Genomic DNA, 71,007 nt, shown 5'->3' with positions numbered 1-71,007 from the left:
GTCTTGCTGACTGGGAGGCCCAGTATGAGCTATAAAGTCAGACAGACCCAAGTTCAAAGCCCAGTGCTGCTACTTACTAACTTTGTAAAATATTTCATCTTTCTGAGGATTTGCTGGTGGTCCAGTGGTTAGGACATGGTACTCCCACTGGGGTGGCCTGGTCAGGGAACTAAAGATTCTGCAAGCTACAAGGTGGCTCCCCCAATTTTTTTTCTTTCATCTTTCTGACCCTCAGCCCCCTATTCTGGAAAGTAAAAGCTGCTGCTCCTGCTGCTAAGTTGCTTCAGTCGTGTCCGACCCTCAGCGACCCCATGGACTGCAGCCTTCCAGGCTCCTCCGTCCATGGGATTTTCCAGGCAAGAGTACTGGAGTGGGGTGCCATTGCCTTCTCCAAAGTAAAAGCGGTAAGTTCCATTTCAGAGGATTGTTGAAATTATTCCATTAGTAAATGTATAGAAAGTAGCTAGCACAATGCCTGGCATAGCTCAGGAGCTCGGTGTGAAGTTTCCCAGATGATGCCACTCAAAGTGTGGTCTTTGCAGCAGCAGAATCACCTGACAGCATGTGTATTTTCTCAGAATCCTGTCAAAGACCAGGCTTTGTTATTGCTATTTTACGAGGGAACCTGGCTCAGACTTGCTCCAGGTCACACTCCAAGCTGAATGAGGTGGCAGATTTAGGATTTGAATCTGCGTCTGCATGATTCCCAGGGCTTCCCTGGTAGCTCAGATGGTAACGAATCTGCCTGCAATGCAGGAGACCTGGGTTCGATCCCTGGGTTCAGTCAGGAAGATTCCCTGAGAAGGGCATGGCAACCCACTCCAGTATTCTTGCCTGGAGAATCCCATGGACAGAGGAGACTGGTGGGCTACAGTCCACAGGGTCTCAAAGAGTAGGACAAGTCTAAGCAACTAACACTTTCTTCCTTTTACTTTCACTGCTGCTGCTAAGTCGCGTCAGTCGTGTCCGACTGTGCGACCCCATAGACAGAAACCCACCTGGCTCTTCTGTCCCTGGGATTCTCCAGGCAAGAACACTGGAGTGGGTTGCCATTTCCTTCTCCAATGCATGAAAGTGAAAAGTCAAAGTGAAGTCGCTCAGTCATGTCCAACTCTTCGAGACCCCATGGACTGCAGCCCACCAGGCTCCTCCATCCATGGGATTTCCAAGGCTTTACTTTCACTAGGTAATTCCAAATGCTGCCTGTGCTTTTCAGGACACCAAACTGCTGTCCTCCTCCCAACCTTGCACACTTGGCAGCCAGGCCTAGTCCCTTCCCCGCCCAGGCCTCCTCCCTCAACTCACCCTTTAGTGAGGGAAGGGTCTGCAGGTGTTAGCGGGTGGGTGAAGAGAGGCACAGACTAGGCCTCTGTCAGCCCAGGGCTCCTGCAGTGGTTCTTGTTCCTTCGCTAAGTTGTGTCTGACTTTCTGTGACCCCATGGACTGCAGCACGCCAGGCTTCCCTGTCCTTCACCATCTCCTGGAGTTTGCTCAAACTCATGTCCATTGAGTCGATGATGCCATCCAACCATCTCATCCTCTGTTGTCCTTTTTTCCTCCTGCCTTCAATCTTTCCAGCATCAGGGTCTTTCCCAATGAGCCTGCAGTGGGGATGGGGCTATTTATCTCAGGTCCTTGAACTGTATCTCTTCCTCCCCTCCCCAGCAGCTCTGGGATGGGGATGGGGCTATTTATCTCAGTCCCTGAACTGTGTCTCTTCATCCCCTCCCCACCATCTCCCCCTCCCTACACTGCTCTCCTACCCGTAGGTCTCAGCTGGCTGCCCCCCCGCCCCCCGCAGGTTTCCCTTATCTCTGGTCATCAGAATCTCTCTGGTCAGCACCCTCCCCTCCCTCAAGGTCACCTACATGGGATTTGGTGCTAGCTCACTGAACAGGCCCCCTTCTGCCTGGAAGTGGGGGATGGTTTTAAAGAGCCAGATCCTTTCCTGGAATGTTCTGTGGATACTTTCCACCGCGAGGAAGAGAGTCAGAGTGAAAGCGGCTGGGGGTGGGGGGGTAGGGGGGAGTGAAGGACAGTGGCTTCGAACCAGAAGGCTCTGTGCTTTATTTGTTGTGAGAAATGGAGCATTTCCTGCCATATCTGTAAACAAGGATGTCACAATAACCAGTGATTCCAGCCCTCCAAATGGGAATTCCTGAGCCCTCAGGGCACTCAGAGTCTCTTACTGAGGATGAAAGAGTGAAAAAGCTGCCTTGAAACTCAACATTTGAAAAGCTAAGATCATGGCATCTGGTCCTATCACTTCATGGCAAATAGATGGGGAAAAAGAGAAAACAGTGGCTGATTTTATGTTCTTAGGCTCCAGAATCACTGCAGGTGGTGACTGCAGCCATGAAATTAAAAGACAATTGTTACTTGGAAAGAAAGCTATGACAAACCTAAACAACTTATTAAAAAGCAGAGACATTGGTGACAGTGGTCCATATAGTCAAAACTATGGTTTATCCAGTAGTCATGTACAGATGTGAGAGTTGGACCATAAAGAAGGCTGAGCGTTGAAGAATTGATGCTTTTGAACTGTGGTGTTGGAGAACTCTTGAGAGTCCCTTGGACTGCAAGGAGATCCAACTAGTCCATCCTAAAGGAGATCAGTCCTGGGTGTTCATTGGAAGGACTTATGCTAAAGCTGAAGCTCCAATACTCTGGCCACCTGCTACGAAGAGCCAGCTCGTTGGAAAAGACCCTGATGCTGGGAAAGATTGAAGGCGGGAGGAGAAGTGGGTAACAGAGGTGCAGGGCCCACCCTCGAGTTTTGGACTCGGTAGGTCTGGGATGTGGCCTGTGGTCGTTCCCTACTTCTGCTTTAGCAAATCACCACAAACAATGATTTTAAAAAGACAAATCTATTATCTTAGACCCTTCAGAAGTTAGAAACGAATCTCATGGAGCTGAAATCGGTGTTGACAGGGCTGAGTTCCCTGTGAAGGCTTTAGGGGAGATGCCGCTCCCTTGCCTGTCCCAGCTTCTAGAGTCCATCTACATTCCTTGGCTTCAGGTTCCTTCTTCAAAGGAGAAGACAGGCTCCTTCTTCCATCTTCAAAGCCGGGAACTGCATCACACCAACCTTCCATCATCATATCTCCTCCTCTGACCCTGACTTGCCTGCTTCTCTCTCTCACTTATAAAGAAACTATGTGTAAGGACTTCCCTGGTGGTCCAGTGGTTAATACTTCACCTTCTAATGCAGAGAGTGTGGGTTCAGTACCTGGTCAAAGAGCTAAGACCCACATGCATGCCTCGGGGCCAAAAAACTAAAACATAAAACAGAAGCAATATAAATTCAATAAATACTTTTAAAATGGCCCACATCAAAACATGTTTTAAAAACAGAAGGAATCTGTGTGATGGTGTGATTATATTGGGCCCACCCAGCTAATCCAGAATCATCCCCCTGTGTCAATCAGCAGAATCCCCTTTGTCATGTAAAGCAACTTCTTCACAGATTCTGGGGATTGGATGAGGACATCTTTGAGGGACCATTATCCTGCATACCACAGGGCCTAAAATATCACATTTCTAACAGGCTTCCAGGTGCCACTGGTGTTTTGAGAATAGCTTTTAGGGGCTTCCCTGGTGGCTCTTCACCCAGCTGGTAAAGAATCTGCCTGCTGATGCAGAAGGCATAAAAGATACAGGTTCTATCCCTGGGTTGGGAAGATTCCCTGGAGGAGGGCAAGGCAACCAATGTTGCCAGTGTCAGCCAAAATCCTTTTACCCATTTCCACACCTAGACATCCACTTCTCAAGGCAATTTCGACTCCTTTGGATCTCATTTTCCATAAACTCTAAAGTGTGTGAGGGTTCTCAGCCATGTCCAACTCTTTGGGATCCCATGGACTGTAGCCCGCCAGGCTCCTCTGTCCATGGGATTTCCCAGGCAAGAATACTGGAATGGGTTGCCATGCCCTCCTCCAGGGGATCTTCCCGACCCAGGGGTAGGACTCACATCTCCTGTCTTGACAGGTAGATTCTTTGCTGAGCCACCGGGGAAGCTCTGTGGAGACTCTGTACTTAACAGTAAATAACCATCTCAGGAGGAACTCTGTATTAGTCTGCTCAGGAGACTTCTTGCTTCTTCTTGGCAGAATGTAAATGAGACAGAGGTTAAAATGTAAATAGGATCTTTCTCCCACCTATCTGGTGTCTTGATTCCTTATGCTATTGAGACCCCTGGAATTTAAATATTCTTCCATCCCCCTTCCCTTTCCTTTACTAAAATTCAAAGTAACTGATACAACAGTACTCTTCCCTGGAGTATCTTTTCATTTTAACCAAACCTAAATCAAAGCAATGTTTTTTTTTTAGATTTATAATTCCTATTTCCATATAGGGATACATGAAATGCAGCAGGATTGTATAAATAAAAAGTAAGTGAGAATGTGACAGGGAAAACAAGGATAAGAACATAAAATTAAACCAGGAACAAGGCTACTATTAAAAAAAAAACAAAACAAAAAAACATGATGGAGTTCTCTATTTTTGCTGCAAGTATTGGGTTTCCTGGCAGGCAAGAGGAAAAAGGATAACTAGTTATTTACATACTTCACAGGGTTTGTGTGGGAAAAAATGAATCCACTACTTAGCAGAGGCAGAGTTAAAAGACCAGAATGACCTTGTGTAAAGTAGGGAGCCACCCCTTCAATAACAGCTTTACAGTGGACTCAGGGCCAAGTTTCAAGAGCATTTCTGTTTGGCGAAACAGCAGAATAAAGGCGAGTCTGCAGGGTGTGGAGTATGAGCCCTGGGGTTCATCCCCTGTTTGATCTGGTTTAAGCTGGGGTTAGTTTTAAAGTATCTGGATTGGATTATCTGCTTGACCTTCAAAGAGAGCTGTATTACCAGAAAAAGGACCTGTCAGTTAGGATCCTAACACTTGCAAGCAACCGAAACTTTAATCCTACTGGCTAAAACAAAATGACATTTCTGGGTTCCTGTGACCAAAAAAGATCAGCGGTAGTTTTAGGATCAGACAAGGCTTTACCTGGGGCTTCCCCGGATGGCTCAGCGGTGAAGAATCCAGCTGCCAACCCAGGACACACATGAGATTCAGTTTGATCCCTGGGTTGGGAAGCTCCTATGGAGGAGGAAATGGCAACCCAGACATGATTGAGCGACTACACACTCGAGGCTTTACCTAGGACTTAAGAGCTCTGAAAAGGGCCTGGTTTCTTTACATTTTGAGGACCAGTTCCTGGGTGTTGGCTTCATACTCAGACAGATTCAACAGTTCTCAGAACTGACAGCACTACACAGGGTTGCATTGATACAAATAGTTAGAATTTTAGAACATTTCTCTGCTGCTGCTGCTACTGCTGCTGCTGCTAAGTCGATTCAGTTGTGTCCGACTCTGTGTGACCCCATAGACGGCAGCCCACCAGGCTCCCCCGTCCCTGGGATTCTCCAGGCAAGAACACTGGAGTGGGTTGCCAATTCCTTCTCCAATGCATGAAAGTGAAAAGTGAAAGGGAAGTCGCTCAGTCGTGTCCGACTCTTCACGACCCCACGGACTGCAGCCTACCAGGCTTCTCCATCCATGGGATTTTCCAGGCAAGAGTACTGGAGTGGGTGTATATGGCCTAAGCGAGTGTAATCAGACTGAGACTCGGGACATTTGCTGAGGATGCTGGGGAAAACACCTTCTCTTTCCCCAGACAATAGAGAAAGTATAGTTAGGGACAATTTTCAAAATCTGACTAATCAGAGCAAGCCAGTGCAGGAAGCAAGGATTTCAAGGCTTGTTCTTGCCTGGAGAATCCCAGGGACGGGGGAGCCTGGTGGGCTGCCATCTATGGGGTCACACAGGGTCGGACATGACTGAAGCGACTTAGCAGAAGCAGCAGCAGGCCATATACACTCCCCTTAACCAATCACTGTGAGCTAGAAAGCACTGACTGACCTAAGCTAGATTACACGTTCTAGTCTGGACTCCACCCGATCCTGGATGAGCACCTTGTCTGGGAACAAAGTGATGGAGCAGAAACTCATGGGCTTTAGAATCAGATCCTGGTTAGTTCATTCATTCATGGATCAAAGCAATGGGTAGGAAGTACCAAACAAAACAGACCTAGTCCCATCCCTAATGGAGAAATTAAATAAGTGTATTTAATGCCGTGTAACAAACCACCCTGAAACTCAGTGACTTGAAAACAACCATTTTAGTTGCTCAGCATGGTGTGGGTCAGCAGTTTGGGCTGGGCTCAGTTGACTGATTCTTCTGGATTCACTCCCCATGTCTTCAGCCAGCTTGTGGGGCACCTAGAGCTAGGTGATCTAGGGTGACCTTCCTACCAGGTCTGGCCGTTGTCATTCACTGGGCCAGGCACTTCAGCAGGCTAGACTGGGCTTCTTTACTTGACAGCGGCGTTTGAAGAAGGCAAGCCCAATGCACATGTGCTTGTCTTTTTTTTTTTAACTTCGTATTTATTTAGTTTTGGCTACAATGGGACTTCACTGTTGCCTGTGGGCTTTCTCTAGCTGCAGCATGAGCAGGGGCTACTCTCTAGCGTTGGTGCACAGGCTTCTTCTTACAGTGGCTTCTCTTGTTGTGGAGTATGAGCTTCAGTAGTTGTGGCGTGTGGGCTCTGGAGTACGGACTCAGTAGTTGTGGGACACCAACTTAGTTGCACCTTGACAAGTGGAATCTTCCTGGACGAGGGTTTGAACTTGTATCCCCTGCACTGGCAGGCAGATTCTTAAACCACTGAGCCACCAGGGAAGTCCAGCGCATGTGGTTTTCAAGCCTGTGACTGTGTCATCATGCTAATGTGCCATTGGCCCAAGCAGATCACATGGCCGGGCCGGCCTAGGATCATTACAATGAGAGGCTTCCCAAGAATGTGGGTATGGAGAGACGTGATCAGTTGGGGACAGACTGTAATAATCTCCCGCAATCAGTAGCAAATGCATAAACCAAAGACAAGTTTGGATTACTGCTCTAAAGGAAGTGATCAGGATGCTGTGAGAGGATCATGGGAAGGACCACGTTTAGGTGGGAGCTAGGGCAGGCCTTTCTGAGGAGGGTCATTTGCACTGATGCCTAAGGAAGGAGTCCCTGGAGGAGGGCATGGCAACCGACTCCAATATTCTTGCCTGGAGAATCCCATCGACAGAGGAGCCTGGTGGGCTAAAGTCCATGGGGTCACAAAGAATTGGACACAACTGAAGTGACTTGGCATCCATGCACTAAAGGAGTAGCCATGTGAATGCAGGGAAAGGACTGAAAGGAGGACATCTAGGATCTTGCTACTCAAAGTGGTTCCTGGATGAGCAACATCGGCATCACCTGGGATCTGTTAGAAAAGCAGCAACCTGGGCTGTTCTAGGCCTGCTGAATCTGCATTTTAGCCAGGCATTCGTGTGCACTATAATCTTTGAGAAGCTTGTGACTATCAGAGAGAAGCTAGAAGTGTAAGAAAGAGGGACGGAAATGGCACAGCTGCTGCTGCTGCTGCTCAGTCGCTTCAGTCGTGTCCGACTCTGGGCGACCCCATAGATGGCAGCCCAGCAGGCTCCTCCGTCCCTGGGATTCTCAAGGCAAGAGCACTGGAGTGGGCTGCCATTTCTGAAGTGCAAGAAAGAGGGACGGAAACAGCACAGCTAGCCCAAGACATTCAGATGTGCTCCTCAGTTCTAAAATTTCTACTGTGACCTAGCTACTAGCCCAGGAGAGACCTTTCCTCCACTGCCCTGGGCCCCACTGAAGGGCCCCATGATCACGACTCTGCGGTGAGAAGGGCTTTGGTCCAGTGGGCATCACCCAGAGGGAAGCACCCAAAACCGGAGCTCTGCTGGCCTCGGCAGGGCACTCGATCTCTGGTACGTGGGAACAGTACAAATGGGCCTGTTTATGCACACACAGCTCCAGGCGGCAAGGAGGCCTGTTGTGGAGCAGCCAGTTCTAGGGCACCCTGATAATCTGTGGGAAGGCCAGACCCTCAAGCCTGCTTTGTCTTCTGGCCCCTGCCTGGGTGTTGAGGGTGATGACGAGCTTTCAGGTCCCTTCAGCCATAAGCCTACAAAGACGCTTTCCTGGAGGGCAAGTGGGTGGCATTCAGCTGTCATGCTAGGGTGATCATATGTCCCACTTGCCCCGGGCAGTCCTGTTTACACCTGCCGTCCTGGTGTAATGATTAATAATGCCCCCTCTCACTCTGGTTTGGATGATAACTAGGGTTACCTTAGAGCCCAGGCTTGATTCCCAGAACCAAGGGAAGGTGACTCTGAAAGAGCACTGGTCCAGGAGTGAGAAATATGGGCTCTTGTCCTGCCCTACTGCTGACAAGCAGGGGGACCTTGGGCAAGTCCTCTCTGGCTGCCATTGCCTCATCTCTGAATTGAAGGAGTTAGATGAGACAGGCCTCTTCTAGCTTGGGGAGTCAATGAACATGAGACATGGGTCCCTGGGGGTTCTGCCCCATCAGTAGGTTGATGATCATATGGCCACGTCCATGGCCTCTGGGGACCCCATATTCTGCCAACTCTTCCTCCAGGTCCTGCTCCCTGCACCCACAGCTCCCAGGGCCCTAGGCTGTGCCTCTGCTCAGGGCTCTATGCCAGCAGGGCCTTGCTGCCTGTCAGCCACTTTCTCCTCCCATACACCCCACCCCAGGGGGACCCTTCTTCAGCCTGTACTTCCTTATCATATGATGTTTTGGACAAACAACTAAATCTCCTGCAACTGAGTCTCCGCCTGTTATAGGGTATAAGATGTCAGTACTGTAGTGACTCAGTAGAGAAGCTGCCTGCAAAGCAGGAGACCTGGGTTCAGTCCCTGGGTTGGGATGATCCCCCAGAAAAGGGATCATCACCCACTCCAGTATTCTTTCCTGGGAAATCCCATGGACACAGGAGCCTGGCGGGCCACAGTCCATGTGGTGGCAAAGAGTCAGACATGACTAAGCAACTAACATACACACACACACACACACACTATTGATCAGTGTGTGTTGGGAGAAATTGACGAGGCCATCTTGGGAAAATACAATCTGCCCAGTTCATATGGAAATCAGGGCTGTTCTAAGTCACAAAGTACAGGAGCTGGCTCTGGTTAGCTTAAGCAAAAAATTGGACTCCTTTAGGATTTATAGAATTGATGGAAGCTAAAAGGCCAGGATTGTCAAATAAGCCAGAACCAAGGAGGTCTGGAGGCCTGGGCAACAGGTACTCACATAAAGGAGGAACATAAGAATTGTACAATCTAAGGAGTCTAGCCCACCACTGCTCAGATAAACACAATCCCTTGGCATTCAACTTCCTTGCAGCACTCTAAAGAGCAAAGCCCAGGGAGGTCAAGTTGACAGGCTGAGTCACATGCTTTCCTCCTGAGTGGGGCCAGTGTAGACAGAGAGGACTCATTGGTACCTTTTGCTTTCCTAGTGGCAAGTTGGGATATTCTCCACAAAGACTACACAGTGGGGCTCCAGCCTCCAACGCAGCAGGGAGATTCTCCCAAAGAGACGTAGGGTGCTATAGGACAGGGGGAAGAAGGTGCTGGAGATCCCCAAAGTGTCCAGCAGAGAGCCCACAGACTCAGACACCCCTCTGCAGTGATCGGTGCCCCCAGTACTGAGAAGGAGGAACAGAAGGCTGAAGAAGATGCTCAGAGGGAGCAGAATATTGTCTTAAGGACTTGAGGGGCTGTCGCTTAGAGGAGAATTTGATTTGTTCAACACAGCTGGGGGATATATTTTGGCCCAATATCAGAAAGAACTTAAAAAATATTTTTTCTATTTTTAATGTTTTGAATAGGCAATACATTAATTGAAAAAGTATTAAAAGGAACACAGTGAAAGTCTTGCTCCCACCCCTGTTACCTATCTGCCTACTTTCCAGCTTATTCCCCACCTCCACTCCAGATAGTCATCTTAATGATAGTGGAGGTTTATGCACTCAGTCATGTCGGACTCTTTGTGACGCCATGGGCTATAGCCTGCCAGACTCCTCTGTCCATACGATTTTCCAGGCAAAAATACTGGAGCGGGTTGCCATTTCCTTCTCCAACTCATCTTAATAGCGCCTTGTATGTGCTCCCATAGGTTTTTAATTTCCTTTTAAGTTTTTAAAATTTATTTTCTTAATTGTGGTAAAATATACATAACATAAAATTGACCATTGTAACCAATTTTAAGATCAGTCGCTCAGTCGTGTCCAACTCTTTGCGACCCCAGGAATTGCAGCACGCCGGGCCTCCCTGTCCATCACCAACTCCCGGAGTTCACTGAGACTCACGTCCATCGAGTCAGTGATGCCATCAAGCCATCTCATCCTCTGTCGTCCCCCTCTCCTCCTGCCCCCAATCCCTCCCAGCATCAGAGTCTTTTCCAATGAGTCAACTCTTCGCATGAGGTGGCCAAAGTACTGGAGTTTCAGCTTTAGCATCAGTCCTTCCAAAGAAATCCCAGGGCTGATCTCCTTCAGAACGGACTGGTTGGATCTCCTTGCACTCCAGTTCAGTGGTATTAAGCACATTCACATTCTTGTGCAACCATCACCACCATCCATCTCTAGAATGGTTTTCATCTTCCCAAACTAATCATCTGTGCCCATTAAAACAATAACTTCTCAGTCCTCCTTTCTCCAAGCCTTTGGCAGCCAAGATTCTATTTTCTGTCTCTATGAATTTGCCTGGAGATGGCTGGATGGCATCACTGACTCGATGGACATGAGTCTGGGTGAACTCCGGGAGTTGGTGATGAACAGGGAGGCCTGGTGTGCTGCGATTCATGGGGTTGCAAAGAGTCGGACACGACTGAGCGACTGAACTGAACTGATGAATTTGCCTATTCCAGGTGCCTCATACAAGTGAAATCATGCAGTGTTTGTTCTTTTGTGTCTGGTTTATTTCACTCAGTGAATCTTCAAGATTCGTCCATGTTACGTAGAATTTCCTTCCTTGCCATCCTGATCCATTTCCGCACTCTTCCCCCTACTTTTTTTTGCTGTAGCATTTATTACCTTCTAGCATGCGATAATTTTGTAATGTCTGTCCTCCCCACTCCATGCCATTAGAATGACAGCTTCATAGGAGCAGAGACTTTTGTGTGTTTTATTCACTGATTTATTTCTTAGTGCATAGTAAGTGCTCTGTACATAGCACTCAATATGGACCATTTGATCGAATAAATAACTGAACAGTAGGATCTAATGAGCAACTGGTAAAGCCTTCCTCAGCGATCAATGCAAAGAAATAGAGGGAAACAATAGAATGGGAAAGACTAGAGATCTCTTCAAGAAAATTAGAGATACCAAGGGGACATTTCATGCAAAGATGGGCTCGATAAAGGACAGAAATGGTATGCATCTAACAGAAGCAGAAGATATTAAGAAGAGGTGGCAAGAATACACAGAAGAACTGTACAAAAAAGATCTTCACGACTCAGATAATCACAATGCTGTGATCACTCACCTAGAGCCAGACATCCTGGAATGTGAAGTCAAGTGGGCCTTAGGAAGCATCACTATGAACAAAGCTAGTGGAGGTGATGGAATTCCAGTTGAGCTATTTCAAATCCTGAAAGATGATGCTGTGAAAGTGCTGCACTCAATATGCCAGCAAATTTGGAAAAGTCAGCAGTGGCCACAGGACTGGAAAAGGTCAGTTTTCATTCCACTCCCAAAGAAAGGCAATGCCAAAGAATGCTCAAACTACCGCACAATTGCAGTCATCTCACACGCTAGTAAAGTAATGCTCAAACTTCTCCAAGCCAGGCTTCAGCAATACGTGAACCATGAACTTCCAGATGTTCAAGCTGGTTTTAGAAAAGGCAGAGGAACCAGAGATCAAATTGCCAACATCCACTGGATCATCGAAAAAGCAAGAAAGTTCCAGAAAAACATCTATTTCTGTTTTATTGACTATGCCAAAGCCTTTGACTAGATCACAATAAACTGTGGAAAATTTTGAAAGAGATAGGCATACCAGACCACCTGACCTGCCTCTTGAGGCCTATATGCAGGTCAGGAAGCAACAGTTAGAACTGACATGGAACAACAGACTGGTTCCAAATAGAAAAAGAAGTACGTCAAGGCTGTATATTGTCAGCCTGCTTATTTAACTTCTATGCAGAGTACATCATGAGAAACGCTGGGCTGGAAGAAGCACAAGCTGAAATCAAGGCTGCCAGGAGAAATATCAATAACCTCAGATATGCAAATAACACCACCTTTATGGCAGAAAGTGAAGAACTAAAGACCCTCTTGATGAAAGTGAAAGAGGGGAGTGAAAAAGTTGGCTTAAAGCTCAACATTCAGAAAACTCAGATCATTGCATCCAGTCCCATCACTTCATGGCAAACAGATGGGGAAACAGTGGAAACAGTGGCTGACTTTAATTTTGGAGGCTCCAAATTCACTGCAGATGGTGATTGCAGCCATGAAACTAAAAGACGCTTACTCCTTGGAAGGAAAGTTATGACCAACCTAGACAGCATATTAAAAAGCAGAGATATTACTTTGTCAACAAAGGTCTGTCTAGTCAAGGCTATGGTTTTTCCAATAGTCATGTATAGATGTGAGAGTTGGACTGTGAGAAAAGCTGAGCACCAAAGAATTGATGCTTATGAACTGAGGTGTTGGAGAAGACCCTTGCGAGTCCCTTGGACTGCAAGGAGATCCAACCAGTCCATCCTAAAAGAGATCAGTCCTGGGTGTTCATTGGAAGGACTGATGTTGAAGCTGAAAGTCCAATACTTTGGTCACCTGATGTGAAGAGCTGCCTCATTTGAAAAGACCCTGATGCTGGGAAAGATTGAGGGCAGGAGGAGAAGGGGATGACAGAGGATGAGATGGTTGGATGGCATCACTGACTCAATGGACATGAGTTTGGGTAAACTCCGGGAGTTGGTGATGGACAGGGAGGCCTGGCATGCTGTGGTTCATGGGGTCGCAAAGAGTCAGACACGACTGAGCGACTTAACTGAACTGAGAGGTAAAGGGCTTCTTGCCACCTAAAGTGTCCTCTGAAAAGGTGGAGAGGAATCAGAGAGCAGAATCAGTCCTCAGTGGGCGGGGTCAGTCAGACAAGATGACCTTTAAGCTGTCTTCAAGCCTATTGGAAACAACTCTAAAACTTGACTGGTTCAAGAACAGCCCCGACACCTTGCGCCTGAAGGTGTGTGTACTGTGCTGTGGTGTTCAAGCTAAAATCAAGGCTGCCAGGAGAAATATCAATAACCTCAGATATGCAAATAACACCACCTTTATGGCAGAAAGTGAAGAACTAAAGACCCTCTTGATGAAAGTGAAAGAGGGGAGTGAAAAAGTTGGCTTAAAGCTCAAGCTTAAAGCTTAAAGGGAGGGGCAGGTTATCATGGAGGAGCTGCAACAGGAGGCAGGGGATGCCAGCATCCTGGTCTGTTTGCAAGAAGCATCTCTTTCCCAGGGAGAGGGTAGCAGGGAGTCAGAGCCTAGGAACTCCTTGATTCCAGCTGCTGCAACAGCTTGTTCAAGACAACTATATTTGGAGAGGTCTAGTTTGGGGGAAAAAAAACCTTCAGTGCTCCTTTCAGGACAAAACATTTCCCTTTCCATGGCTTACTATCAATCATCTCAGTGTCAGATATTGCCCAATTCTTTGTTTTCCCCACAAAATTGCACTTAATGAATGATATTGCTGTGAATTTACAAAGTTATTTCTAAAACTTGTGGTTCAAAATCAACTGTCTTTCATAGTCTATGTGTATGTATTTTTCAAAGGATGTTGCAAGGGCTAAGTTTTCCCCAAACTTGTTTTTAACAGTTAAAAAAAAAAAAAAAAAGGGGGAAATCTCTAAATGTTCAAAAACGTTAAATTAAAAAAACTATGATGATGTGAAATTTTATTTACTAATACAGGAAAGGGCTTCCCTGGTGGCTCAGTTGGTAAAGAATCCACCTGCAATGCGGGAGACCTGGGTTCAATCCCAGGTCCAAGATCTGGGAAGATCCCCTGGGGAAGGGAACAGCTATCCACTCCAGTATTCTGGCCTGGAGAATTCCATGGACTATATAGTCTATGGGGTTGCACAGAGACGGCCACAACTGAGCAACTTTCACTTTCATCAAGTCTAACTTTCACTTTCAATACAGTTAAAGTGTCCATAAGGCATTACCTAAGGAAAAAAGGAGGTTACAAACCGCTGTGTGCAGTATGATTCCATTTTTGTTTGCTTTTAAAATATATTACATATTCTAATATACAAATATTTAAATATATTTATGTAAATTCTAGAATGACATGCAGCAAGATGTTGACAATAGTTATCTCTGGGATTTCAGCCCATTTTTGTATTATTTCCTTTATTTGTATTGGTAATTGTGAGCTTTCTTTCCTTTATATTCAGGGAAAAGAGTCATACTGAAACCATTCGCTTCAGACTGGGACTTGAACTCATATGGCCAGGCCTTGAACCTGGCCAAATCCCATGATCTTCCAACTGAGATCACACGCCTGGTCTCAGGACTTAATGAAGCTCAGGTTCTTGATGTCACAGTACAGAAAGGATTCAATGAGAGACAAAGTGATAAGTCAGAAGTGGACTTATTTAGAGAGATATACATCCCACAGACAGAGTATGGGCCGTTGCAGAGGGTGAGCACAGCCTTGAAATGTGGTATGGTTAGCTTTTATCGGCTGGATAATTTCATAAGGTAATAAGTGGGAAGATTATTCTAACTATTTGGGGGAAGGGATGGAGATTTCCAGGAATTGAACCACTGCCCACTTTTTGGTCTTTGATGGTTGGTCATGGAACAGTCATAGCACCTGTGGGTACTTGGCACATGCTGCTTCCCTGGTGGTTCAAATGCTAAAGAATCTGCCTGCAAGGCAGGAGACCTGGGTTCGATCCCTGGGTCAGGGAGATGCCCTGGAGAAGGAAATGGCAACCCACTCCAGTATTCTTGCCTGGAGAATTCCATGGACAAATTCTTGGCAGGCTATAGTCCATGGGATCGCAAAGAGTTGGACTTGACTCAGAGACTAACACTCACTAAAAGATCTTTGCCTGGTCATGAAGATCTCCCATGTTTTCTTCCAGGACTTTATTAGTTTAGTTGTCACATTTAGGCCTATGATCCATCTTGAATTAATTTATATGGTGTGAGGAAGGGGTTAGAGTTCATTTTTCTCTATGAGTATGCATAGAAAAAAAATGGGTTTTCCCCAGAATTGCTTAGATGTCTTTACAGTAAATGAAGTTACCATATATGTATGGATCTATCACAATCAACTTTATTATTGATTTTTTAAAAGTTTGTTTATTTTTGGCTGCACTGGGTCTTCTCTGTTACGTGCGGGTTACTCTCTAGCTGTGGTGCACGAGTTTCTCATTTTGGTGGCTTCTCTTATTGCAGAGCACGGGCTCTAGGGTTTGCAGGCCTCAGTAGTTGTGGAGCAACAGGCTTAGTTATCTGCAGCATGTGGGATCTTCCCCAGCCAGGGACTGAACCAGGGTCCCCTCAATAGCAAGGTGGATTCTTAACTACTGGACCACCAGGGAAGCCCCACGAACAACTTTAAAGGCATCAGTTTCCAGATCCTCAACTTCTGTACGTCTTTTTTTTCTAAACTGGATCTGTTTGCCTCTGCAATGAAACGTCAAGCCAGTTGTTCTTTCCCACTTCACTAATCTTTCCAAGTAAGGCTTACCTTTCACTCAATTCCCGTGGGAACATGGTTTGTCATCTAGACAAGTGCAAAGCACTGTAGACCCAAACAAAGGAGCAATTAGAGAGAGCACACTTCTGAAGGAGAGACCCCCTCCACAAAGCACAGAGAGCATCAGCTATAAATATTGAAGGGACAGCATCTTATTCCATCTAAGGGACATATTCTAGGTGACAAGGCTCTATGCATTGTCTATTTAGCTTAGAATATGAAAGTGAGATGGTTGTCATGAGGCTATGTATTAATACATTTATCTGAACTGAAAAATGAATCCAGATTTTTCTTTTGACAGAGAGTAAGTCTAATTGGGCTGGCTGTTTGACAATGAATTCTGGCTTTGCCAATTAGCTTATATGGCAGACATTTCCCATAAATTAAATAAACCAAATCTGCAACTCTGAGGTTCTCGAGAAAATATATACAACATGCAGGAAATTATATTTTTTGCTGCTGTTAAAATTATGATAAAAAATTTAGATGTCAACTTCAAAATATGACAATATGTAGTTTTCCAAAATTCCTTGAGGGGATACACAGCATGAAGATTTGAAGAACAGTGATCTAGGGCAGTGGTTCTCAAGTCTGGTTGCAACTGGAATCACTTGGAGAGATTAAAAGACAGTGATGCTGGGCTTCACTCCAGGCTGATTATGTCAAAGAAACTGGGAGTGAGTACTTTTGAAAAACTCCCTAGGTATAGCCAGGCTAAAAACCACTTGCTCCTTTGTGCCTTGTCTCTCTGGACTCGCACAATCTAAGCCCCTCTCCCTTCCTCACTCCCAGGCTGTCTCCCTGACTAACACCCATATCTAGCTCCAAGCCAGACATTATCTCTTGGACATTCACAGGCCCTTCAAACACAACATGTCTCAAGCCAACCTTGGCAACAGTTTGTTTATTTATTATTTTTTTACTGTACTGGGTCTTCAACTGCAGGTTGCAGTTTTTCTCTACTTGTGGTTTTCTCTACTTGTGGTGGTTTTCTCTACTTGTGGTGACCTGGGGCTACTTTTCGTTGTGGTTTTTCTCTACGTATTGCAGTTTTTCTCTACTTGTGGTTTTCTCTACTTGTGGTGGTTTTCTCGACTTGTGGCGACCTGGGGCTACTTTTCGTTGTGGTACACCAGTTTCTCGCTGCAGAGGCTTCTCATTGTGCAGCCCCGGTTCTAGGCGCAAGAACTTCGGTAATTGCAGGAAGTGGGCTCAGTATTTGCAGCTCCCGGGCTCTAGAGCACAGGCGCATGGGCTTAGTTGCTCTGTGGCATGTGGGATCTTCCTCATTGGCAGGTAGATTCTTATCCACTGTGCCACCCAGGAAGCCCCTTGGCAACAGTTATGATCATTTGTCAGTAGAAAATGTGTGGGTGTGTGCCTCAAAATACATATATTAAAAAATAAACCAGGGGAGTTTCCTGGTGGCTTAGTAGTTAAGATTCTGGGCTTTCACTGCTATGGCCCAGGTTCAGTCCCCGGTTGAGGGACTGAGATCCTGCAAGCTGAGCAGCTCAGCAAAAAAACATCCCTCCAAATTATATGTATTACTATGTTAGCATGTCTATAAAATAGGAAATACAAAAACATGAGACTAACAATGAATATAAGAGACTTCCCTGGGGGTCCAGTGGTTAAGAACCCGCCTTCCAATGCAGGGGATGAGGTCCTGTCCCTGGCTGGGGAACTAAGATCCTACATGCCTCAAGGCAACTATGCCTGTGTGCTTCAACTAAGACCCCGATGCAGCCATGAAGAAATAGAAATAAAAACCTTTTAAAAAATGAATATAAATACAAGTTCCAACATTTTCTCTCCACATCCTATGGATGACCTCTGTTCTTTTGCACATACTGGTCCCTCTTCTGGGAATTCCCTTCCCCCTTTGTCCTTCCCTACGATCTTCCACTTATTCCTCAAGACCCAGTGCTCGGAGACTCCCCCACATGTGGACCTTCCCTACCTCCAAAATGCCCCCGGGGGACTCTGCACAGGCCTCTCCCTTTACAACGACCATTGTTTTGGTTTGGCTTTTTAAATATTATGTCGGCCAGGACTGCTGCCCCATATCCTGCAATGAACAGGAAGCCACACAACAGGGATTCTTTGGCCCCTAATTCCACCAGGCCCAAGGCTGGGGATCCCTGCCCACACCTTCCTCCCTCCACATCATGCCTGACAAGCAAAAAATTGAGTCTGGCTGTCAAATGTCTTCAAGGCTGAGATCGTGTCACTTGCTTTTCCGGATCTGCCATCCTCTAGCTGTGTGACTTTGCTGTGTGCTTAGTCAGTCAGTTGTGTCCGACTCTTTGTGACCCCATGGTCTGTAGCCCACCAGGCTCCTCTGTCTGTGGGGATTCTCCAGGCAATAATACTGAAATGGGTTGCCATGCCCTCCTCCAGTGGATCTTCCCAACCCAGGGATTGAACCCAGGTCTCCCACATTGCACGCATATTCTTTACCATCTGGACCACCAGGGAAGCCCAAGAATACTGGAGTAGGTAGCTTATTCCTTCTCCAGGGGGTCTTCTTGACCTAGGAATTAAACCAGGGTCTCCTGCATTGCAGGTGGATTCTTTAAGAGCTGAACTACCAGGGAAGCGCTTGTGTGACTTTAGGCAAGTGATTTGACCTCTCTGAGCCGGAGTTTCCACCTTGTTAGAAAAAAAATTAAAAAAAAAAACTCCCTCCCCCTGCCAGCCACTGTGAGAAGAAGACACAACGATGCCCAGAGAAGACCCAGCTCTGTACTTGGCTCCCAGAAGAGCCTGGTTCACAGAGCTTGCTGTTGCTAATCTCTGCTTCTCTCTTCCCCGAGACCTCTGCTGTCTGTGGGTTTGGGGACTCCTATATCCAGAACATGGCTCAGTGGTAAATAATTCGCCTGCAGGTGATACAAGAGATGCGTCAGATTGAGACCCAGGGTTCAATCCCTGGGTTGGGAAAATCTCCTGGAGAAGGAAATGGCAACCCACGCCAGGATTCTTGCCTGGAGAATCCCATGGACAGAGGAGCCTGATGGGCTACAGTCCACAGGGTCGCAAAGACTGGGACACGACTGAGGACAGCACCCAGAACACACTCTGCTATGGCGTGAGCTGCAGAGAGAAATGACTGTGCACACTGAGAGGGCAGGGGCTGAGCAGGGCCCTGGTGGGGGGTGGGTGCCAAGTACCGAGTCCCTGGTACCTGCTGCTCCCTGTGCTGTAAGGAACGCAGGGAGCCCCGTGGGTCATGCAGAGTTTGAACTGTAATCGGGAAGAGTGTGTGGGTGGGACTCTCCTTGAGCCTCTGACTTTGGGCCTTCTGCCCGAGGCCTTGTGGAGGCTGACTGTTCCTCTCAGATATCAAAGGCTCCCAGTGACAGGGCTCCACGAGGGATTTTCCTCAAGCTTTTTGGTTGCAAATTTCAAGCCTACAATAAAGTTGCAAGACTGGTGCAAAGAGCATACATATACCCTTCACCTGGATCCACCTCTTTTGGTTCATCTCTATCTGTACACAGGCGTGCGTGCTAGGTCGCTCAGTCATGTCAGACTCTTTGTGACCCCACGGACTGTAGCCCTCCAGGCTCCTCTGTCCATGGGATTTTCCAGGCAAGAATACTGGAGTAGGTTGCCATTTCCTACTCCAGGGGATCTTCTGGACCTAAGGATTGAACCACGTCTTCTGCGTTGGCAGGCAGATTCTTTACCCCTGGGTCACCAGAAAAGTCCCTGTCTGTGTACATGCACACACTTTTTCAGAACCATTTGAAACTTGACATCGTGACACTTGATCTCAAAATGTTTCCCTAGGCATCCTTTCAGAACAAGGACATTCTCCTTTAAAACCGCAACACGGTGATCATATTCAAAACACATGATGCTGATGAATCCCTTATCTAACTGTGGTTCTTGTTTAGACTTCCCCAGTTGCCCCAATGTGATTTTTTTATATATATATATTTTTTGTTTTGTTTCGATCCGGGAGCTGATCAAGGACCTATCTAAGCACTGTATGTAATTATGTAATTGTCAACCCATGCCAGTATTCTTGCCTAGAGAATCCTGTGGACAGAGGAGCCTGGTGGGCTGCTGTCCATAGGGTCGCATAGAGTCGGACACGACTGACGCGACTTAGCATGCATGCATGCATTGGAGAAGGAAATGGCAACCCACTCCGGTATTCTTGCCTGGAGAATCCCAGGGACGGTGGAGCCTGGTGGGCTGACGTCTATGGGGTTGCACAGCATGTCTTTTTAACCTAGTTCTCCTGTTTTGTTTTTTTGGTCATCTGGGACACTTACATTAAAAAAAAAAAAAAGATTTAAAAAATGTATTTATTTATTTTTGGCTACGCTGGGTCTTGACCACTGCTCAGGCTTTTCTCTAGTTGCAGTGAGTAGGGGCTACTCTCTAGTCGTGGTATGAGGGCTTCTCTTGTTGTGGAGCACAGGCTCTAGGGCTCGAGGGCTCCGTATCTGTGGCTTCTGGGCTCTAGAGAGCTGGCTCAATTGTTGTGGTGCATGGGCTTAGTTGGGCTTCCCAGATGGCACTAGGGGTAAATGAATCTGTCTGCCAATGCAGGAGACATGAGACTCTGGTTCAGTCCCTGGGTTGAGAAGATCTCCTGGAGGAGGGCATGGCAACCCACTTCAGGAGTCTTGCCTGGAGAATCCCATGGGCAGAAGAACCTGGTGGGCCACAGTTCATAGGGTCGCAAAGAGTTGGATACCGCTGAAGCAACTTAGCACTCATGCACTTAGGCTTAGTTGCTCCTCAGGATCTTCCTGGATCAGGAATCGAACTCATGTCTCCTGCATTGGCAGTCAGATTCTTTACCACTGAGCCACCAGGGAAACCTGATACTTATATTAAAAAAAAAAAAAACACAGACTAGTTGTTTTGCACAAATGTCCCTCAATTCGAGATTGTCTGGCTACTGTCCATGGTGTCAAAAAGAGTTGGACACAGCTTAGCAACTGAGCACAAATGCACGATAGTTGCTGCTGCTGCTGCTGCTAAGTCGCTTCAGTCGTGTCCGACTCTGTGTGACCCCAGAGACGGCAGCCCACCAGGCTCCCCCGTCCCTGGGATTCTCCAAGCAAGAACACTGGAGTGGGTTGCCTAAATTCAGGGTGTGCATTTTGGGTAGGAATATTAATAGCACAGGGGGCTCCAGTATTCTTGACTGGAGAAGCTGATGGACCGAGGAGCCTGGTGGGCTACAGTCCATGGGGTTGCAAAGAGTTGGACACGACTGAGCAACTAAGCACAGCACATTAATAGCACAGAAGAAAAGTTTGACGCGCTTAGAACATCCCACCAGGCAGCACAAGATGTCCCATGTCCCACTATCTGTGACCTTACTTTTGACCCTACAGGTTTTCATAGAGGAGAGAATTTTGCGGGAACCTGCAACCTCTCTGCTTGCCCCCCAGGCCAGCCACATTGGAGACCTCCCCATGGGGAAGTGGCACCTTCTGTGACTTTTAGGGACTGAAGGGAATGGAGTGTGGCCAGAACTGCTTCCCAGGGTCCCAAACCCCACCCTCAGCTCCGGGGTTCTGGGGGAGAGCACAGGGGCTCGCTCTCTTGGCTGCTCCCCCTTTATAGATTTTTCAGAGAGCACCAGAGGAGAAAGTCATTATCCATCATCACAGAGGCAACCCCAGTGTTTATGATACTTTTCGATTTCCAAAGGACTTTCCTGCCGGGGTCCAGCCCCGGTGGATCCAGGGAATTTGAAGCGGGGACGGCGTCGGTGAGGATCAGGAAACAACTGCTTAATTAAACATTAATTAAGGATATAAAGAGTAATAGAATAAGGATAGCTCAGTGAGGAAATTCAGTGGAGAAAAGAGGCTGAATAATTCAGCCAGAAGGTAAGAGAAAGAACGACACAGGGAGACCAAGTTTCGGTGAACAAGGCCCACACTTTATTTTCCAAAGTAGTTTTTATACCTTAAGTTATGCATAGAGGATAATGGGGGAAGGGGTAGAGTCAGGCAGCAAGCCAGGCTTTCTTCCTGCAAACTTATCATATGCAAAAGTTTAGGTGATTTGCATCATCTTCTGGCCCGGAGGCCTGTTAACATTTTAAGACCCTTTCTTCAGAAAACTTATTTTTCTCTAAAGGTGATAAGTCAAGCGCCACCCTCCAAAAGCATTAGATAAAGTTGCATTCCTACAGAGCAAAGGTGTGGTGGGCTATAACAAGAAAAAGAATTAACTCAAGGGTCCAAGGTTACAAACATTAAAGCTACTACTTACACCAATTATATTAATCAATACACTGCCAGGGACACAGCAGGTAAGGGATATGGAAACTAAGCAGCAAACATTGGCCCAACAAGTGAAAATCCCTTCGCCAATACAATTTCTAATCAATCTTTTAACTGCTCAAAGGAATCTGTATTTAGACAGTTTAGAACATCTCATGCCTCTCACAGTTGGGAGGATCTGAGCAATCACATGTGGCCAGAAAAACCTATTCAGGCAGGCTAGAGGACTTCCAAAGGAGTTTGTAGGTTGAAACACTGTCACACCCAGGAATTATTAACTGGAGCTGTAAGCTAACTCTTTTTTCAGAGAGAGGTAGTGGGGGATAGCCCCCCATAAAGTCAGAGGTGTAGGTGAAAGCATAAAGCAGAAAGTAGGCAGACTCTGGTTTGCGGGGTAGATGCTCGAGAATTTCCAGGGGAACTCCTGAGGCTCGATCCCGCCTTTGCGTATGCCAAGCCTCCTTCCTCTTGACCTTTGCCACGGGGGGAGCTCGCTCCCAGCACTTTCCCGCTTCATTTCCAGGGGCAAATAAGAGCCAGTCTCCTCAAGCACCAACCATGTTATTTGTTAAAGTTTCATATGCCTTAGAGTGCTCTGCTCCTCACACCCATCCTGAGAGGTGGGTACAACCGTCACCCCGGTGTACAGATGGGAAAATGGAGTCACAGAGAGGTTAAGCAGCTTGCCTGAGGTCACCCAGCTAGGAAGTAGCAGTGCTGGGACTCGAACCCTGGCTCCTTTGAACCCCTAGCCAAGGTTCTAAGCAGCATGCTGCGAGTTCTCTTTTGAGCTTCACAGAAGATCCAGTGGCAAGCAGGGAAGACGTGAAGGTACCTGTTTGCAGATGGAGGAAATAAAACCAGAAAAGTTGTGTGTTCTGGCCAAATTTGTGGAACTGGGAGTAGGCCCCGGAACTTCGGAGTCCTGGCCTAGTGCCCTTGCCGCAGCCGCAGGCTGCTCTTGGGACTGAGGCCAAAGATACCGAGGAGGGCCTTCCCTGGTGGTCCAGTGGCTACTCTGAACTCCCAGTGCGGGGGGCCCGGGTTCCATCCCTGGTCAGGGAGGAACTGGATCTCGAACACTGCAACTAAAAAAATAATAATAATAATAGATCTCGGCATGCCACAACCAAAAGATCCTGCCTGCTGCAACCAAGACCCTGCCCAGTCAAATAAATATTTTTTAAAAACAAACAAACAAAAAAGCAAAGATGCCAAGGGTCCTGATGGTGATATGCCAAGAGGGATGGCAAGAGGGCAGGGCAATGGCAGTGAGTGTCCCTCCGCAGCCTCCTCAGCATGCCACCATGAGTGAAGCAGGGATCTTCCCTGCTTTGCCCCCAAGCCACAATCCACCCCCCTCCGCCTGCCCTTGTGCCTGTCTCGTCCTGCCTCTCCTTGGCTGGGAGGGAACCATCCCGTGCCAGCCATCCACTTGTCAAGGCACCCTTGTTTTAGGAAGAAATGGCTGGTTCCTGTGGCAAACCCCTGCCTAGCCTGATAGACCTGAGCGCTGGTTTTTGAACCCTGGTCTCAGAGAAGCCCAGAATCCCCACCTGCTGGAGGCAAGAGGAAATACTGGGCCAAGATGGGGAGGTGGCCTGGAATCACCTGGGGGATTGGGTGGGACATGGGCAAGACAAGGGAAGCCAGAGGGTGAAGGGGAAAAGGTCCACCTCTTTACTGCTTTACAAATCCTAGATTAGGTCACCTCTTCGGTGAAGCCCACCTTGACCACCTTGGTACTCAGCAAGCTCTGCTCAACTATATGTGCTTAGCCAAACAGTTGTGTCCAACTCTTTGAGACCCCATGAACTGTAGCCTGCCAGGGTCCTCTGTCCATGGGATTCTCCAGGCAAGAATACTGGAGTGGGTTGCCATGCCATCCTCCAGAGGATCTTCCCAACCCAGGGGTTGAACCCAGGACTCCTGCATTGCAGATGGATTCTTTACCATCTGAGCCACAAAGGAAGCCCCCTCAACTATATGGGAAAGTACTTAATTCTGCTTTAACCAAAACAGGCAAAGTGCTTGTGTCTCCTCTACACGCTCCAGTATTCTTGGGCTTCACTTGTCTCAGCTGGTAAAGAATCTGCCTGCAATGCAGGAGACCTGGGTTCGATCCCTGGGTTGGGAAGATCCCCTGGAGAAGGGAAAGGCTACCCACTCCAGTATTCTGGCCTAGAGAATTCCATGGACTGTATAGTTCATGAACTCCCAGAGTCGTACATGACTGAGCAACTTTCACTTCTGGGCTTCCCTGATAGCTCAGTTGGTAAAGAGTCCACCTGCAATGCAGGAGACCCCAGTTTGATTCCTGAGTCGAGAAGATCCCCTGGAGAAGCGATAGGCTACACTCCAGTATTCTTCGGCTTCCCTGTGGCTCAGCTGGGAGAGAATCTGCCTATAATGCAGGAGACCTGGGTTCAATTCCTGGGTTGAGAAGATCCCCTAGAGAAGTGAAAGGCTACCCATTCCAGACAGTCCGTGGAGTTGCAAAAAGTTGGACACAACTGGGCAAATTTCACTTTCACTGTCCTTTTATATAGTACTAACTGGCGGTGGGCGGGGGGGCGGGGGCAGCTTTGTGCAGCTATTTGGGCCTAATCCTGAGTCATGTATGCAATAGGTGCTCAGTGCATGGGTTTTTGTTTTGTGTTTTGTAAAACTAGGTGACCATTGTAGATGCCATTTCAGATGCATTCAATCCTGTATTGTTGCAAACTTGAATTTTCTGAGATAGGTCAGACCACAAGGACTTAAAAATTCCCTCACCCTCTTCAACATTTTGGTTAAAGATTTTGGCTAAAGATTTGAAAGGATCAAGGTTGAATAGAAGACTTTCCAGTCAAAATGGAAAAAGCATCCCAAGTGACAAAAACCCTTCTTAAGGATAGTGTTAAGAAAACTCTCACCAAGCTATGCTGGAAAACTCATCTAAAATTACTGTCAGGGAAGCCTAAAATGGAAAAAGGTCTTACAAATTGCTCTGCATATACCAGTGGCCCCATAAGTGGACTAGGAATGAGCCCTTATGAAAGGATATATAGGAGACCACGCTTAGCTCCTGAGCTTCCACAGTGGCTTAGCAGTAAAGAATCTGCCTGCAATGCAGGAGCTGCAGGAGACATGGGTGGGGATCCCCTGTTTGATCCCTAGGTGGGGAAGTTCCCCTGGAGGAGGAAATGGCAACCCATTCCAGTATTCTTGCCTGGAGAACCCCCATGGACAGAGGAGCCTGGCAGGCTACAGTCCATGGGGTCACAGAGTCAGACACAACTGAAGTGACTGACCACGCACACACACTTAGCTGCTAAAAGTAAAAAGAGAAACATGTCTAACACAGGAGGTAAAATTAAACAGTATGTTCAATAGGTTGTGTTCCACCAGGTCTCCCTCTCACCTGGAAGTCCCTTTCCACCCTTCAAAGCAGGAGGCCAGGTGCTGCCGAAAGTGTGAAAAAGAGAGATGCCCTGAGCAGCAGCTTGAAGAAAAAGGGAAAGAATCCTATGTTCCTCAAGATTGAGGGGTATCAAAGAAAAGAGGGGGGGGCGGGGAGAAAGTTCCCTGGTTGTCTAGTGGTTAAGAATCTTTCTGCCAATGCAGTGGATCCCTGGTCTGGAAAGATCCCACAGGCTGCAGGGCAAGTAAGCCCATGAGCCACCACTACTGAGCCCATGCCCCCCAGAGCCCGAGCTCTGCAACAAGAGAAGCCACTGCAGTGAGAAGTCTGCACACCGCAACTAGAGAAAGCCCGCTCACAGCAGCAAAGACCCAGAACAGCCAAAAATAAATGCATATACAAATCTTTTTTAAAAAGAAAGAAACGTGATAGTTTAAAAAAGAAAGAAAAGCAAAGGGGTAATTAATGCCCAGCACGACCCTGTGGGGCTGCTGGATATGGAGGCCTTTTTGTCCCCCAGTTTTTGTAGGCAAGACTCCAGCTTCCGTTACTCAGCACATGTTTTGATTAGCTAAATAAAATGAAAGACTTTATCTATTCATCCATTCATTCACTCGAAAAAATCATTAACATCATTAAACGAGCAACTGCTCTGAGCTAGAATCTCTTCTAGGGGCGCTCACCCTCGGGGACTGACATTCTAGTGCAGAGAGACGGATCACAGATAAATAAGCAGATAACATGAGGCCAGCTCTAGGAAGAAAGAATGAGTGAGTGAGTGAATGAATTGTCGATGGAGGAGAGGAGAAAGTGGATGAAAGGCTCAGGGAGGGAATTCCCATCCTCCTGCCATCACCCTGGAGGACGGGCGCTCTGCAGAGAGTCTGCCCTCGCCAGAGCTGGGGCAGCCTGTTGCCCTGGCTTTATGTTAGTCCGAGAGAAGATATTCCAGGAGGAGATATTTACTCTAGGCTTTTAGAGCACTGGCTATCACCCACCTTCACCCCCGCCCAGAGGCACCAGAAATGAAACTGCTGGCCTCTCAAAGGAAAACCAGAACTCAGTCCACCGCTAAGACCAAGGGCAGCCAGTATAGGGGACAGCTGCCCTGGGACATTCAGAAAAGTGCAGCAGCATCAAAATGCTGCCGAGGAGGCCGTGTTCCCCAAGGTCAGGGCTGAGCTGGGACTAGAGGCAGCAGAAGAATCTTCTTCCTCCCTTCCTTTCGTTCCTCCCTTCCTTCGCCCTCCCTCCCTCAGTGTGACCTTCCCTGGCCACTCTGTGCACATTACACTCCCAGCCTTCTCTCTTCCACTTCCCATTTTATTTTTCTCTGTGGCACTTATTACCTTCTAACACATCATACAGTTTACTTATCTATTGTGTTCTTGCTTTTTTTAAATTAAAATTTTGTTACTCAATAATGAGGGGCCAGTTTACCATGATGTGACAATGGTGGTAGCCAAGAGTACTAGGAAGAAGCTCAGCATTCAATGTATCTAAGACATAAAGCTTCAGTGATTCGTTAAATATTATACAGGATCAAAACTTTCAGCACTTCCTTAGATCTTTAATTGAAATCTTTCAGACAAGGAGACATGGATTTGATCCCTGGGTTGGGAAGATCCCCTGCAGAGGGAGATGGCAAACCACTCCAGTGTTCTTGCCTGGGAAAATGCATGGACAGAGGAGCCTGGCAGGCTACAGTCGCAAAAGAGCTGGAGATGACTTAGTGACTAAACAGGAACAGCAGATAAGTTAAATAATCTGAACAGGTCAGAAACTGCCTGCTGACATCATACTTCAGTGAATTGCCTTGCACAGGGAACTCTACTCAGTACTGTGTAATGAGCTGCTGTACAGCGAAGTGTATCAGTTACACGTACACATATGCCCACTCTTTTTTAGATTCTATTCCCATATTGTGTTTGCTTTTGTCAACAACCCCCCAGACCCCAAATGCAAGTTCCACGAGGGCAGGGATTTACCTCTTCTGCTCACTGTTATATTCTGGCACCCAGAACAGTGCCTGGCACACAGTAGGTGCTCAAAGAGTATTACTCACACCTTCCTTCATCCTTCCAAAATTCCTTGAGTGCTGGTTCTGTGCCCGTACTGTGCTCTGGGCAGGGGCGTGAGTCATCAATAAGACATCCTGGGACTCCCCTGGCAGTCCAGTGCTTAGAACTCTGTGTTTCCACTGCAGGGGGCATGGGTTCGATCACTGGTCGAGGAACTAAGATCCCTCAAGGAACTCAGCCAGGCCCAAAAATAACTAATAAGACATCACTCCTCTCTTTAAGACACTCATGGCCCCTGGGAGCCATCCTTGGGAATGGATGGCGCCAGAAACCTGTGTGCCCCTCCCCCCACTTCATTCCCAAAGTCCCCCTCCATTCACTCCCCTCGCTGCGCGAATGAGGGGAAGTCTTTCCCTGTAACAGCGAGCACGCGTCCCTGAAAGCAAACCTTCCTTCTGGCTCTGCCCGGAGCCAACAAGCAGCCTGGTCCAGTGGAATCAGACAGCCCAGAATTTGACTCTCCCCTGCTCCCTGGCTTCTCTGAGAACTCCGTTTCTTCATCTGTAGGATGGGACTCCAATATCCACCTTGCAAGGGTCCCACTGCGAGTAGAAGCTGACTAAAGGGTTTGGCCAGAGCAAGCAGTAATCAAAGGCCCCGCTTGCTGACACTGTTCCTGCGGTGTCTGGCTGTGACTTGCAGCAGGCTGCCTCGCGTAGAGAGGACACCCTGGTGCCCCGGGCTGGCACAGCGAAGCCACACTCCAGTCCCCAGCACGCTGGGCAGGCACTCAACCTCAGGTGTTCCACACAGCATTCATGGCTTTTACAAATCTGAGATTCAACTTGACGATGACTTTTTAAAATCCAGCATTGGTGAGGGTGTGTGCTTCCCGCTGTCATACCTGGCTCCTGAGGCATGTGTTTTGTTTGGGAAAATCTAGTGATATCTCAGGGCCTCCCAGGTGGCGCTAGTGGTAAAGAACTCGGCTGCCAATGCAGGAGACATAGGAGACACTGGTTCAATCCCTGGGTCAGGAAGATGCCCTGGAGGAAGGCATGGCAACCCACTCCAGTATTCTTGCCTGGAGAATCCCATGAACAGAGGAGCGATATCTATCAAAACAATTCAGCCTCTAGGAATTCATTGAAACCTGTACAAAGACTCACAGACCTGGGTGTACATGAAAATGTTATTTATAATACCAAACAAATAAATAACTTCATTGTCTAACACTAGAGATTTACTAGATAAAACATATGATATATCCTGCCATTAAAAATAGTGTTACAGAAAAAGAATAATATGGGAAGATGTTTACAAAATATTAAATGAGTAAAGCAAATATAAATCAGTATTATAGTATACATCTCTTTCCCTCTCTCGTACTAAAGTTGCCTCTAGATGGTAGGATTACAAATGTTTTCTAGTTTCTTCTTCGTGCTTTTCTGTATTTTCTTTTTTGTATTACCTGTTTTGAAAGAAAAATTAGAAAATCAAGCTCATTTTTGCAAAATACAGACTAAGCAGAGATATAACAAATTACATAGTTAAATTTTATCTTATATCATGTTGAGATCACTTATGTTAACCTATAGATAATTTCTGATCATAGCTCAATGAACTTGTGAAAAACTTTTAAACTGTCCCTATGATCTTTTATTACTGGACCAGAAAGATCCTCTGAAGAAGGGAAAGGCTACCCACTCCAGTATTCTGGCCTGGAGAATTCCACGGACTGTATAGTCCATGTGACTTGCAAAGAGTCGGACATGACTGAGCGACTTTCACTTTCATACATATATATGTAAATTCTTAATGCCCTTTTCTTTGGAAATAATGTTAATTTACAGAAAAGTTGCAAAGGTAGTATAGAAAGTGCCCCTGTTCCCACCCCCATCCCTCCTAACTTGCATAACCAGGGTATACTTGTCATAACCCTTAGTGACACTTGTCACTAAGAAATCAGCACTAGTAACTAAACTTCAGACTTTATTTGGATTTCACCAGTTTTCCCATTAACATTCTCATTCTGTGCCAGGGTACAATCCCTGGGTACCACATCGCCTTGATCTGTCCCTGTCTTTTCAGGCTTCCCTGGTCTGTGACAGTTTCTTGGACGTTCCTGGTTTTCCAGGTACCTGTGTGAATTTTGTAATCAGGAAAAGAAAGGGATGAGGACGAAGGGATGAGAAGAAAAGAAGATGAAGATGGTGATGGTGATGGTGAAGAGTTATGTCCCGGAATGCCTTCGTTTTTATCTCGGTGGGAGGCAAAGGATCTTCTTTTCCTTTCTCTGCTCACCAGTACAAAACGGGGAAAGCAGTTGCTGCCTCGCATCTGTGGGATCCACAGAGGCTGGGCGCCTTAATCCCTCCCTGCCCTCTGCCCTCTCGGTTCCTGCGCCCGCTACCGTCCCTCCCGCCCCCCACCCCGATGCGGGGGCCCTTGGCTACCGGGCGACCCCGGGGCCGCGGGTCCCCTCTCCGGTTGGGCGAGCGCGCGGGCGGCACCCGGATCAACTGTTCCACAACACCCGACTCGGCCGCCCCGCCCCGCCCCTGACCCTGCCCCGGGTCTTATAAGGCTGTCCTGCCTTCAAGCCTCCGAACTGCCCGCTGCCCGCCCCGGCCAGGCGCCCCCTGCAGCATGATCTGGAACACCAATCTCCGCTGGCGGCTGCCGGTCGCCTGCCTGCTCCTGGAGGTGGCCCTGATAGCCCTCTTCGGTGTGTTCGTGCGCTACGACATGGATGCCGATCCCCACTGGGTGCAGGAGAAGGTGATCAAGAACTTGTCCACTGACTTGGAAAACGAATTCTACTATCGCTACCCGAGTAAGTTCCGCCACCTTGCAGGTCACCCCCCCACAACCACCCCCCCCGCCCCGGGCGGAGGGTCCTGCCTGGCCTCGGGCGGGAGCTGCCTGAGGAGATGCAGCCCCCAGCCCCCTGCCCCGCCCCTCTTAGGCTTCCCACTATGGAGACTTCCCAGTGTCTGGAGGTTAAGCTCGGGAAATGGCCAGGCGTGCCCAAATTCCTCGGAGACCTCCAACCTCTCTTCAGAGAGCCCTTCTTGATGTCTTCAGGAGACCCCAGCCAGTGGGTGACCTTGGCTCTCTTATCCAGCTGTGCCCAAACTCTCCACCTTAAGAGGGTAGTTCCAACTTCAAGGGCTGCAGGGGTGGCTCATTGGCCTACCAGCCCTGCTGGCGTGGAGGACCACAGCACAACCATGTTTTGGCTTGGAGAGGGAGAGAAATGCCCCTGAATTCCCTGGCATCCGTGGTGCCGTGATTAACAGCATGGCCGTAGAGTCACCACACCTCACCTGTATCACGGCTCTGCCCTCAACCAGGTGGGTGACCTGTAGGCAAATGTCAACAATACACAGACTCGATTTCCTCATCTGTCCAATGCGGATAATAATGAGACCTACCCTACAGGAGTGGGGTGAGGCTGGCATGAGACACTGCACATAAAGTTCTGGCACTGTGCTGGGCATGGAGTCCTCACTTCATAATGCAGCAATTACCGGATGAGTACTAAGTGCAGACGCCCTAGGACTCAGCAGTTAGAAGAACTGGTGCAAGGTTACTTGGGTTGGCCCAACCTCTGGGGCCCCAGCCCAGGACTCTCTTCATGCCCTTGTGCTTTCTAGCTTTCCACACCATCTGCCAACAGCCAATGACAGTCTCTTTCTAATTGTTGGTACTCACAAAGTCATGGACTGTTAGTTTTAGAAGGGACCCTAAAGTTCATCTCCAACAGTCACCTATGCAAACTGATCTTCCCTCCATGACTTGTTTGTTGTTGTTCAGTCACTCGGTCATGTCTGACTCTTTGCAACCCCATGAACTGTAGCATGCCAGGCTTCCCTGTCCTTCACTATCTCCCAGAGTCTGCTCACACTCATGTCCACTGAGTTCATGATGCCATCCAACCATCTCATCCTCTGTCACCCCCTTCTTCTCCTGCCCTTCATCTTTCTCAGCATCAGGGTCTTTTCCAATGCCTTGGCTCTTAGCATCAAGGGACTAAAGTATTGGAGCTTCAGCTCCAGCATTAGTCCTTCCAGTGAACATTCAGGGTTGATTTCCTTTATTTAGGATTGATTAGTTTGATCTCCTTGCTGTCCAAGGGACTCTCAAGAGTCTTCTCCAGCACCACAGTTTGAAAGCATCAATTTTTTGGCACTCAGCCTTCTTTATGGTCCAACTCTCACATCTGTACATGACTATTGGCAATGTTATGACTCCCATTTTACAGACCAGGAAACTGAGGCCAGAGAGGGGACATGTCTTGCAAAAGTCACTCATCCAGAAACCTAGTGAGCTCCAGGGACCTGAACCCACCCTCCTGGACTGCTCTCCTCCCTTTCATTTCACCTTTCCTCTCTTCCCCTTCCCTACTGGTGGCTGTGACTAGGAGTTGGAACATAGGTGTGGCCCCAAACTTGGGTTCCCAGGCCTCAAGGCAGTTCCCAGGGGTATGGAGTGAGGGCCATCCCTTTTGGTTCTTTCTGGGTTCTTGGGTCCATGCTGTCGACACCTGTGCAGGCTTCATTTCTGCCCAGAGGATTAGAGGAGTCCTCTGGGCATCTCAGTTTTCAGAGAAGTCTAGCTCCAGCTGGCTCAAGCTGGGGCTCAGGGGTGCCTGAAGATGGCTCCCGGGGCATGGGCCCCTTGGCAAATAGCAGGCACAGAACCAGCTGGGGACCCGTCCTGGCAGTGCCCTGAAAGCCCAAGCTGCTGAACACGAACTTCTTCCTGGGCTGATGCTCCGGGCAGTGTCTGGCGAGGTTGGCCTGAGGAGAAGCCATCAGATCCTGGGCTCTCGAAGCTTCCCAGGAAAACAGAGGGAGAAAGGAAATGACCTAAGGCTGAGGATGCCACAGTTTCAAACACCTGAAGGTCTGGTTCAGCAGCAAGGTTCACCCTGTGCTCCTGGGAACCTGAACCTCAGATTTGTGCATTCCTCAAGCAGAGGGCAGTGTAACCTGGCAGTTGACTTTGGAATTAAACAGATATGGGCCCATCACTTTAAATGGAGTAAAGCGAAAGTGTTAGTAGCTCAGTTGTGTCTGACTCTTTGTGACCCCATGGACTATAACCCGCCAGGCTCCTCTGTCCATGGGATTCTCCAGGCGAGAATACTGGAGTGGGTTGCCATTTCCTTTTCCAGGGGATCTTCTCAACCCAGGGATTGAATCCAGGTCTCCTGCATTGCAGGCAGCTTCTTTACCATCTGAGCCACCAGCGAAACCCAAAATAGATTAAGCCACCTCCCTAATCACACTGAGTCTCAGTATGCTCATCTACGAAATGGGAATGTTATTTAATGCATAGGAACTCTTGGAAGATTGAAGATAATGGGTAGCCAGGAGGGCATGTCTCATGACATGAAGCCAGAGGACAGTAAATGTTGGTATCAAGCTTCCTCAGAAGGGACTGATGCTGTTGCTGAAGGTGTTTAAGTGCAGGCTTAGCATCCATTTAGTGATGTGTCTCCCCTGATAGCTCAGTTGGTAAAGAATCCACCTGCAATGCAGGAGACCTGGGTTTGATCCCTGGGTTGGGAAAATCCCCTGGAGAAGGGAAAGGCTACCCACTCCAGTATTCTGGCCTGGAGAATTCCATGGACAAGTCCATGGGGTGGCAAAGAGTCAGACACGACTGAGCGACTTACACTTCACGTCACTTCAGTAATGTGGCCAAGGAATATCTCTTTGAACGTGAGTTTGAACTACTATAGCATTTAATTTCCTTTGTGTTCTCCCCACTTGTTGTTCAGTCACTAAGTCATGTCCAGCTCTATTGCGACCCCATGGACTGTAGCCTGCCAGGCTCTTCTGTCAATGGGATTCTCCAGGCAAGACTACTGGAGTGGGTTGCCATTCCCTTCTCCAGAGGATCTTCCCAACCCAGGGATCAAACTCGTGTCTCTCTCGTTGGCAGGCAGATTTTTTACCACTGAGCCACCAGAGAAACCTTCCCACTCACAAACACTTTCTCCATACTCTGTCAGACGAGGAGTGTATTTGCTTCTATTTTATGTTGCCAGAGGTGGAGCTTAGAGATTTTCCCAGCTGGTCAGTGGCACAGGCAGGGGTGAGGCCAAGCCCTCACACTGCCCAAAAACCGCTTCCCCCAATCTCTGTGGCATTGCCACTCCTCAACCACCTCTCCAGGAGGTTTTGCAGTGATGGGATGGTTCTGTGTCTGGCTCCGAGTTGTGGGAGAAGTGGACACAGAGTCATGGAAAATTGAGGGACTGGCCAGTGGACTTGAAAGGCAACAGTTTAGGCTGGGCTGGCCTATAGAGCATGGGAAGGGCCAGTCCCCAGGCTGCTGCAGGGCTGAGGAAGCGTTGGAGAGAGAGCTGCTGTTACCCACCAGCATGGGAAACTTGATCCTCAGATTTCAGAAATTTTCAAAACTCAGCCTTCTTTAGACCATCCCAAAAGAGAAAAGTGAGCCAGGAAGGGGTCGCAGAACAGCTGTGTACTGGCGCCCCCTGGTGGCGGCTCTTAGAACTGGCCTCCAGGAGCCAGGCTTGCCCCTCAGGGACCTCCCGTGGTGGAGGGAATCTGCCTGGCTGCTCAGTCACTCACTACAGGCTGGGGAAAGTAGGGGAAGAGAGGCGTTGTCTTATTAACTTCCACCGACCCCCAGCAAGTCGCCAACCCAATGCAAAGCACCTGGTCAGTCTTGAAAGAGAAAAAGAGAAGTAGTAATTAATATAATTAAGCAATTGCTGAGGAGGAGAAGGGGACAACAGGATGAGATGGTTGGGTGGCGTCACCAACTCTATGGACATGAGTTTGAGCAAGCTTCAGGAGATGGTGAAGGACAGGGAAGCCAGGTGTGCTGCAGTCCATGGGGTCGCAAAGAGCCGGACACGACTGAACGACTGAACAACAGCAGTAAGCAGTTGCTGAGGAATCAGGCTTAGGCCCAGGGCTTTGATTGCATGACATTAAATGTGTACCACACACCTCTGAGTTCTGTTACTATTCCTCATTTTACAGAAAAAGAAACTTGAGGTCAAAGAGGTTATGTCCTTGCTAAAGGTCATACAATCTGAACCTTCAGACCATTAAAAAATATATATTTATTATTCATTTATTTGGCTGCCCCGGGTCCTAGCTGTGGCATGTGGGATCTGGTTCCCTGACCAGGGGTGGAATCCAGTACCCCTGCATTGAGAGCAAAGAGTCTTAGCCCCTGGACCATCAGGGAAGTTCTGGATCATTATTATTAAAAGCACTTTCAGTAGCATCAAACTCATGTGGCAGTCAATCCTACAGGAAATCAACTGTGAATATTCATTGGAAGGACTGATGCTGAAGCTGAAGTTCCAATACTTTGGCCTCCTAATGCTTAGAGTCAGGTCATTGGAAAAGACCCTGATGCTGGGAATGATTGAGGGCAGGAGGAGAAGGGGGGCGACAGAGGATGAGATGGTTAGATAACATCACCGACTCTATGGACGTGAGTGTGAGCAAACTCTTGGAGACAGTGAAGGACAGGGAAGCCTGGTGTGCTGCAGTCCATAGGGTTGCAAAGAATCGGACACGACTTAGTGACTGAACAACATTCGTATTCCAGTAAGGACCAGTTTAGGAGACAGAGAGAAAGGAGTAAGAGAGTGAATAAGGAAGGTGTGGAAAGAGAGCAAAGCTGGAGTCTGTGCACCTGAGGCTGGGGGGATAAGAAACAGATATCCACAGAAGGGTTAGACACAGAGGTCAGGACAGCCGGGGAGTCACAGAGAAGGACGGAGAACTAGCGAGGTGGGGACTGGCAGGGAGAAGCCCTGAGAAGCCGTGCGCTCTCTGCTCTTTCGTCCCAGGCCACAGGGAGAACTGAAGGCAGCCCCCAGGAAGGCCGCCTCCAGTCTCTTGAGCCCCTGCCCGCCTGCTTCCCCCACCTCCAAACAGCTCACATATGGAAGTCTGTGATGCTGCCTTTTCCCAGGGGTTCCCCTCACCTCCTTGCCAACACTGTCCCTGTCTAATCTGCTTAATTCCGGCCGGCCAGTCCTCGGCTCCTGTCTCCCACTCATCGTTCCAACTCCCAGCTCTGTGTGCAGGTCTGCTGGACCTCAGACCCCAGCTCCATCCCGAATGGCCAGGCTCCATTGCGCCACACTACCCCGCCTGACACTTACCGCCACCACCCACGCCCGGGGTCATGGGGTCATCTCAAACTCCCACGACCAGCCCTAGACCCAGCACCTCCCTCCCTCCCCAGCAGCCTCTTCCTCCTTCCCGGCATTTGCTTTCGAAACTGTGGTCTGAAGATGTCTCATCCCTCTCTCTCCAGTCTGTCACCCATCAGTTTCTTCCCAAGAGTCACCATAACAGTTTCACACACTGGGAAACCCAAGCCGAGCTGCTGTTTGTTTAACTGTGCAAAAAGCAGCTCAGAGCACCGTGCTGGGGTGAGACCTACAGCTCTCTTGCATCAACTTCTGTGCCTCAACCCTTACCCAGCCTTAGGGAAGCCTGCAGGGGAGACAGATGAGGGCAACGGGGGAGGGGCAGGACAGCCTGAGCATCTCTGCCCGCCCACACTGTGGGCCTATCTACCCAGTGGGTAGGAGACATCAGACAGGAGAGGGTCTGCAGTCTCCCCTGATGGTGAAGTGCCACCTGGGGCCCTTGGCTGCTGCTCAGCTGGCATATCTGGCTACTCCTGAGATTACAAGAGTAATTATCCATTCATCCCTTCAGGGATATTTATGGAGCATCCACCTGGGGAATGCCCTAGGCAGTAGAGAATACCAGCATGAACAAAATAGGCTTGGCCTGGACTCCTGGGGCTTCCCTGGTGGCTCAGCAGTAAAGAATCCGCCTACAGTGCAGGAGATGCAAGTTCAGTCCCTGGGTTGGGAAGATCCCCTGGAGAAGGAAATGGCAACCCACTCCAGTATACTTGCCTGGGAAATCCCATGGACAGGGGAACCTGGTGGGCTACAGTCCATGGGATCGCAAAGAGTCAGACATGACTTAGCAAATAAACCACCACCATTTGACTCCTTGGAGCTTTACAGTCTAGTGGGCTAGACAAACAAACTTAACTACCTAACTACAAATTGTTGTAAGAACTAGAAAAGAAAGAAGAAAGTGTCATGAGGGAGTGAACCAAGTTGAAACTCAGGGGTCTGGAAGGCCTCTGTGATGAGGTGACTTTTTGCTGAGATCCACAAGAAGAAATGGAGAAGGAAATGGTAACCCACTCCAGTATTCTTGCCTGGAGAATCCCATGGACAGAAGAAAAGAGTTGGGCACGACTGAGCAACTAAACAAGAAGAACAGAAGTTGCTGGCCATTCTGCGGGAATAGCGTCCCACGTGGAGGGCCCACCACAGGAAAAGATCCAGAGTGAGACTGAGCTCAGGGAGGCCAGTCCGGCTGGGGCACCAGAGGGAAGGGAGGACCGAGGAAAGGAAGAAGGAGACTGGCGGGAGGGGCCAGGCCAGGCCTGGTGAGCCCTGCAGTTCTCTCTTATTCAAAAATGTTTAATTGGGGAAATCATTTCGAATTTACAAAGAGTTGCTAAAACAAAAATAGTGCAAAGAACACTATATACTCTTTTTAACTCCCATTAAGCATCTCTCTCTTTTCCCACATAAAAGCAACACGTACATACCGTTCCTTTTCCCCTGAACTAAGAGTCCGTTATACATATTGCGGTCTGGCTGCCTTAATTACTCCACTGTTTCCTAAGAATAGAGGTATTCTCTTCCATCACCACAGTAATCAACTTCACACATTTACACTGTATGCTACTTTCATATACTGTCCCTATACAATTTTGTCAGTGGACCCAATAAGAACCTTTGTGGCATTCCCCTGCACCCGCACCCACTCCCTACCCCAGCCAAATCCAGGATCCAGTCTAGGGTCAAGTATTGGATTTATTTGACCTGTCTCTTTAGCCTCTTTAACCTAGAACATTCCTGTGTAGGTAAGGCACCTAGCACGTGTCTGTCCTATAATAGATGTTCACAAGGGCAGCCTTTCTTTATCTTTTAAGACACTGATATTTTTCAAGAGTCCAGCTTCAACCCCTTTCTAATAGCATGTTTCTTTGTTTGGTATTTCCTCGTGATTAGATTGGGATTGTGCCTTCTCAGCCAGAGCACCACATAGGTGTTATGTCCTTTCCAGAATATCTTCCTGAAGGTGCACAATGTCCGCGTGTCCCCCACTGGTGACGTTCATTTTGATCACACCATCAAGATGTTGCCCAATTTCTCCACTGTATGGTTACCGGATGTTTTTTCACCCTCCTTTACAACTCATAAGACTCCTTTAAGACAACGCAAATACTTTGCTCTTCGTCAAAATTTGTCCCTGGATTTTAACATCCAGTGATGAAATCTTCATTGTGAAAATTATGATTTTCCAGCTTCAGTGCTCATTCCACATTTAACTGTTGGGCTGTCAGCATCCTGTTGTAAGCAAGAACCCTCTCTGCTCTCTCTCTCTTTAAAAAAAAAACAAAACTGTTCCTGGTTTTTATGATTTTCATTTGTTATGGTACCTAATTATTTTGGCCAGTCAAGGGACTCCTAGGTCAAATGAGACTAACTTCTCCACAGCAGAAGAATGGAATTGCGCAGGTAAGGCCCTTGGCGAGGGCAGGGAAAGGGGGCTGTCATCTCTCAAAAGAGACGCTCAGGCATTCCTTGGCCTTAAAACCCAGTGGTCTAAGTGGTCTAAAGTGGGGGGGGGGGTCTTACCTCCATCCCCCCAGTCAAGACCACCCCAGAGGCTTTTTTTCTTCTAATTGAAGTACAGTTGATATACAATGTTATGTTAGTTTGTGCTGTATAGCAGTGATTCAGTTATACATATATAACTGAATATGCTATGCAGTAGGACCTTGTTGTTTATCTGTTGTATACATAGCAGTTTGTATCTTATGATGTGATGGGGTAGTAGTGGCTCTTCTACTCGCAGCAGTCATGGTTACTGCAGGAGCCTCAGGATCCAGATGTAGGGGTGGCGGGATGGGGGTTGGAGGGTGGCCCAGGCCCGGCCAGTGGCGGAGCAGACACAGGCTCAGCCGCGGACCGCGCTGGCCCAGACGCAGAGCTGCAGCGAGGGGCTTCGCTAGGCCACCGGGACTCTGGACTGTGTTCTCCCCACAGGCTTCCAGGACGTACACGTGATGATCTTCGTGGGCTTCGGGTTCCTCATGACCTTCCTGCAGCGCTACGGCTACAGCTCTGTGGGCTTCAACTTTCTGCTGGCGGCCTTCGGCATCCAGTGGGCGCTGCTCATGCAGGGCTGGCTTCAATCTTTTGACGGACGCTACATTCTGGTGGACCTAGAGAAGTGAGCGCGGCTCGGGCCGGGGGCGTAGAGCAGTGGGCGGGGCCTGCGCGGGAGGCGGGTCCGGGGGCGTGGCCCAGAGGCTTTGGGCTGTGAACTGGGTCTTCGTCTTCCAGCCAGGGTCCCCAGGGGCCCGGCAACATACACCCCCCCACCCACAACACACACACACACACACACACACACACACACACACACACACACACTCACTTCCTAATCAGTGAGTCTCCAGGGTGGGAGTTCTCATGGTAACTAAGTGCTGTTGGAGGGTTTCCTTCCTCCTAAGACACAGGCTGTAGGGATGCAAGGCTTTTCCCCAGAGTCCAAGTCCTGACTCCGCTCTGACATCTCAGGGCAAAGATCAAAATTTGCCCTGAGAGAAATCGGGCCATAGGACCCATGGAGGGGAGGGAGTGGGTGGCAGGCGAGCGGAAGGAGTGTGGGACTGCCTGAAGCAGCGTACTTAGGTTCATTGTAGAGGGAATATTGAATGGGGAATCCAGTTGCCTGTGTCCCCACCCACGGAACAGAGCAAAGAGCTGTGAGGCTTGTGTGGAGTCCTAGGGCTGAAGCCCCTCCCTGCATCAGCCTCCGAGGGGGCCCCTGATCCCTATCTCTTCTCACCTCCATCCTCATCACTTTCGTCTGTGATAATCTTTTGGTCTGACAAGTACTACACTCCCTTCTATCAGGGAACTCAGCCCCTCCCTCTGTCTGAAGAGACCTCCTAGGAGCCTTAGTATGTTTCTTCCCTCAACACCACCACCAGGTTATACAGTAAATTTGCCAACTTGCCAAAACCCAGCTTGCCAAGCAGTCATCTCACTGAATGACTCATTTATCAAACTCTCCAGCCAGGGAAACTTAAGAAACTGTCAACAGTTTCCATTGCATGGTACAAAATCAACAGCCTTTGGGAGATTTCCCCCCTCCCTTCCCTTTTTAGTCAAGGTTTGGTTTATTGAAGGCTCTTTCTTTAAGTCCAGTTAGATTGTCTTCAATTTCTGTAGACATATGACGTTTGGCTAAAGAAAAGTACATTTTGAGAAAGTTGTCATTGGTGTGTAAAAACAAGCATTCATTAGCCTGCTTGGAAAACCAAATCCACAGAAAGGGTTTAGAGGCAAATTGGTATGAAACCACGTTTTTTTAAACATCTATTTTTAATTGGAGAATAACTGCTTTACAATATTGTGTTGGCATCTACTGCGCATCGCATGAATCAGCCATAGGTATACTTATGCCCCTTCCCTCTTGAACCTCCCTCCCCAAAACTACATTTAAAGTGCAAATCCCTGCTGTCACATACAGGACACCAATCAGATATCATAGGCCAGGGGCCTGAAATTTTAAACATATGTCAAATATTTGCAAAATGTTAATTCATTCGAGCCAATTAATGAATCCATGAATTAAGAGAAACAGGAAAAATAGTCGACTAGGTAGAAAATGTTTTGGAACCAAGAAATTGGTCTTTTTGTATATAAAATCCATGACATACATGCATATCATTCTACTGTATAAGATACACAGGAAATTCTCATTCCCAAAGCCATAGACCCAAAGTATAAAAGTGCCTGTGATATATTTAATTGGCCACCACAGCAAAATAGCTATGGCTAAATGCAAAACAGAACTATAGAGCTTTTTTAAATGTTCAAAGGAAATTATTGTAAACTTTTGTGGGTTAAATTTTTTAAACCAGTTATTTAACAAGTTAGTCACTTGACAACTTGAGTTTTGGCAACTTGGTTTTGGGAGAAATGATTTTCAGCAACTTAGCTGGAGCCGATTTCTGGTGCCCAGGGCTGAGATGAACATGTAGCCCCCTAGACCTCACCTGAGGATCCTTCTCCTAGCTTCTGTCCTGCCCCTGCTGAAGAGTCCCAGATCCCACCTGTCCCTCCAGGGTTGTTCCCCAGACTCAAGGAGGACCTGTGTGCTCCTCAGCTTCCATTCTCAGGCCTTGCCTGAGATGTGACATCCAGATATCCATCTCCCAAGGGCTGATGGCCCAGGTATGGGCTTCTGTGTGCTCCCTCTCACTCCTTCCTAGGGGGTGATCTCTGCCAGGTGGTCTTCTGGCCGAGTTATGGAAATTCGGGCAAATAACTTGGCCTCTCTAAGTCTCCATTTCCCATGGAGAATAATGGCTAATAATGGTACCTGTTCCACGGGTCCAGGTATGATACAGGAGGGCCTGTGCTGCACTGAACAAGCATTGAAGGGCCTGGCACTTAGCACCTGTCATCATGCATTCAGCCAGGCCCCGGAGATGCGGCAATGAACAAGGCTTATAGTGAAGAGACATTCCAGTGGACATCCTTTGTCTGGGGAGGAACCTTGAGGGGACAGAGCCCTGCCCCAACTCCACACACTGTCCCTACCATCAGCTGGCTTCTTACTTCTCACTTCCTGATTCACACACACACACACACACACACACACTTGAGTATGGGGGAGGGGGTTCCTGTGGCTGTGACTGCCTTAAGGAAGTAGTAGCCCCTGCTGTCTTTATGAGGACCCTGGTTGACAACGCTCATGACTTGGAGGCCACACTGAGAGTCTGCCTTGGACTCCAGGACAGCTTTGCTGCTGGCAGGGCCCAAGGAGACCTGGGTTAGGCACAGCAGGCACATGGATGGAATCTGGATCCCCTCTGACCACATGGCATGCCTCTGCTGGCTGGCTGGGTTTTCAGGGTCCAGACTTAAGGAGGGCCTGCAAGCTCCTTGGCCTGCATTCTCTCTGCTGGCCTTCCTGTCCCCTCTCTCCACCCAGCCCCCAGCTCTCTACTGCCTGAAGGAAGGGCCTTCCTTCTTCCCTGGACATAAATCCTCTCTCCCAGGTAAGGTGAAGAGGAGGTCATGATGACTCAAACCCAAGCAAGGCCCTGGTAGCCAGCAGGAGAAGTGTGTGTAGAGATAAGGATTTGGAGGCAGAGACCACATCTGGTTAGAGGTATTGGGGAAGGCTTCCTGAAGAGGTGGTGGGTGAGAAGAGGTTTTGGAAGGGCACGTAGAAAATGAAGGGCAGGACAGGGTCCCAAATACGGACCGGACGATATTCAACAACAGCAGCCAGATCACTTGGGTGCCTTGAGTGCAAGCTGCCTGCAAGGAAGAGGGTGGGGCCTGAGATGGGCCCTCAAAGGAAGGGTGTGGTGGCATCTAGTACGTGCCACTGCTGTGCTGGATACTTCACAGGCTATTTCTTTGCATTCTTAGAGTAGCTCTAAGATGCTACGTGCCCATTACCACAGATGGTGAAACTGAGGCTCAGCAAAGTTAGACCACAAGCCCAAACCCACAGGTGACCAAAGTTCAGATTTAACCCCAGAGCTTGAGTTCCACTTCTTGCTGTGGCCTCAGCCCCTCCCCTGACCTGTCTCCCCACAGCCTCATCAATGCGGACTTCTGCGTGGGCTCTGTCTGTGTGGCCTTTGGGGCAGTTCTGGGCAAAGTCAGCCCTGTCCAGCTCCTCATCATGACTCTCTTCCAAGTGACCCTCTTCTCAATCAATGAGTACATTCTCCTCAACCTGTTAGAGGTGAGCAGAGCTCAGAACAGGGATGGTGGTGGAAGGGACACTTGGGGGGACAGGAAGGTGACAGAGAAAGAAAGGACTGGGGAGACAAGCCAGCTGGATTCAATTCAAGTTTGACCAGTCACTTAATCTTCTGACTCTCAGTTTCCCCAGCTGTAAAGCAGGAGAAATGACATATATTGAGCATCCACCTGGTACATCAATCCAGCAACTAGACAGAGTAGAGGTTCCTCACATGTTGGTTTTCTTTCTCCTTTCTCTTTTGGCCCAGCAGAGGGAAAGAATGGGATGTTCCTGCACATCATCTTGCACACACACATTCCCAGATTGCTCTGCCAAGAAAATGACCCAGTATACTGAGGGGGCACATCTGTAAGGAAGGTTCCCAGGGGAGTGGCCAAAGCAGACATGTACAGTTGCATGGGTTGCACACTGCACAACTCTGGAGGTGCCATTCACATGGACCTCTATGGCAGGAATGATGCCCCCTGAGGTTGACTAATTCACTGGCCAAGGTAAAGAGCATCCTAGGCCTCTGACTCTTGTTTAGACACCTCTTTGGCATATTTGCAGGAGTAGGGATTATTCAGGAACCCCATCCCTTTCTCATTCTCCAACTTCTCTATGTTTGGAGTCTGGCTAGAAACCCCCATGAGTTGTTTATTTTTTTAACATAGAATTTCTCAGAAGCAGGGTGATCAGACTTGCACAGTGGTTCCTCAGTATCATCTGGGATTCAGTCTTTTTTGTTTCACTATTTTGAGCACATGATTTCCATTCTTATTTTTTTCTGTGCTGTGCCAAATGCAGGATCTTTGTTCCCCAACGAGGGATTGAACCCACGCCCTTGCAGTGGAAGCACAGTGTTTATGTTAATCTTGGGACTGTCGGGGAAGTCCCACCCCAGGGGTTTTGCTTTCAGACGACCCTATATTCAGTCACTCATTTTGTCATTGTTTTCCTCTACCACACTATCATATTCCTTCTTCCTGACTCATCTCCCTGTCATCATCCTTTTTTTTTTCGGCCATGCCAGGTGGCATGTGGGACCTTAGTCCCCTTACCAGGGATTGAACCTGTGCCCCCTGCAGTGGAAGCACAGAGTCTTAACCACTGGACCACCAGGGAAGTCCCTCCCTGTCTTCATCCTTGCCTGATCCACCACCTCAAGCTAGCTAGTCTCCACCAGCAGCTGTGGGGACCTGTTAATAATGCATATAAGACCATTCCTCTGATTAAAACCCTGGTTTTTTTTTTTTTTATTTCACTTCAAATCAAATCTAAACTTGTTTTAAGGCCCTACATGTTCTGGCCTCAGCCTTTCCTCTAAGCTTATCATCTACTCTCTCCCCATCTTTCTGTGATTTGACCATATCCTGCGGTCTGCTTTTCAAATACCCAAGCTTGGTTCCGCCTCAGGGCCTTTGCACTTACTGCTCCCTTTGCCTGGAGTGCTCATCTCCCTGGTCGTTTTCATTACTGAGGTCTCAGCTGCAGTCTCACCTCTTCAGAGAGGCCCGCCCAGGTTCTCCTACCAGTGCTGCCCTCTCCCTTACCTCCTTCTAGTCACTATCCTTGACTTATTTTCTTCAGAGCATTTATCCTTAAGGGAAAATAAGAGTGAAACCTTATCTGTCTGGAGACTATCTCTATTCCTGGCACTTGGCCCAATGCCTAATAAATTATCGAGAAGTATTTGTCAAGGAAATAAATTTTGGATTTACATGTCAGGCAGTGCTCCAGGCAGTGGGATACAGGAGTGAGCAGGACTTTGTTTCAATCCCAAGGAACTCACAATCTGGTGAGGGGGCCAGGAAGCAAACAGACAATGACCAGACAGTGAGACAAGGATGGAGTTCCAGGGCTAGGTGCCCTGGAGGGTGGGGAGGAGGACCTGAGCCAGCATATGGCAGGCCAGGGAGGCTTCCTGGAGGAAGAGTTGTTAAAGCCAGAAGTCAAGTAGATAATCAGGCAAAGGAATGAGCAAAGGTATTTGAGGCAGAGGGAATGGGGGTGGGGTGCTGGGGGAGCAGGAAGGAGCATGGATCATCAAGACTTTCATAGACTGTGTTGAAGAGTCTCAACTTTATCATGAGGGCAATAGGGAGCTATGGAAAGTTCCAGGCAGGAGAGGGGCATGGTCAAATACATGCTATGGAAGTGTCACTTTGGCTGTGGTGAAGAGAACAGTTGGAGGCAGAGAGTCAAGAGGCTGTGTTAGTCACCCTGGTGAGAAGTAATGGGACCGGGTCTGGCCTAGGACAAAGAGAAGAAAGTGGATCATAAGCGAGTTATAAAAAAGGTGAATAAACCAGCCTTGGAGACTGGTTGGGGTGGGTAGAGAGAAAGAAGCTAGGCTAAATGAGGAGGTACACAGGGGAGTCAATAGATGAGATCTGAAATTGACTGAGAAGTAGTACCTTGGGTGTGAGTTTAGAGGCAGAGAAGGCTTCTTTGACCTTCAAAACCCCTCTCTGATCTGCTGCAGAAATTCCCTCAAATGCATGACAGTGTTTGGGCCTCTCCTGCAGCCAAGTTGAAACACAGTAATCACCGCTGACAATCAAGGAGCACTTGCCCTTGCCTGGGCCCTGCTCTGAATGCTTCACGTGGGTTATCTCATTCAATCCTTCTCTCTGAGCTAGGCACAGTTATTACTCCCATGTTACAGATGAGAAAACTGAGACTCAGAGAGGGTAAGGGGCTCCCCCAAGGTCACACAGCTAATAGAGGCACCCACCAGGCTGGGAGTCAGGAAAGAGGTATGTCAACAATTCAACAACTAGCCCTGTGACATTGGATGACACGCTTACCTCTCTGGTTGGGTTTCCCATCTAAAGGGAAGAAGCAGGTCTATGATTTTTTCTTTTTTTTTGCCTGTACTGGGCTGTCACTGCTGCACAGGCTTTTCTTTAGTTGCAGCGAGCGGGGCTACTCTTCGTTGCAATCTATGAGCCTCTCATTGTGGCGGCTTCTCTTGTGCAGCACAGGCCCTAGAGCACAGGCTCAGTAGCTGCAGTGCATGGGCTTAGTTTCCCCGTGGCATATGGGATCTTCCCGGCCCAGGGATTGAACCCATTTCTCCTGTATTGGCAGGGCCGATTCTTAACCACCAGGGAAGTTCCCCACTTTAATTTTCATTGAAGTATAGTTGAGGAGGGGATCCCCACTTCCTCCCCTTCCCAGTTGATGGGTCTGCCAGGGCCCTGGGCTTCCTTCTGTAGCCTGTACCTCCTTGGAGACAGCTGCACCTCTGTCTGTGTGTGGGGAGGTGGGGGTGGGAGAGTGTCAGAGGAGGGAGGGAGAGGAGGGTCAGACCCTGACAGTACCCTTGTACACATCCACCAGGTGAAGGATTCAGGGGGCTCCATGACCATCCATGCATTTGGCGCCTACTTTGGGCTCACAGTGGCCTGGATCCTCTACCGCCCTAACCTACACCACAGCAAGGAGAGGCAGAGTTCTACGTACCACTCGGACCTCTTTGCCATGATCGGTGAGAGCTTCCATAGCGATTGAGAGGGCCCCCATGATGACCGAGGGCTGCCGTGCTACCGTGGTGGGTGAGGGTCACCATGAGCATTTCAGGCTGCGGTGATCATACCTCATCCCCACATGGTCTGGTGGGTGGCTGCCAGTTCCCTTCGGAGAACGGGCAGGGAGAGGTTGCCTATAGATATTTCAAGGATCCCAGTTACTTGTCCCTTTTCCCCACGGGGCTGGGAGAAGTCGGTCACTCATCCTGTGTCTTCCCTCGAATGCCCCAGGGCAGACACAGTGATAACCAGGAAGTGCGTCCAGCCCTGATCTCAGCAAGGTGTACGTGCCTATTTCCTGTGTCCATTCATTCCAGAGAACACATATCAGCTACCTTCTCTGGTCCTTTAAAACCCAGCCCTGCCTTCACGGAGCTCCTGACAGGGTAGTAGAACAGATGGCCATGCAACTTGATTATCTCCCTACAGTGGAGAAAAAGATTCTCCCTCAAGGTGCCTGGGCAGCAGGGTGGGAGGCATTTCACCAAGTTGTGGTGTCAAGGTAGACTTCCTGGGGCGGAGTGAAAGATTAAGACAGCATTAGGTAGTGAGTAAGGCAGGGAGGGCCTTTCAAGATGAGCCCCCAGCACGAATAAAGTTCCAGGGGAGGGAAATGGCTGGGCTGTGTGAGTCACTTGATATCTCTGGAGCTAAAGGACAGGATGTCTGTCCAAGCTCCGTCAGGCCCATCTAACGCCCCTTCTTCTGGTTCCACTGACCCTGTCTGGTCTGGCCAGGCACCCTCTTCCTGTGGATGTACTGGCCCAGCTTCAACTCGGCTATATCCAATCACGGAGATGCTCAGCACCGAGCGGTCATCAACACCTACTGCTCCTTAGCAGCCTGCGTGCTCACCTCAGTGGCGCTGTCCAGCGCCCTACATAGAAAGGGCAAGCTGGACATGGTGAGTGGGGTGGGGGCGGGGGAACCTTGGGGGAAGCTGTGGCCACAACTGCCTGTGCCCAGTGGGCACTGATCACCACGCCCTGCCAACAACTCAGTGAAGCAGGCAGCATAAGGATTATTGCACCCATCTTGCAGATGAAGAAACTGAGGCCCCAAGAGAAATGATTTGTCCAGATGACACAGTTGGCTTTAGGCAGAGCCCAGAACCAGATTCGTGGAGGTTCTATCATGCTGGCTGCCCTGGATGAACTGGCTCCTTCTCATCCTCCTCTCCCCACAATGCTGACATTAGTTCTGGACTGAGCAACCCCCCAAAAAACCAGCTTCTGGCCCTCAGCCTTCCTAGCTCTGCCCCTACCTGCCCCCTCCACGTGCTCAAAAGAGAACCCCTTCAAAACACTTGGGACGTCTGTGGGGCTGTGGTGTTGCCCAGTGTCCTTCATATCACGCCACTGGGACACATGTTCCTGTCATTCCTGGGGGAGTAATGGGTGTTGGTAGATTTTTCTATAGAAAGAGGACCACCTCTCTCTCTGATATTCTTTTTTATTTATTTTTTATTGCACTGGGTCTTCATTGCAGTGCTCAGGCTTAGTTACTCGGAGGCATGTGGGATCTTAGTTCCCCAACCAAGGATCAAACCTGCGTCCCCTGCATTGGAAGGTGGATTCTTAACCACTGGACCATCCGCGAAATCCCACCATCTAATACTCTGACACTAGCTTCTAGACCCAGGCACCTATGTGCCAAGATGCTGCCAGCCTTGAGCCCCGGGATGCACTGGACAGTCACTGTACAGAGAGATGGGGAACAGGCACCGGGGGGAGAGAATCAGACACACTCATGTGGGCATATGCAGGGAGGGACATGGAAGAGGATGAAGGTCAGGGGCTCTGGCTCCACACGGACCTGGATCAAGACACCTTTCTGCCCTTGGCTGGCCGTGTGGTCTTCGACAAGTCCATGAACCTCTCCCGTGCCTTACTTTCTTCACCTGAAAACATGAAAAGGTAACCGTAATCGCCTCCTGGGCTTGTTGTGGAGATGAAACATACTCCTTGCAAGCCAGCACCGCGGTCCATGGCACAGGTAGGTCCTCAGAGAGTCAGCCTACAGTCAGTCTGTAGGCTCGCAGATTCTGCCGCCAGCACACATGCGTACAGAGGACATCAGACACACGAACCTGGGCACACCTTTGTGTCTGGGCACCCAAATCCAAAGAGGACATGCAGGTGGGCTGAAGGAACCCATGGACACAAGCACGTGTGCACATAGAAAATGCCCCGAGTGCTGGTGAGAGTGGCAGGTATACAGATAGCACAGGGGTGGCTGTCCCAAGCCCGGGCTCAGGCTGGAGTCCTCTGTAGTCTCCTGGCTGGCTGAGATGCATGGGAGCCATCTCTGGCTCCCAGGCGGCCCACCACGCACAGATCAACTTGGGCCCTAGGTCAGCTCCTCCAGGACGCTACTCTGGGAGAGGACTGAGTTCCTGCCTGCTCTGCCTGCCCTGCCCAGGTGCACATCCAGAATGCGACGCTCGCCGGAGGAGTGGGCCTGGGCACCGTTGCCGAGCTGATGGTTCTTCCTTTCGGCTCCCTCATCATCGGCTTCGTCTGCGGCATCGTCTCCACCCTGGGTTTTGTGTACCTGACGGTGAGAGCTCCAGGGCCAGGGACTGGGGGGTGCGGGTGGTCTCTAGGGAGAGGGTGGGGGCTGGGTCTCTGTGTATTTGGGGCTTCCAGAATCCCCAGACTCCCCACAGCCTGCCACAGCCCCCTGCCTGAGCAACACTCATCGCCCTGTTTCCAGCCATTCCTGGAGTCCCGGTTGCACATCCAGGACACGTGTGGTGTTCACAACCTGCACGGCATTCCTGGCATCATAGGAGGTATTGCGGGCGCAGTGACGGCAAGCATCGCCAACATTGATCTGTATGGGGAGGAAGGGTAAGAATGGAGGCGGTCCCTCCTTCCTTCTCCATTCCTCCTTCCTACTGTTTCTCTAGGGTCCAAGACTAACTCTGTCCCCTTTCTCACCCACCCCGGACCACTATTTCATGGGCCTCTCTCCTCAACCTCTGTCCTTCCATAAGAATCTTAGAGACCATCTGATCTTTCTAGTGCCCCCATTCTGCAGATGGAAAGGCTGAGGCCCAGAGGTTATTGAGCCTTTGTGTCCACTCATGCGTGTGGGGTGACAGCGGGTAGTCACTTGGCCTCTCCAGGGGATCCTGACCTGCTTCCTGTCTCTACCCCAGGCTTGCCTATGCCTTTGGCATTGAAAGATCCAAATTAAACTGGAGCCCAAACACGCAGGGCAGGTTCCAGGCTGCCGGGCTCTTTGTGTCACTGGCCATGGCCCTGGCGGGCGGCGTCATCGTAGGTGAGTGGGGGTGACCATGCCAGAGAAGCTGGGGCCCTGTGGTTGGGGGACCCAAGAGTGTGTGCCAGAGGTCACCTGGAGCCCCCAGGAACCCTTTGTCTCTGCACTGATGGCTCTGAGACCGGGAGGATTTTTCCAGTTGAGGGGAAAGTCTGGGTAGGCAGAGAAGAAGTCATTCTTGACCTCTGGGACCTCCAACTTCCTTTAGGGGTCATTCTGAGATTACCATTCTGGGGACAAGCACCTGATGAGAACTGCTTTGAGGATGCAGTCTACTGGGAGGTGAGTTCTACCGACTTGTCCCGGGGCTCCTCTCCATGGACCCCATCAGCTCGGCTGGGGCCTGGGAAGCCGGAAGCTGAGGGTTGGGGGACAGAGCTCGTGTCCTCTGCTCCTTTATCCAGGAGGCTGTCCCCTGGGGGGTTAAAGGCTTCATTCTACAGCATGTGTAGAATGAAGCACGCTCAGTCATGTCCAACTCCTTGTGACCCTACGGGCTGTAGCCTGCCAAGCTCCTCTGTCCATGGGATTTCCCAGGCAAGAATACTGGGGTGGGTAGCCATTTCCTTCTCCAGGGAAATCTTCCCAACCCAGGGATCAAACCCACGTCTCCTGCATCTCCTGCACTGGCAGGTGGGTTCTTCTACCGCTGAACCACCTTGGAAGCCCTCATTCTAGAGCAGTACTTTCCAAAGTATAGTGCTCCCTAGAACAGCAGCAGCAGCAGCATCTAGGAACTTGTGAGAAATATAAATTGGCCAGAGGTCAAAAATGACTTCTTTTCTGCTTACCCAGACCTTCAAGTGCCACTCAGACCTCCTGATTTCAAAGCTCAAGGGGCAGGGCCCAGCCCTCTGTCTACAAGCCCTCCACATGATTCTGATGAAAAACTCATCTGTGAACCAACCAACTAAGACCAGTGGTTGGGCCCTAAATGCATGCTGGAATCACGTGGGGGTCTTTAGAAACTTCCCAGGCCTCAGACTTGAAGTTCACTGGTCTTGTGTGGGGCCTGGAAATTAGCATTGTATTTAAAATTTGCCAGGTGAATCTAATATATGGCCTGGGTTAAGAATCGCAGTGCAGTCTTCAGCTTCTGTGGCCATAAATACCACCTGGTGACCTGGTAAAAACTCAGTTTCCCAGACGTTAGCCCAGAAATTCAAATTCAGTAGGGCCTGGACTCTGCATGGAAACTAGCTCCCAGGTGATCTTGTACTGACACTCCCCTAAGCCTCTAGAACAGCGTTGGTACAAAATCTAACTTGAGAAACATTGTTCTAGAAGCTGAAAGTAGTAGAATGTCACAGAACTCACCTTTTAAAAATGTGCCATAATCCGGGCTTTCTGTGACTTCAGGGGGGCCTTCCTCCCCACGAATCATCATGACAGGTATTTGCCTGTGTTAGGAGATGGGGAATGAAGCACAGGGTCCTTCTTGTCTCCCAGCCTTCCCCCTCATGACAAGGGCAGTGACCTAGCCTGTGTCTGTGGCCCCTGGGACAAAGGTCTGCCCAACATGTTCCTTCTTTTGGCTATTTGTTTTATGATTAAAGTATGGTTCATTTGCAATATTAAATTAACTCCAGGTGTACAGCATAGTGATTCAACATCTTAATAGATTACACTATATTTAAAGTTACTATAAAATAACAGCTATATTTCCCTGTGCTGTACAATATATCCTTGTAGCTTATTGATTTCATTCATAGTTGCTGGCTTGTACCTCTTAATCCCCTGCCCCATTTTGACCCTCCCTCCTTCCTTCTCCCTGCTGGTAACCTCTAGTTTATTCTCCATATCAGTGAGTCTGTCTCTTTTCTGTTATATTCATTCATTCTAAAAAATAAATATTTTTTAGATTCCATATATAAGTGATAACATACAGTGTTTTGTCTTTGGTTTATTTCACTAAGCACCCTCTATGTTCATCTATTTTGTTGCAAATGGCAGAATTTCATTCTTTTTTATAGCTGAGTAATAGTCCACTGCATATCTATATATACGCCACATCTTCCTTTTCCATTTATGTGTTGTTGGGTGCTTAGGTTGCTTCCATACCTTGGCTCTTGTAAATAATGTTCCTGTGTACATCGGCATGCATATATCTTTTCAGATTAGTATCTCCATTTTCATCGGATGTATATCCACTAGTGGGATTGATGGATCATACAGCAGTTCTATTTTTCGTTTTTTAAGGAACCTCTATACTGTTTTCCATAGTGGCTGCATCGATTTACATTCCCACCAACACTGCACATGGGTTCGCTTTTCTCACATCCTCACCAACATTCGTTGTGTGCTTAACTGCTCAGTTGGGTCTGACTCTTTGCGACCCCACGGACCATAGCCCACCAAGCTCCTCTGTCCGTGGGGATTCTCCAGGCAACAATACTGGAGTCGGTTGCCATGCCCTCCTCTAAGGGATCTTCCCAACCCAGGGATAGAACCCAGGTCTCTGTAGATTTTTTGATGACAGCCATTCTGACAGGTGTGAGGTGAGGGCTCATTGCGGTTTTGATTTGCATCTTTAATGATTAGCTGGCTCTGTATTTTAAAAATCATACCAGAACTTTTCAGGATAATCTTAACTAATATCCACTAAAAACCAATATTATGTACATGACTAATAAGCCTTTTAAATTTGCTCTTTAAATTATTTTTTAAATTATAACATGAATAGAAGCTCATTAAAGAAAATCTGGAAGTAGAGATAAATAGAAATTCCATCACCCTCATTCAAGCACTATTAATATTTTGGGTATATTTCCTTCCAGCCTCTCCTTTTTAAATCTACATGGACTTTTCTTAAATAGCTATGATATTATACTTGATTTCATATCCTGCTCTTTTTCTTTCTCTATCATAAGAACTGTTTTGTGTTATTACATTATGAATAAACTTTATTTTTTAGCAGCATAATTATTTTCATCCTATATATGAAGTGGGAACTTAAATTATTTCAGACACCACAATTAGAAACCACACAGATTTAAGGTTAATGAAATAAACTAAAAAAACAAAAGTATCCATTCCCATACACAGAAGTTCACTCTTTTTTTCTTTTTTTTTTCTTCTTCTTCTTCCTTTTCTGTGGGATTCTAGTTTTCTCATTAGGGATTGAACCCAGCACCCACAGCAGTGGACGTGCCAAGTTCTAACCCCTGGCCCCCTGGGGAATTCCCTCTTGGTTCTGTTTTGTTGTTTTTTTTACATTGTTGTTGTTTCAGTTGCTCAGCTGTGTCCGACTCTTTTGTGACCCCGTGTAGCCCGCCAGGCTCCTCTGTCCATGGGACTTTGATCTTCATAAATTATTCTAAGTTCACACCTTCTCTGTGCTGTATTATCAGCAGTGCTCAGTTTCAAGCCACACAATCCCATGCCATTGGAAGTAAGCCACCATCAGGCCATTCTCATGGCCCCTGGCCTCTGGCAGTTTACCTGGGAGATGAGGTGACTTCCCAGAGGACAGAAGTGAGGCAGATGTCCCCCAGGAGCACAGGTGAGGGCATCTTTAGGATCAAAGCTAAGCCTTGAGGCCAAGGCTGGGCTGACCTCTCCCATCCATACTCCATCTACCAACCCACTTGCGGCTGCCCCTGCATCCCCACTCCCCACCCCAACCTCACTCGTGGGCCATCGTGGAGTTCGGGGAGCTTGCCAAGCTGCCTCTCACCTGGTCCATTACTAGTCCTCTTTCAGAAGTGCATTTGGCACAGTTGGAATCCCCCCAGGCTGGGGTATCAGCCTCTTGCGTGCATGTACAACTCTTACTGTCACTGTGCACTTCACTTGGACCCCTTTCCTTTGCTCTAGTGGGGCAAGGACTGTGTCTTGCTTGGTCTTGTTGTGCCCAAGCACCCTGGACAGTGGCTAACTGAACTAGGAGCAGGACACATGTGTGAAGGATTGCCCTGCTTCACGGCATGCAAACTGCACGGTGATCACAAGGTGGCGCCCACCACACACTGTTCGCTGCTCCTGGCCTTGCCCAGGCTGTTCCAGTTCCACCAGCGACACCTGCCCGACCTGGGCAGGGCCCTCAGAGCTGCCGCCTCTCTCTGCAGATACCCAAGGAGCCGAAAAGCACTGCCCTCCGTTCTGAGGACTCCAGCATCAAGCCCCCAGAACCTTAAACTCCCGGGGCAAGAGAGAAGCAGGTGAGCATGGGTTTGGCTTGTCTGTGGGGGCCCAGCTCTGGGAATCAGATGCCACCAGCAAAGGGGAAGAAGGAAAGCATCAAGAACTAAGGATGTGAGCTTCACCTGCTAGCGTCATGCTGGGGTTGGTGGGAGAGGCACCTGGTGTCAGACCGTGTGCCTACTGGACAGACACAGGAATCTGTGGAAGGCATTCTGGACTGGAAAGAATATACGGAAAGTGACCTGGGCACACCCATGGCTTTGCTGCTTACTGCCTGTGTGACTTTGAGGATCTCTTCACCCCAGAGACTGAGCCTCAATTTCCTCATTTATAAAAGTGGAAATGACAGGGCTGGCTCTATTCAGTTGATCAACTCAGGCAAGAACCTTTTTTCCTTCCTTCTCATTCTCCTTCCTTTTTCTTTTTCATCTACTAACATTTCCTTGCTCCCTCTGTGAGATGCACCAAGCCCTTTTTCATACCGTTTGCACCTGACACCTTAGTGATCTCTACAAGTGCAATGATTTCCCACTTTTCTTTTCTAAAGATTTTTTTTTCTTTGATGTGGACCAGTTTTCTAAAAGTCTTTATTGAATTTATTACAATAAATATTGCTTCGGTTTTATGTTTTGTTTTGTTTTATTTTGGCCACAAGGCATGTGGGATCTTAGCTCCCCCACCAGGAATTGAACTTGCACCCCCTGTATTTGGAGGTGAAGTCTTAACCACTGGGCTTCCAGTGGAATCCCAACTTCCCTCTTTTTAATGCGTGTGTGCGTTCATGCTCAGTCGTGTCTGACCCTGCAACCCCCTGAACTGTAGTCCACAAGACTCCTCTGTCCATGAGATTCTCCAGGCAAGAATACTGGAGTGGGTTGCCATTTCCTCCTCCAGGGGATCTTTCCAACCCAGGGAGAGAATCTGTGTCTCTTGAATCTCCTGCATTGGTAGGTGGATTCTTTACTACTGTGCCACCTGGGAGGCTTTTTTAATAGATGAGGAAATTAAGGCTCAGAGAGGTTCAGGCGCTTCAAAGCCAACACAGCACACGTGGAGGAACTGGGGTCTTTCCAGGTCACTATCATTGCTCTTACCATAGCTATTTGACCTCCTTGGAGACCAGAGTTTGCAAAGAACTGTTTCTGGGACAAAAGGCTGAGTGATGTGGCAGGAGGGGTTGCTAGGGATTAAGGAAAGGGAAAAGCGAGACTGTGACCAGCTGCTTCTGATGCTGCCCATCTCGTCCAGAAAAGGAAAAGGTGCCTGAGGGGCTTTGGGCAGGACTTGACAGTGGCCCGCTGCTCTTGCCTCTCTCCCAGCAGGCTCCACAGATTGTTCTGGTGCTCCCCAAGGAGCCAGTGCTGACCAAGCTGGAAACACAAGAGCAAGGCGAGTGGCGCCCCTCCTGCTGGCCTGGTCCAGGGTGCCTCCATCTCCCCCTCCGCCTTCATCCCAGGGGGCCTGCCTGAGAATGGAGGAGGAGCTGTAGACAAAGTGGGCATCCAAGCCAGGTTCCAGCTGCAGGAGGCCTGCCACTGGGGGTCTTGGTGGTCACATCCTGAGAAAAACAGGCAGGAGTGGGGCTGGGGGCTGGAGTGGACCCGAGTCCTCCTCAGAGACATCATAGCTGCCAGCCAGTGTCTGCTGAGCTCTTCCACCCCCTGCCTGCCTGTAAGCCAGTGTCTTCCATACCCCCTGAATCCCCTAGACCTCTCTGTGCCATGCAGATGGTGGCCTCCGTGAATAAATATGCCTGGTGTTCTTTGTAGAATGGGTGTGAATTCTCCAACAGGGCCAGTTTGAGGGGGTGTGAGTCGCTTGGTTATATCCGGTTCTTTGCGACCCCATGGACTATAGCCTCTGTCCATGGGATTCTCCAGGCATGAATACTGGAGTGAGTTGTCATTCCCTTCTCCAGTTGACCTTCCTGACCCAGGGATCGAACCTGGGTCTCCTGCATTGCAGGTGGATTCTTTACCACTGAGCCACCAGGGAAGCATAAGACCCAAGAAACCTCCAGACTCAGTCCTGACCCCCTACACCCAGCTGCCACTCACACTGCAGGGAAAACCATCCTAGGCTCAAGAGGAAGAATTTGGGGTGCTGGAGTCGGCTCAGCCTGGAGTGCCCCCTAGCAGAGCTCAGCTTTTAGACTGAGCTCTTTCCCCAAGACCCCTCCTTACTTCATTCACATCCAACCACCCCCCAGAAACACCCATTGCATGAAACCATGCCCATGTGCCCTCCATGTGACCGGGCACCCTTTCAAGGGCACTCAGGCAGGGTGAGGGGGTAGGGAGATAGGGCTTTTGTGGTCAACTCCCCCTCCCCCAACCCTTCCCACTTTCCTCCCTGCCACTCTAGCCCTGCTTTCCCTCCACACTGAGAGAAACTTGCAGCCATTCAGATCTTCCCATCAGTCATTAAGGCCTGCCACCACCCGGGTCAGAGTAACACACAACTCTAGCCCCCTGGGGGCTCACAGTGTAGCTGGGAAGTGGATCCACCTGACATCCAGAATCTACCTTGAACTCCAGCAGGCCTTCAGAGCTCCGGGGGCTTACCAAAGTGGACCGCCTGTGCAGGGCTTTGGAGGTTGAATAGGAGTTCACCAGAAGGCTGGCCAATAGCTTGAGCAGAGACCAGAGATGAGAATCAACTTGGCCAGGTTTGGCATGGGTAACAAGGAGGTGAGGCGACGGTGTGCCAGCTGGAGAATAAGAAGCAGATTCCAGATCCTTTGTGGAGCAGAGACTCCAAGAAGAAGGGGTGAGGGGAGGGGGTGGAGAAGGTCTCTCCTGCCTCTCAGTCCGCCCTCCCCGCCCCCCTCACAGTTCACATGTACAGACACACTCACACACTCGGGCCTCCGCTCCCCTCGCCGGAGGAGGGGGAGGAGGCGGAGGGGAGGAGGAGCTGAAATGCAACCTATTCATGTTCCCGCGATGTAACACCCCTCATTTTCCATGCTGGGTAAAGACAAAAAGCCTTTACAACCTGTTTCTGGAACTTGTCAGCAGCTGCCAAGAGGAGCATGTTAATTAAACGTCGGCAAAGATGGAAGCCGGAGGCCCCGGCTCTAATTGGACAGTTTGCTTCACCGATTGAAAACATTGTGACAAAGGAGGAGGTGCGCGGCGGCTCAGCAGGGGCGCGGCGTGGCGGGGCGGGGAGCGGCGGCTTTGATTTCAGCTGATCTGCGCCCCAGCCTCTCTCCCCCTGCGGAGCCGGCCCGGCCCAGCCCGGCACGCCCCGCGAGGGCACGGGAGGGGCGGCGGCGCGGGAGGGTGGGTGCGGGTGAGGAGATCAGGAGTCCTCGAGGTCCCACGGGCAGTCTCGCCCGGTATGAGGCCCAGCCGAGGACCAGGTTTTGGGGGTTCTGGGCTGGGCTCCTTCCCCTGATGACACGACCGGAGTTCCAGGGGGCGAGGGTCCTGCAGTCGCTTCTGTATGGTCGAGGCTGCCCTGGGAACCCAAGCCCAGATCCCAGTAGGGAGAGACCCGGATCTGGACCGGAGAGACCCAGGATCTGGACCTGAGCTGTTGCCCAAACTAGCTCAGGTCAAGTGATTGGGAAAGTGACGTCGCTCAGTCGCGTCGGACTCTTTTGCGACCCCATGGACTGTAGCCTACCAGGCTTCTTCCACGGGATTTTTCAGGCAAGAGTACTGGAGTGGGTTGCCATTTCCTTCTCCAGGGTGATTGTGGATTTTGAGAGGAGATCAACATGGATTAAGGTGGGCCCTTGTTTGTGCTCAGCTGCTCAGTTGTGTCGACTCTTTGCTACCCCATAGACTGTAGCCTGCCAGGCTCCTCTGTCCATAGACTTTTCCAGGCAACAATTCTGGAGTGGGTTGCCATTTCCTACTCCAAAGTGATTGGGGGTGAGGGCTTAAAAATGTTGAGAGGCTTATCCTGGAAGGCCCACCTCTGAAGGTTTTCTCAGGGCCCTGCAGAGCCCAGAGTTTCCATCCCGGTTGTAGGGGCACCCGGAGACTGTCCCCCTTCTGTTGCTTCGCGGCTCTACTGCAAGTCCCCTCCTGTTCTCAGCTCACAAGTGAGGCCAGCAGCCATGTCTGAAGCCCTGCCTGCGTGCTGGGCACTGTGCTATCATTACAGGTCTTGGTATGTAACCTCCCAGCAACTTGTGGGGGGGCGGGGAGGGGGCAGATGGGCACCGAAGGTTCCGAGAGGATAAGTAACCGGTCCAAGGTCACAGTTTTGTTAAAAGTGGTGCTAGGGTGAGACTGGAGCCCAGGTCCCTCTGATGTCAATGTTTGAGCCTGGACCTCACATTTCTTGCTCTCTGGCTCCTGGTCCAGCCAGGAGATGAGGGTCTTCAGGACACTGTGAGACAAGAGTGGGGTTCCTACGTGTGTGTGTGAGTCACTCAGTCATGGCCAACTGTTTGCGACCCTGTGGACTGTAGCCCACCAGGCTCCTCTGTCCATGGGATTCTCCAGGTAAGAATACTGGAGTGGGTTGCCATTTCCTCCTCTAGGTGATCTTCCAAACCCAGGGATCAAATCCGGGTCTTCTACATTGCAGACAGATTCTTTACCCTCTGAGCCACCAGAAAAGCCCTGAGAACCTCTTCTTCAGGCCTCCAGGATGAATGGCCTGAAAGATGGGTGTGCAGCAACCTGGGGTCACTCTGGAGGCCTCTAGGCATGTTCCCTGCTCCTGCATACTTGCCCACTTTGCATCTCTTGGAGTGGGGTGGTTCGTTAACAAGGCCAAGCCCCCTCTTCTGTCCCCTTCTGCCTTGGCCCAGCTTTGTCCCCCACCTCACCCTTATCCGGAGCTGTGACCCAGGAGGGCTCCGACTGGGGTGGGAGGCCAGGCCGGGGCCTGTGAGAAGCAGGAGCAACTCTGGGAAAAGGGGCCATTGTGGCTGAGCCCGGGGATTAACAGCTACAAAGTGGAGGGCTGAGGCCATTGAGGGTAGCCCTTCGAGCTGAGTTCCCAGGGGGGGGCGGCTAGAGCAGCCTGTGCATGAGCCGTGTCCAGGCTGCCTGCTGGGCCTAATCCCCTGGGAGCTGCAGGCCGAGAAGCCCTGGAAATACAGCTGCTCTGGAGAGAGGGCTGCCCTTGGTAGTAGTGGGGGGCGGGGCGGGGGCAGGCTGGTCCAGGATGCTCGGGGTGGCCGCTCTGAGGAGGAATGGGTGAGGGGAGGCATGCCCATGGGGTGTGCATGTACACCTGTGCCCCTGGCCTGGGGAGGGTGCCTGAATGGGCCACTCGAAAGATAGGCAACCCAGGACATAGAGAACAAACTAGTGGTTACCGGTGGGGTGGTGGGGAGAGGAGGTGCAAACTATTGGATATAAGACAGGCACAAGTATTGCATACACAGGGAATAGAGTCAGTGTTTTGTAATAACTGTAAATGGAGAGTAACCTTTAAAATCGTATCAAGAAATTAAAAAAAAAAAAAAGATAGGTGACCCAGTGTGTTAGGGGCAGCGCCAGCCCCCTTCTGTGTCTGAGATTTAGGGGCTCTCGTAAGGGGAACAGTCCCTGAAGGCAGAGACCAGGCCGACCCAGAGGTACTCAGAGGTCCCTGACTGAAGAGGTGAGCCTGGAGAGAGAGAAGAGGCAGCGCCCCCACCAGCAGGCCTGAGTGGGTGCTAAGTGTGTGTGTGTGTGCGCGCGCGTGTGTGTGTGTCCTCGTGTGTGCGCGCACCATCGAGCAGGGTGCTTGAGAACAGCCCTTCAGAGGTGGCTGGAGGGGCTCCGCAAATTGTAATCAGATTAAGGGGGCCAATCACTTAGGGCTCTTGAAAAGGCCACGAGGTTTCTAATCAGCCCTGAGCGCCCCAGCCCACAAAGCCCAGGAGGAGCTCGGCAGGAGCCGCCTGCGGGGGGGCCGTGCGGGTGGGGACGGCTTTCTTCCCTCTCTGTCTCTCGTAATTATGTCAATTTGCTAGCCAAATTGTTTGCTCGAGTGGACAGGGGGGCTTGTGGCCCATTCATGTGGTAATGTGGGAACCGGCAGGCCTCCTGGCTGGGAAAATAGGAGGTGCTGGACCTCGTTCGAGGGAGCAGGCGGGCCGGGGGTGTAGGCACCCAGGCCTTGGGAACTCTCCCCTAGCTAGTGTGGGGCTTTGTCCCATGAATTCCAGAAACTTCCAGCTTGGGTTATGCTCTGGGATATCCTTTGGGGCCTGTCAAGATGAAGGATGGGGAAGGAGGGGAGGACCCCACAGGGGACAGAAGAGGTGGCCTCCGGGTTCCTTCAAGGTGAAGGTAGGCAGCTTGCTGTCTTTATGCCTGGTCCTTTGAGGACCAGGCTGAGGCTGGAGCAGTTTGTGAACTGGATGGCCGCGATCTCCAACCTCTGGGACCTCATGCCTGATGATCTGAGGTGGAGCTGATGTAATAATAATACAAAGTGCACAGTAAGTGATACGCACTTGAATCATCCTGAAATCATGCGGACCAGGTGGAGACCCCTGGTCCATGGGTAAATTGTCCACCATGAAACTGATCCTTGATGCCAGAAAGATTGAAGGCCACTGCGAAAGGGGACCTGGGAGATGCTAGAGAGATGGGATCCTGAAAGGGTGAGACTGAGGAATGTGCAGACTTGGAATAACTTCTAATCAGTTGACTTAGCCTTTATGCAGGGCCAGCTACTGCGCCACTGCTTTGTACACAGCAACCCGTTGAGCCTGAGAGCAATCCAGGGAGGTTGGCACTGGGCTTCCCATTTCACAAAGAAACTGAGTCTCAGAGAGGCTAAGTGACTTGCCCAAGGCCACACAGCCAGTGGGTAAGGAGCAGAAATATTTGTTTATTTATGGCCGTACTGGTTCTTCCGTGCTGCGCTCAGGCTTTCTCTAGTTGAGGTGCGAGGGTTTCTCATTGTGGTGGCTTCTCTCGTTGCAGAGCTCATGCTCTAGGTGTGCGGGCTCAGTAGCTGTGGTGCTCGGGCTTTGTTGCTCTGAGGCATGTGGGATCTTCCCGGGCCAGGAATCAAACCCTTGTCCCCTGCATTGGCAGGCGGATTCTTAACCACTGGACCACCAGGGAAGTCCTGAGGAACAAAACTTTGAACCCAGGTCTATCTGATCCCTCTGTCCCTTTGCCCCCACCCCCAGCCACCCACCCATAGGAGTTCATTGCTTCCTTTAAGCAGCAAACAAGAAATGACAGAAACGCCTGGCTTTGTACAAGGCATGGAGGGTGCAGAGACCTAAGATGACCCAGGAAGGTCAGGGTCAGGGAGTCCTCAGCATAGGCATACTGGCGTGAGCTGGAGTCACCCTCTACAGTCAGCACAGAGCTATGGCCACAAAGATGGTCAGGCATTGGACACGGTGCTTGGGAGCCATGGTGGACGTTAGGAAGAATGGTTGTCAACAGACCAGATACAGGTGACTTCCCTGTCCAGGGCATTCCCCTGCCCTCTGGGCTCCCCTGCCTTCCTCAGGTCCCCCTTTAACATGTGAGGCCCTTTCTTGTCTCCCTTGGATGTGGCAACCCAACACCTCCTTTTCTCAGATTAGGGGGCCCTGTGCACTCTGGCCGCTCCCTGGTGGACCCTCCTGGCTTGTTGCCGTCCCTCCCTGCAACAGATACTCACAGGGCTGCTACCCACACCTACCCCCAACCCCAACCACCAGGTGCCTCCTCACTGTGCCACTCAGGGCTATTAGGATCTGCCCTGCTGGAAGCTGGCAGGAAGCTGGGGTGCAGGGTGGCACTGGAGGTTGGGGCAGGAAGAGAGGTTTGAGGGAGGGTCTGCAGTCACAGCTGAGCACCCCTCACTCCCCAACTGGGAGAAAAGGCCGGAATCCATGTTTATCCCTGAATGAGATGATGGCCAGAAATCCTTCTTAGCGCAAATCCAATTTGATGGGCAGTTGTCGTTTGACTCTACTAGGCCAGGTGCTGGAAGACAAGGGTGCGGGGAGGGGCGGGGGAGATTCCACAGCCCTGTCAAGGGCACAGATACGGCAACGGGTCAGGCCAGGAGAGGACTAAAGGCGAATAACAGCAATGCAGAGCACTTATTCTGTGTCAGGCACAGTTTTAAGCACTTTACATACATTACTTCATTTATTCTTCACAATAATTCTATGAAGGGAGTACGGTTATTGATTCCATTTTGCCTCATGAAGAAACTGAAGCACAGAGAGGCTGAGTAACTCGCCTCTGTCACACAGCTACACGTTTAGCAAAGCTGGCATTCAAACGACGGCCCCAGAGGCCCACCCAGCTTTGAGTCCCAGCTCGGCTGTTACCACTCTTAGTGCCTATATACCAGCTGGCGCTAGTGGTAAGAGACCCACCTGCTGGTGCAGGAGGTGCAGAAAACCTGGGTTTGATCCGTGGGTCAGGAAGATCCTCTGTAAGAGGGCTTGGCAGCCCACTTCAGTATTCTTGCCTGGAGAATCCCATGGACAGAGGAGTCTGGCAAGCTACCGTCCATAGCGTCGCAAAGAGTCAAACACTACTGAAGTGACTTCTGAATCGACTTAGCACGGAGCACAGGCTGTTACCACTCTTAGGTCACTTGAGGAGGCAAAGGAAGGGAGGATCCTAGGTGGGGGGGATTACGTGGAGAGGGCTGCCTCGAGCAGATCGGTGATGCCTGTCAAGCGCCATAGCCAGCTCCAAGTGACCCTTGAGGAAGGGAGGAGAGGAGACCACAGAACAACATCCCAGCCTCACTCCCATCCCTCCTGATAACACCCGCATGAAACCCATGGATTTGGTGAAACAAACAGGAGAGTATTTAGCCCGACTTTCCAGAGGCCATGATGTCTAATCGGAGTCCTGAAGGACAAATAGGATTTATTCAAGCAAAGGGTTTGGAGGTGGAGAAACTGCCTTCTGGGAGGTGACAAGACATCTGGCTCAGGAATGGCCAGGCCTGTGGCCGGAGGGGAAGGTGGGAGACAACTCAAAGGGCAGTTTGGGTATTATACTCCGGGTACTGGCTTCTCAGATGACTCAGTGGTAAAGAATCCACCTGCCAACTCAGGAGATGCAGGTTTGATCCCTGGATCAAGAAGATCCCCAGGAGGAGGAAATGGCAACCCACTCTAATACCCTTGCTGGGGAAAATCCCTGGACAGAGGAGTCTGGTGCACTACAGCCCATGGGGTCTCGAAAAGTCGGACACGACCTAGCAACTGAACAACAGCAGCTCCTTCCCACATTGTGTCCACCAGCCCGTTCTCTATACCTGTGTCTGCACTGCTCGCATGCTGAGTCACTTCAGCCGTGTCCGACTCTTTGGGACCCCATGGACTGCAGCCCATAAGCTTCCTGTGTCCATGGGATTCTCCAGCCAAGAATACTGCACTGGGTTGCCATGCCCTCTGCCAGGGGATCTTCCCAAGCCAGAGACTGAACCCTCATCTCTTACATCTCCTGCCTTGGCACGTGAGTTCTTTACCACTATCGCCACCTGGGAGTCCCCCTGTGTCTCCATTACTTCTCTGTAAATCGTTTCATCAGTACTACTTTTCTAGGTTCCATATATATATGCATTAATATACAATATTTGTTTTTCTCTTTCGGACTTACTTCACTCTGTATAACAGACTGTAGGTTTGGCCACCTCACTATCGTTTTCATGGCTGTAAAATGCAAAATTCTTGAGCCGTCCTTCCCTCAGTCTACAGAGACTCTGAGAGCAGGCCTGACAATCTCCAGGTGATCCTGATGCATGCCCAAGTTTGAGACCTACTGTCTAACGTGTTTAACTATTCCCCTGTGGTTGGACATTCAAGGTTTTCCAGTTTCTTATTATTAAAACTTGTGTTACAACACGTCCCTTTACATGTGTTTTTGTGTCCTATGAGAACATTTCTTCTCTCTCACAATTTTCTTGGTTAATTTTTCACATTTGCTTTTCCAGATGAATTTTTTAAATATTTATTTTTACTTATTTATTCGACTGCTCTGGGTGTTAGTCGTAGCATGCAGACTCTTAGTTGTGGCATATAGGATCCAGTTGCCCAACCAGGGATCCAACTCAGGGCCCCCTGCATTGGGAGTGTGGAGTCTTAGCCACTGGACCGTCAAGAAGTCCCCCAGATGAACTTTAGAATCTGTTTCTAAATTCCACTCTCAATGGTATTGCATTGTATATATACTTTAACTTAGGAAGGATCGACATCTTGACAGTATTGAGTTTTCCCGTCAACTATTGAAATTCTATAGGATTTTAAGTGTAATTCACATACTTATATGTAATTTAGGCATGCTTTGTTATGATCCCAAATATAACAACTGCAGGAAATATTACTATAATGGTCTTCTTTCCCTAAATTTTATGAAACTAAGAATATAATCATAAAGGATCAAGCGTATGATCATCCTATTCTTGTTGGGATAGTCTCATTTCTTATGTTGGCCTCTCCATTTCTTTCATTGGGTCCGTGTGTGTGTGGCTGTGCTGGGTCTTCACTGTTGTGTGTGGGCTTTCTCTAGTTGCAGCGAGTGGGGTCTCCTTTCTAGTTGAGAAAGTAGACAGATTTCTATGGGCAGGTTTCTCATAGCAGTGACTTCTCTTAGTGGTGGGCCTAGCTGCTCTGTGGCACATGGGATCTTCCCAGACCAGGGATCGAGCCCGTGTCCCGTGCATTGGCAGGCAGATTCTTAACCACTGGACCACTGGGGAAGTCTCAGCCTCTCAATTGTGATTCAGTCAAGCCCATGTCTTTTGGGGGAGCAAAGGAAACTTTTTTAGAAATATCCCCTGTGGACTTCGCCAGTGGTCCAGTGGTTAAGACTCTGAGCTTCCACTTCCTGGGGGAGAACCGTGCGGCACAGCCAAAAAAAAAAGAGAAATCCTTCTCAATAGACTTCTCCCCATTTAAAGCATGCTCCCCAACCCTAGTTCTTCCAGACTCTTCTCATCAAAAAGTGCAGTCAGCGCGCTCCCCTTGAATTTGACCTTGGTGACTGCTTGACCAATTTTTGTTGTTGTTCAGTCGCCAAGTTGTGTCCGACTCTTTGCCACACTATGGACTGCAGCATGGCAGGCTTCCCTGTCCCTCACCTTCTCCTGGAGTTTGCCCAAGTTCATGTCCATTCAACCAGTGATGCTTGACAAATAGAACAGAACAAAATGACACTGTGCCAGCTTCCAGGCCCAGAGACCTTAAGAAACAGCAGCTTCTTATTCCTGTCTCTTGGGACATTTGTTCTAGGAAACCAGCAGCCATGTCTGCAGAAGTTCAAGCAACGAGGAATGGAGGCCCTTGGCCCACAGGCTAGGCTGAGTGACCAGCCCACAGCCAGCCCCAACTTGCAGCCAGGCGATTGATCCTCTAGTTCCATTCAAACTGCCCAGCTGATACCACGTGGGACCTACAGAAGCCGTCCCACTGATTCCTGCCCCAATCACAGATGTGTTGAGCCAAAGAAATGACTGTTGTTTGATGTGCTGAGGTGTTTGTTTTTTTTTTTAATTGGAAGATAATTGCTTTTAAAAAATTTTTTCATTGAAGGATAATTGCTTTAATTGAGATGGTTTGTTAGGGAGTTGTACCAACGCTGCAACTCATTTCAATGCCTAAACCAATCACTGACATCAGAACTAGGACTTAAACATTCCAGAACCCTCCCCTCTGAGGCTGGGGCGGGGGCTGGGTTCCCCTTCCCTGAGCCAGGGACAAAATTAGAGCCATGCCAAGGACAAAGCAATGGCTGCTGGTGGGTGACCAACAGCATCTGCTGAGGACATTAGATCCACTGAGATGAGAGAACTGGCCCAGAGTCCCACAGCCAGTCTGTGGCAGGGTCAGGATTTGAACCTAGGTTCTCTCCCAGACATCTGTAGCAAGGCTGAAACTTACCACCCATGACCTCTCCTACCCCCACCTGTGAGACTTTCCTCCAGTGTTATCTGCTCTACAAAGCCTCCCTGGGTGCCATTTGCCCATGGGCACACCTCCCATCTAACACCCATCACAGTAGATTCTCATCATGTGCCCACCCGGCTACCCCCAATAGGACACAATATCCCGCAAGGTGAGACTTTTGCTTCTGTCTCCCTCTGGCATGATGGAGGGCTTGGCAGAGAAGAGGGAACAGGCACAGTGGACTCATATTTTGTGGGATCAGAGTCAGTACTTAAGGTCAATGTCCAATATAGCCAAAATTACTCCTAATGAGCCTTTAAAATTTGCCTGGCAAGTCAGTATACATGGTTTTGTATATATAAATTTGAACAGTAACATACCTGTATAAATGGATGTATTAGTATGTAGGATACAAGAAAGAGTCCGTATTCAAATGTATTTGTACAGTATTTTTTTAATATTTGCTTTTATGTATTTATTTGGTTGTGTCAGGTCTTAGTTGTGACACACGGGATCTTCGTTACAGTGAGAAGGCTCCGGAGCTCAAGGGCTCGGTAGTTGTGACATGTGGGCTTGGTTGCCCCCTGGCGTGTGGGATTTAACTTCCCCTACCAGGGATTGAAGGAAAGTTATGACCAACCTAGATAGCATATTCAAAAGCAGAGACATTACTTTGCCAACAAACGTCCGTCTAGTCAAGGCTGTGGTTTCTCCTGTGGTCATGTATGGATGTGAGAGTTGGACTGTGAAGAAGGCTGAGCGCCGAAGAATTGATGCTTTTGAACTGTGGTGTTGGAGAAGACTCTTGAGAGTCCCTTGGACTGCAAGGAGATCCAACCAGTCCATTGTGAGGGAGATCAGCCCTGGGATTTCTTTGGAAGGAATGATGCTAAAGCTGAAACTCCAGTACTTTGGCCACCTCATGCGAAGAGTTGACTCATTGGAAAAGACTCCGATGCTGGGAGGGACTGGGGGCAGGAGGAGAAGGGGACGACAGAGGATGAGATGGCTGGATGGCATCACTGACTCAATGGACGTGAGTCTGGGTGAACTCGGGAGTTGGTGATGGACAGGGAGGCCTGGCATGCTTCAATTCATGGGGTCGCAAAGAGTCGGACACGACTGAGAGACTGAACTGAACGGAACTGAACTGAACCAGGGATTGAACCCATGTCTCCTGCATTGGGAGATGAATTGTTAACCACTGAACTACCAGGGAAGTCCCTGTACAGTATTTTTAATTAAAAACATTTTGAATATCTATGCACATAATTAAATGCACATGAGATAAACATCACTGTAAATGTTTGCTGGAAGAAGGTATCAGTCATAAAGACACAGAAGGGATGAGTCTGGCCCATCTGCCCATTATCCCCTCAAACCTCTTCCCGCACTGGCCCAGCACTGTTTATCTTTCTCTTGTGCCTGAAATTTCCCCACTTGAGTCACTGAGCACCAAGGCACACAGGTCAAGTGTCCCAGAGATCATAGTTACAGGCAGCACATTAGTGTCGGATGGGCTTCTCTGGTGGTGCTGGTGATAAAGAACCCGCCTGCCAATGCAGGAGACATAAGAGACGCGGGTTCAATCCCTGGGTCAGGAAGATCCCCTGGAGGAAGGCATGGCAAACCACTCCAGTATTCTTGCCTGGAGAATCGTATGGACAGAGGAGCCTGGTGGGCTACAGTCCATAGGGTCTCAAAGAGTCGGATACAACTGAAATGACTTAGCACTCAGGCACAGTGCTAGATACATGTTTTAGCTTCTCTGGTTGACTGTTACCAATGATTATAATGGAAGGTCACCGAGCTAACTCTTTGGACACACCTGGAAGATGGGTTGTGTGTGTGCACTCGTGTGCACTTACGTATGTGGGTACTGGTGAGAAGCTGCTTCATCAAGAACCTGGCTTTTCTGTATGTTCCTAAGAGATGCCACCAAGGGGTCCTGCAGGCAGAGCTGGCATGAATGCCAACCAGTAGCCCCAGTCCCATGGCCAAGGGAAGGGAAGGCTTAGGGAACCCCTTGTGAATTTGGCTTAGAGGGCTCTGGATTTAAATCCTATCCCCTAGAATGTGCCTGGGTGCGTTGCAGGGGAGGAGAATTGATTCTTCACTTGACCCTTTCCTATATTGTCACAGTAGGTTTTTTTTTTTTCTTTGTCATCTCAAAGCTGAAGAACAATTTTTAAAAGGATTATTTTTTAAAAAAGAATTTCAACATGTTGGTCTCATCCTTCCCAAATAAATGTCAACTCCTGTAGCAGGTGAAGGATGGGGCTCTGTGGAGCCCATCGAGAGCTGCCCTTCTGCCTCTCCGATCTCTTGAAATAGATCAGTCCTGGAGTCATTCACAGCCCAGAGCAGAGGCAGTGAGGCTTCACCTGCGCTTCAAATGCAGGCGTACACGACCCCCAGGTCTTAGAGCCCAGAGGGAGCCTCTCAGAGGGCTCCAATTGTCACACTTCAGAGCCTCTGGAAACTGCAGAGACGGCCCTGCCAGAGGAAGTCTGGGGAAGGGGGCCTGGGGCCACTTGGGAGTGTGTCCCCAACCTTCTGCCCGCTGCTGCCCTAGTCACCTCCTCTTCTCTGCGGTCTCTCTCTGGCTCTCTCTCCACCTGTCAGTCTTGGCCCCTGTGTTTATCTCTCCCCATCTCTCCTTCTGTCTCCTCTACCATCCCTTGTCTCTCCCCATCTCTGACTTCCTTGCTGTTTCTCTCTGTGTATCTGTCTGATTCCCCTTCTCTTTCTTTCTCTTCTCTCTTCCTCTCTTTTCCTCGCCTTCCTGCTTTTCTCTGTCTTGGTGGTCTGTCTCTCTCTGCATCTCTCTCTCTCTGTCTCTGTCCCTCGCAGTCTCCTCCCTCTTGCCCCCTCTGGGGGTTGATCTGTGTTGTGGGATCATGCCAAGCCCAGAGGGAAGGTCAGGGAGCCCTGCAGAGACCAGCGCAGACTGCCATTAACCTGTCACTTCTGCCTCCAGTGGGGGAAACAGCGGGGCTCAGGGAAGGCAAGGAACTGCAGTCACTGGAGATGAGACGTCTCAGCTGGGGCTGACAACCGAAAGCAGAAGCCACCCACTCAGAGGGCTGCAGACAGGCACTGGGACGCCGAGGACAGCAGAGCGGGGATCTGGACACCAGCCCACATCATAGCTGCTTCTGGCTTCTGAGCCAGCAGGGACCGTGGCATAGGGAGAGTCTGAGCTGGTGGCCACATTCAAGCCTGCCTCGCCTGCAGTCTTGGGAACTAAGGACGGGGATCTCCGTGAGGTTAAAAGCAAAGCTCTCAAACTCAGCAGCCTGAGGGCCATGTATGCCACTGCCCCTTGCCCCTCAGTGGCTTGAAAATTTGTCAAAAATATGAATCTACATTAAAAAAAATTTTTATTGATGTATAGTTGCTTTATAATGTATTAGTTTCCACTATACAGCAAAGTGAATCAGCCACACACACACACACACACATATATATATTTGTTTTTTTTTCCTCTCTCTTTTTTAGATTTCCTTCCCATTTAGGTCACCATGGAGCACTGAGTAGAGTTTCCTGTGCTATACAGTGGGTTTTCTGCTTAGTTATCTGTTTCATACATAGGATGTATAGTGTATATATGTCAGTCCTGAATCTACTTTTTGAAATAATTTCCTTTATTTATTTATGTATTTTTGGCCGTGCTGAGTCTTTGTTGCTGTGTGGGCGTTTTCTCTAGTTGAGGCAAGCAGGGGCTGCTCTCCGGTTGTGGTGCATGGGCTTCTCATTGTGGTGGCCTCTTTTGTTGCACAACACAGGCCCTAGGGTCCTCGGGCTTCAGTAGTTGCAGCACATGGGCTCAGTAGTGGGCTCAGGAGTTGAGGCTCCCGGGTTCTAGAGCACTGGCTCAATAGATGTGGTGTGTGGGCTTAGTTGCCACGCAGCATGGGGGATCTTCCCAGATCAGGGATCGAACCCATGTCCCCTGCATTTGCAGATGGACTTTACCCTTGAGCCACCAGGGAAGCCCCCGAATCTACATTTTTGAACTGGCAAACTTCATATATCTGTTTTAAATAAAGTTTCCTCTTGAGGACCTAGCAACACAGGGCTGTGACTGAGCAGCAGTGCTCCCTGTCCTGCCCGCCCCTTCTCCTTGCACCTGGACACCTCCTCAGTTGCCTGCCTGCCTCTGTAATTTCAGGGGCGTGTGGCCTCTGACAGCAGAGAGGTCCTCTGGGCAGAAGTAGGGGCCCATGTGCTGCCACCAACTTACTGGGTGACATTGGGTAAGGCATGCCAGCTCTGGGCCTCTGCTTTCCCATCTGTAAAATGGGTGATTGGATGAGCCCCACAGTAACAGTCACCTTTTGGAGCAAATGATGAAAGCTAGGGACCCTATCCCTAGAGAAAAGGACCTGTGTGTAGCTTTGCCTACCCTGTGAGAGGTTCACATGCGGCTCCCCCTGGGATGGGCAGGGATCCCAGACTAAGAACTCTTGCTGAGCACCAGCATCCCTTCCCCCTTTGTCTCAGCCTCCTCAATCTGGGCCCAAGGGGACCCACTCTCTTAGAACCTGACACACTAGGGCCACCCTTCCTCTGGGTGAGCAGGGACTCTCTGGGTCCCCAGCAGCCAGGTCCCCAGTGACCATGTCCCAGCCAGGCTGGCAGCCGCCCATCCATATGCCGGAGGGGTCTGGGCTGGCGCTGGATTAGCATAACGCGCTCCTGGAGGTAAAGGCCCACCAGGCGGCCTCTGTGTGCAGCGCCTGCCTTTGTCCCGGGGGCCCCCGGACCGGGTAGAACAGCCTGGGCGGCTCATACACTTTTGACTGCCAGATGAAAGGGGGCGACATAAAGAGGCTGGCAGGGCTGAGCGTGGGGGCGCTTTGTGTCCCTCCAGACGGAGTTACAGACGTCTGTGAAACGTCAATTACAGCTGAATAAAGATGTCTGCTCGGTCCAGACGTGCCTCCTTTCAGCTGGGGAGGTGCTTCCAGGCCAGGGGTGCTCTGGCAACCTAATTTGGCGATTGTGACTCTATAAGCAGCCCTGGCATTCATCAAACCCAGGGAGGATGGGAACGGGCTGGGCTGGCGTGACCCCGCTCTGGGAGGTGTGCGGGAATGCGGGCTGGGTGGGGGTGGGAAGAGAAAGGAATGACTTATCTCCCTTGCTTTCTCCCCCAGGCCAGACCTCGAGGATGGCAAGGGGCATGCAATTTGGGAACCACACCGTCCCCTTGTATCAGCCAGTCTCCCTTCCTGGGCCTTGTCAAGGTGGCTCAGTGCCTCTGGCAGCTAAGGATGGGATTAGTGTTCACTGATCCTTTCTCCTGATGGGTTAGTGTGAAGCATTGTTGAAGGGATAGCATTAGAAGCGCCTAAGAGCTACCCAGGAGTCTGCAGTGGTAAAGAATTCGCCTGCTAATGCAAGAGATATAGGAGACTCCAGTTCGATCCCTGGGTCAGGAAGATCCCCTGGAGGAGGAAATGGCAATCCTTTACAGATTTTCTTGACTGGAAAATCCCATGGACAGAGAAACCTGGCAGGCTGTAGTCCATGGGATCGCTGAGTGTCAGGCATGACTGAGCACACACGCATGCATACACACGAGGTTCAAGTGCCAAGGTGAGCAGAGATGAACCCCTGATGTCACTGAGCCTCTGGGCTCACCCGAGGACCACCACCCTCTTACTGTGTGAGATGACTAAGCCTGCATTTGCGTAAGTCCTGGTCCTGTCCATCAGATTGTCAGTTACTTGCAGCAGACACAATCCTACCTGATGCAGTAGGTAGCCCAGGGCTCAGATTTCTGGTGTTGGATTTACAGAGTGGTAGAAGGGGCTGTGCTACTCAGAACTCCCTTGAGGGGAGGGGACACAGCCCTGGTCGGGTATGAGGACCCAGGGCAGAGTGTTGACTCTGGGCACAGTGAGCTGGTCTGCCTCTTCCCCCAGATGGTGCTGGCCCCTGAGGTGCCCTCACCCCAGAAGACCTCATC

At 49.6% G+C, this 71,007-nt stretch overlaps 1 protein-coding gene across 2 annotated transcripts; it reads left to right on the top strand.

Annotated features, from left to right (window-relative positions):
• Positions 1-29,481: 29,481 nt before the first annotated feature.
• RHCG (Rh family C glycoprotein) lies at positions 29,482-54,906 on the top strand. 2 transcript variants are annotated; one of them, XM_070358169.1, is made up of 11 exons: positions 29,482-30,184; positions 38,510-38,696; positions 42,092-42,242; positions 45,588-45,735; positions 46,513-46,679; positions 48,197-48,334; positions 48,491-48,627; positions 48,939-49,063; positions 49,272-49,345; positions 53,131-53,223; positions 54,526-54,906. In XM_070358169.1, exons 1-10 carry the CDS (start codon positions 29,998-30,000, stop codon positions 53,197-53,199), a joined length of 1,383 nt encoding a protein of 460 aa, XP_070214270.1. In that variant the 5' UTR covers positions 29,482-29,997; the 3' UTR covers positions 53,200-53,223; positions 54,526-54,906. The 2 variants fall into 2 exon arrangements, with proteins under 2 accessions (XP_070214270.1, XP_005895204.1); XM_005895142.2 differs by lacking the exon at positions 54,526-54,906 and having other exon boundaries at positions 53,131-53,773.
• Positions 54,907-71,007: the final 16,101 nt, after the last annotated feature.

The sequence above is a fragment of the Bos mutus genome, chromosome 21 (genome assembly GCF_027580195.1).
Source record: "Bos mutus isolate GX-2022 chromosome 21, NWIPB_WYAK_1.1, whole genome shotgun sequence".
Taxonomy (NCBI): Eukaryota; Metazoa; Chordata; class Mammalia; order Artiodactyla; family Bovidae; genus Bos; species Bos mutus.
Note: the sequence above shows the minus strand (reverse complement) of the source record. Positions and strands in the feature narration are given on the sequence as shown.

Excerpts from the sequence above, each read along its gene's own strand:
- RHCG (XM_070358169.1), top strand. The coding sequence starts at position 29,998 with ATGATCTGGAACACCAATCTCCGCTGGCGGCTGCCGGTCGCCTGCCTG. Across the intron at positions 30,185-38,509 it reads ATTCTACTATCGCTACCCGA|GCTTCCAGGACGTACACGTG; the intron begins GTAAGTTCCGCC and ends TTCTCCCCACAG. Across the intron at positions 49,346-53,130 it reads AGGATGCAGTCTACTGGGAG|ATACCCAAGGAGCCGAAAAG; the intron begins GTGAGTTCTACC and ends CTCTCTCTGCAG.